General features: G+C 41.2%; 2 protein-coding genes and 1 pseudogene across 2 annotated transcripts in view; 1 reads left to right on the plus strand and 2 right to left on the minus strand.

The window, feature by feature from the left end:
* Positions 1-11846: 11846 nt before the first annotated feature.
* On the minus strand, positions 11847-13467 carry LOC132013241 (sentrin-specific protease 2-like). The gene is given in 3 exon segments (XM_059392942.1): positions 11847-12528; positions 12531-13346; positions 13381-13467. Coding segments are annotated over 2 exon segments (1410 nt in total). The 5' UTR covers positions 13327-13346; positions 13381-13467; the 3' UTR covers positions 11847-11914.
* Positions 13468-32121: 18654 nt separating this feature from the next.
* Positions 32122-43944, minus strand: LOC132014582 (protein BTG3-like; annotated as a pseudogene).
* Positions 43945-67032: 23088 nt separating this feature from the next.
* TRHR (thyrotropin releasing hormone receptor) overlaps positions 67033-72089 on the plus strand; it is a 36268-nt gene continuing 31211 nt past the window's right edge. Inside the window, exon 1 of the mRNA XM_059392943.1 lies at positions 67033-67821. Coding sequence (XP_059248926.1) covers positions 67033-67821 — 789 coding nt within the window. The remainder of the gene's footprint in view (positions 67822-72089) is intronic.

Genomic DNA, 72089 nt, shown 5'->3' on the forward strand with positions numbered 1-72089 from the left:
CCCAACGAAGAAGCTCTGCCACACATACCCTCCCCATCCCTATCCCCAACATGCTCCCTCGCAAACAGATTTACTATTCACCACTGTTTTTCTGTCCTTGCTTGCCTGTTTTTTTTTTAATAGATTTTTATTTACTTATTTATTTATTTGATAGACAGCGAGAGATCACAAGTAGGCAGAAGGCAGGCAGAGAGAGAGGGGGAAGCAGGCTCCCTGCCGAGAAGAGAGCCCGATTCGGGGCTCGATCCCAGGACCCTGAAATCATAACCTGAGCTGAAGGCAGAGACTTAAACCACTGAGCCACCCAGGCGCCGCCCCGCTTGCCTGTTTTTTTCAGGTTAGGGTCTATGATCCCAGGGTTTTAATCCTTCTCTTGGAAACCCCTTCAACTATCTGGCTTCTTGCTTCCTTTGGAGCTCATTGGCAAAAACTGTAAAGCAACTAGGCATGTTCACTACTTGCAAGTTAACAAGTTAACCTGCCATGAATCCATGGTGCTGGCCAAAGACGCGGCTCCTGGATCAGAGGCAAAGAAGTTTTGTTCCTCAGGAATAGTGGTAACCAGATTCTCAGCATTTTCCCTCCAGTTTCCTGAGCCCCAGTTGCCACAGGGTGACACCAAGAGGGTTGGAGGACACCTGCACATTCAGTGGGCTGCACTACAGGAGAGGAGCCCTAATCTTAGGGAACCTGAATCAGGTGTGATGGGCAGGAAACAGGCCCATGGTATTCAAGACATTATCTTTGTTATACTGGAGGTAAGCATGCCAACCTTTTACTCTGGAGGGAAAGAGTCGGTTATTTCTATTTCCTGAGCCCTTTTACTTCACAGACATCCTCGGTAAGATAGTCCAGAACAAATTATAGTCCGTGTTTCCACTCACAATCTGTGTAGAAATGCAATAGGGCTATGGAGAATGTCCGCCCTCCCCCAAAATCATCTGTGCCTGTATTCAACCAGTCCAAGAAACTGCTAGAGAAGTCAGCCAGTTAAATTGAGGCTATCTTTCTCTTGGATCACCACTTTCTCCTTTTTTTACTGGATTATGGCCATCAGCCTACAAAATATTCCATTTTTCACTTTCAAAACAAAACCCCAGCTTCCCCTCTGTCTATCACTTAATCTTTCTGCTTTTATTAAGAGCAAAACTTCTTCAAACAGATTGATTCTACTCATTCTTTCTGCTTCTCTACCTTTGCTTTATTCTGTTGGTCTCTCTGTCCAATATTCTTTTTTTTTTCCTTTGAAGATCGATCGATCGATCGACCTACCGACCTACCTACCTACCTATGTCTTTATTTAAGAGAGAGAGCTAGTGGGGATGGGTGCAGAGGAAGAGGAAGAGAGAGCATCCCAAGCAGACTTTGTGCTGGGCTCAGAGCCCAATTCAGGGTTCAATCCCACAACCCTGAGATATGACCTGAGCTGAAACCAAGAGTAGGATGCTTAACTAGTGGAGCCACCAAGGTGTCCCTCTCTGTCCAATATTCTTAAATGATTTTTCTCAAGTAAAGAATGTTGCCAAATCACAGAGTTTCTCCTACTTCATCTGAACCAACCTGAACATTTTCAAAATAACCAGCATCCTTGGAATGCCTGGGTGGTGTCTCAGTTGGTCAAGTGTCCACCTTTGGCATCATGATCTCAGGGTCCTGGGATCGAGCCCCAGGTCAGGCTCTCTGCTCAGTGGGGATCCTGCTTCTCCCTCTCCCTCTGCACTTCTCCCCCTGCTGCTCAGCTCTCTCTGTCACAAATAAGTAAATAAAATCCCCCCCTTTTTTTTAGAGTGACCAACATCCTTTCTTCTTTAAAAATCTCCTAACCTGGTTTCTGTGAGATGAGCACTCCCAGAGACTTCCCTCTCTGAATGTTCCTTTTTATTTTTATTTTATTTTATTTTATTTTATTTTATTTTATGTATTTCATTATTTCTTTCAATGTCCTTTACTGGAACTACCTTCTTTGTGTACAGGGCTGGGGAGTCACACAGGATGCCTGCCTCCATTAGAACGGTCTCAGACTTGATTTAAAGCTCTGTTGTCACCATCTTGAAATTTTTAATACGTTTTGAACAAAGGATCTGCATTTCTGCTTTGCACTGAACCCCACAAACCACAGGGAAGCATTTTGAAATATCCACTCTAAAATATGGTGGGGCTTCAAGGCTGTCTTCTCCTTCTACATGCACTTCCGAGGTAATTTTATCTAGTTTGATGGTTTTAAAAACCATCTTTATTCTGGCCACCCCCATAAGTTTTATTCCAACACAAAATTCTCTCCTGAGTTGCTCATGTATGTCACGTATCTCCTCTTGGATGAGTAATGCTCATTTTTTTATGTCCAAATAAAAGTTATTGATTTCCTCTTCTCTGCAAAATTTCCCTCTTCAGGTTCCCTACCTGTGAATGACACTGCTATTCACCAAATTACTGAAGCCCCAAACCCAGTCATCCTCCTTCAAGTGTCCCTTTTCTCAGGCCCCATAGGATCCAGAGTCAAGTCCCATTAGTTCTACCTCTCATCTGGGTTGAGTCTGTTTACAACCCACGTACCCGCTGCTCCCATTGTGTGGTCGGTGTCATGGCCGTTTGTCCTCAGACAACTATAATAGTTTCCTTTCTTGGATTCTTTTCTCCATCTTTCTTTTCAATTTATTCTCCCTAGAAAGGCAAGATTTTTTTTGTTGTTTGCTTGCTGATTTTCTTAAATTTTGTGTTTTAACATAATGCATCATTACAGACAAATAGCAAAAGTAGTATAGAAAATTCTATATAGCCGAGATTTCCCAAATGGTAACATTTGACCACATTTATTTTATCAATCTCTCTCACGAGAGAGAAGCATATATACAAAAATATGCACATATATAAAATTCTCTACTGTTAGTTTTTCCAAATATCATTTGAAAGGTCGCAGATCTGATACCCATTTACCCCTAAACACAGCATTATGGATTTCCTTAAAACAAGAATATGCTCTCAGGTAAAATCAAGAAATTCACCTTGATACCATACTATTATTATCTAATCTACAGGCCTAACCCAATTTGGCCACTTGTTCTAGTAGTAACTTATAGAAAAACTTTCTTTTCTTATCCAGGAACTAGGCCAAAATTCATTTTGCATTCAGTTTCATGTTTCTTTATTTTCTTTAATCCAGAAGACTTTGTTCTGCCAAAAAATAAGAAAGTTCTCGAAGAATAATGGAGACATGTCAAAGGACCCAGATGCCAGCTTAAAGAGGTCCTATCAGTCAAATCTGGGAAAACTAGAGCATTAAAATAATTTCCTCCGGTTTGATAACAGATTATAACCAGTGAAAAAAAGTAAGAATCCATGAGCCCATACTGCTAAAAACAAACAAACAAACACCAACACCAACAAAACAACAAGCCAATAAATAAATGGAAGAAAAGAGAAAGCCCTTCCCTATGTGGAATGTCAACAGATAGGGAAGAAGTAATAGCATTTACAAATCATCAATGAATAGAGCACAATGTGCTCAGTGCTGTGCTGGGTACTGGGGATAAACGTTGTCCAAAACAGACACTGTCGTGGAGTTATGAAGACCATGTCCAAACCTCTGAGGCTTTCAACATAAGGCCCTTCTGGCCTGGTCCCTACTGAATATCTCCAGTCCGATCTTGCGTAACACTCTCCTCACTCTCTTGACTACCGCCGTACTCAACTAAAATCAGTTTCCCTTCTGTCCTGCAGCTTTGCACACCCTCCCTTTGCACACACCAATCTCTTTAATTTCCTTCTCTGTGCTCCCTCCCATTTGTAGCTTACTACCAAATGTCATTTCTTCCAGAAACCCTTCCTCACTTTTCCATTACTCATGCTACAAATCTCCTTACAACATGCCTTAAATCCTCTTCTCTGTCCTATAGTACTATTTTCCCTTTATTTTAATTGTCACTTTATTATTATTATCATTATATTATTGTTATAATTGTCACTTTATTATTTTCCCAAGCACTAGAATGTAAGCTTTTTTTCTGAATTGATAGACTTTATTTTTAGATTTAAAGAAAAATCGAGCAGAAAGTATATTTTTTGTAAACCCCCTCTCTTCTCCCTCACCCTCAGTTTCATCTATACTTTTTTTAAAAAAAAAAATTTTATTTACTTATTTGACAGAGAGAGATCACAAGTAGGCAGAGAGGCAGGCAGAGAGAGAGAGAGAGAGGGGAACAGGACCCTGCTCAGCAGAGAGCCTGATGCGGGACTCCATCCCAGGACCCTGGGATCATGACCTGAGCCGAAGGCAGAGGCTTAACCCACTGAGCCATCCAGGCGTCCATCTATGCTTTTTTTTTTTTTTTTTTAAGATTTTTTTTTTTTTAATTTGACAGAGAGCAAGTGAGCACAAGCAGGGGGAGCAGCAGGAAGAGGCAGAGGGAGCAGCAGGGTCCCCACTCCAGGCTCCCCACTGAGTGAGGAGTCCGATGTGGGGCCTGATCCCAGGATCCTGGAACCATGACCCAAGCTAAGGACAGACGCTTAATGACCCAGGCGTCCAGTTTCACCTATTCTAAACATTTTGCATTCATGAGGTACATTTATTACAACTGATGAACCAATATTGATATGATATCTTTCCCAAAGTCCATAGTTCACATTAGGATTCATTTTTTGTGTTGTACAGTTCTATGGCTTTCCCAGCTAGAAGAGTCTTGAAGATGATGATTCCCAGAACCATCATAGTGCTTGGTATATTGTAGTTCATAAAAATACTTACTGAATGGGGGCGCCTGGGTGGCTCAGTGGGTTAAGCCGCTGCCTTCGGCTCAGGTCATGATCTCAGAGTCCTGGGATCGAGTCCCACATTGAGCTCTCTGCTCAGCAGGGTGCCTGCTTCCTCCTCTCTCTCTGCCTGCCTTTCTGCCTACTTGTGATCTCTCTCTGTCAAATAAATAAATAAAAATCTTTAAAAAAAAATACTTACTGAATGAATGAATACAAACAAACCAAAATCTAGAGTAAAGGAAAATCCAGATTCAATGGACATGTATCATTCTGGGCTTATCCAAATCTCTTTTGTTTACCTGCTCCACATTTTGGAAGCTCCCCCACACTGTGAATCTCCATATAATACAAACTTAATTTCCCCCCCTACTAGCCTCTAAGGTGCAAATGTGTGATAGATGTTCAGCTAATAAATATGCTTGTGTAAAACTTCAGCTCAGAACTAAGCTATGGAAGACATAGAAGAGGTTCTAAATATTTGCTCTGATGGTTTAAGTGGCAGGAGAGGCATTAAGGGTATGGGATGGGTTGTAGCAATAGTCCCCCATAGCAAGCAGGTACTTTGGTGTCCTGAGAAGTGACCTTTAGCCTACATACTGCCCCTCCTACTGTTCCAGTGACTCTGAGATTTTTCTGTAGTCCTTAGTAAATCTCTTTCTCTTTCAGCCAGTTGGAGTGGATTCTGTTGTCTGCAACAGGGAAAGAACATATATCATGAAGGAGGACTATGATGTATAAAATGTTTGTTTAGATAAAGAAGAGAGTACACCTGATTTTGTCCTAAATGGTGGGTAATATTTGAGTTTGACAAAATGCGGAAAAAGCAGTCCAGGTGAAGCAAGGACATGTAAGCAGGAATGTGCAAAGCGCATGTGGGGACCATGAGTAGTCTCATTTGGCCAGAGTAGCACAGAGGAGAAAAAGCTGGAGAAGAAAATCAAAAGACGGGTTTGGACCAGATTTGTAAGGTATTGAGTGGCAGAGTAAGAACTTCAGTCTGAAATAAATTAATCAGTTAGCTCACCGTGTATGACCTGGAAGCCAGCAATTTCTCAATTGTTTAGGATTACCCTTCCATATCACATCAAGGAGGATGAAAATCTTAGCCATGCCTGGTTTTTCTGTTATAAATATCTCTCTACCTGACCATATAACAGAGAACCATAAACTCAGAACCACCAAACTCAGCCTACCACCATCTTTTTTTAGGGAATTTGTTCAGTTTATTTCTAATGCACTTGAGTGTGACTGTCTTTCGGAGGGATTTGAGCTCTCCAGTGTGGCCTAGATCCAACCTTCCCTACTGTTGTGTACCTGGCCGTATCATATACTTAATTTGGAATTGCAATGATGGCTCCAATTCTGGAATTCCTTGCCCTAATTAATGTCATTTAAACATTTGTGAGAGAATAAATCCTGCATGTCAGTTTACCTTTGCTTAGGCAAAAATTATATGCCCAAAATCTAACACAGTGCAGCCACCCAACACATACTTTTTGAAAGAATGAATTGATTTGACTTTTGAATAGACTTTGGGTCTGGATTAACTTCTTTAGAAGTGGTCAGATTTGCATAGGAGCTATCAGAGCCTGGTCTACTGATGGTTGAGATGCTTCTAATATGGTTGGTGGATATCCCATCCAGACATCCCGATCTTTGAAACTTACACCATTACCTTTTGTATTGAAGAGACCTCCTGTGAAGTGAGGAAGATAACATGTAATGTGTCCAAACGTTCCCTCTTTGCCTGCAAAGTGGTATTTCATATGATCTTACTGAATTTTAGCAAGAACTCTATTTAGTATGTACTAATGCACCCATTTTATACCGGATGAAACTGAAGTTCAGAGATACGGAGGGATTTCTCAGCTCACACAATCACTAAGCAGACAAATCGGACTTTAAACACAAATCTTTTGTTTTATCCCCAAGGATAGTTTGGTTCCTCTTGTTTTCTGATTAATTAGGAATAGATCTACTCAGCTGCTTACAAGAGGATGCATCCGAAGTGTTACCTGACCTGTTGAGATGGACTCGAGTGTGTGCGGTAGAGTAGATCCATCCAGCCATTCACCTTCCATCTCCCCCTTCTGTGTGTCCATCACACAGACAAGGGAGCTGAGAATCCGTCTCTCAACTTCTACTTCTCTCAGCCTTCACATCTGCCGACTTCTTTCCTATTTTCAGATTCCAAAGATATTTCTAAGTACTTGCTTCTGTCCTACAGAAGTTTAGATACCAAATATTATGTGGAGGGTCAAGAGAGAGAGCCCAGAAGTAGTTTCTTCCAGGCTTTATCCCTTCTAGGGCTCTCTTTCAGCCTCTCACAGAAGAGAGCTGATGTAAAAAGAAAATACAGAAAAAACACAGAAATGTCTTCACTACTTGGTTTTGAATAACCTACGGGGATTAGTATCCAACCATATTCTAGAAAAAGCCAGTGTTGCAATAGTTACTTGAAAGCCTGAATCACATACACATGTAAATTGTGAATTCAGTCCCACAGTTGTCCCCATCATTCGGGTTTTCTTTTTAGAACACGGATATTGCCCATTAAGAAAAGCCCTTTCATCCACGGGAAAGCAGGAACTCAGAATATGTCTGTTTAAAAAATATTCTGGACCAATATTACTATGTTAATGCCTATGTCTTGATTACAATAATATACCTTAACTTAAACTCAGTCAGCATTTCTACTCTCAAAGAATTTCTTTGACTCCATCAGCCTGTTTTAATCTTTTACCCATACAATTTCTCCTAAATTGGGTCATGGGTGGCTGCCTAAATACATCTTCAGGTCAAATGAATGTTCTTTTAGGCTTTTCTTAAATGCAATATATTCTTAAATTATATTGCATTAAAATAAATATATTCTTAGATATATTGTTTCTGTATATTTAAACTACTACTTTAAGAAACAGAATAAAAACACTAAATGCTGGGAACTAGATCCTTTTTTTTTTTTTCCAAAGATTTCATTTATTTGACAGAGAGAGAGATCATAAGTAGGCAGAGAGACAGGCAGAGAGAGGGGGAAGCAGGCTTCCCACTGAGCAGAGAGCCCGATGTGGGGCTCCATCCCAGGATGCTGAGATCATAACCTGAGCCAAACGCAGAGGCTTAACCCACTGAGCCACCCAGGCGCCCCTGGGAACTGGATTCCTAAAAGGACTTGGAAGTCCATGCTGGGTTACTTTAGACAGACCCGCTGGGACTAGAGAAGAGGATGCAAAGACCTGCCTGTCACATAGCCTCATTTATGACTAGTCACGTTCAGGTGATGGGCTTTTCGATGGGGCCATTTCAGAAATATTGTCTTGTGAAATTGGGCAGAGTATTTACCAGAATCTCATAGAATATTCTTGAAGATGAGCTAAAGGCTGAATCTGAAGGAAAAAATACATGGTTGATAGAACAACTGTGCTCCAGAGGGGAACACTGGAGACTTTTTTTTTTTTCCTATCTTTTAACTCAGCTGCATCTCACACGGTAAGACCGTGTTTTACCAGCAAAATTTCCTACTAAATCCTAAAGGGCAGATATATACTTCATTACCATTGTTTCACTTCATCGTACATGAAGAGACAAGATTTGATCCTTCAGAAACTATCTATGAAGCAGGGTGATCTGTCAAAATATCTCTGGTTTATTTTGGTTTTTTTTTTTCACCAAAACAGTCTATCTGGGCCATGTGTGTATCAACGGGACCTTGCAGCTGCCCTGTTACAGACGGGTGCTCTTGAACCCACACCTCAAGTACACAGAATGACCCTGTTTTACATCTCCCCAGAGCTTCACAAAAAGAAACATCCTTCAAACAGGCTGATCCATCTCACAACGACAACTTTTTTACCTTTTGTTTAAAAATTAAGTAAACTCTGTGCCCTGCGTGGGGCTTGAACCCCTCACCCTGAGGTTAAGAGTCACATGCTCCTCTGAGGGACCCCAAACACAACTTTTTAAACCACCCTTGGTGCCTCCTGCCGAGCAGGCACTGGGGTCAGTACTGCACAAACAGGCTTTCGTTTTATCTTCCCGCTGTCCAGGGAGTTAAGTATTATGTCTTCTAAAATGTTGAAAGTGTGGCACAGGCAGATTTCAATTGTATGAACCGAGGGGCAGAGTTGAGTAGCTGGACACGGTGAATGACCCACCGTGTACGTTTAAGCATGAAGCTACCGCTGCCCAGGAAACCAAGGGACGCCTCGAAGATTCCCCTCGGGCAAGGCAAGAACAGCCGCTGACAGGGCAGCAGAACAGGCAGGTGCATTAGAGAGCCTTCCAGATGAGTCACGCTGTGTTAGATAGGACTCTTTTTGGGATTTGTGATGTTGGTCAAGCTCCAAAGGCCATTAGCAGCCGGCTCCAGATCATCTGTGCAGAACCAGCCCAGAAACTCTGCCTCCAGTTTTGTGATGCTTGGGCCATCGCTTGTCTCCAGGCTACGCGGGCAAGACGAGTGTGAGGCAGCTGGTGTGAAATCAACAGGGATGATTCTTCAGAAGACAGCTGCGAGGCTGTTGCCAGACTTCGCCGCCACTGCCCTGTTCAAGCCCTGCCAAGCTGACTTCAAAGGAACCAGTTCAAAAATCTTGTCATAATTGTCAGAAAAATCAAAGCCTGAAGGTAAGACGCTGGCCAGGGACACCCAGCCTACAGTGAAGTGGGCTTTCTGGAGCTGTCTACACTCTCCCAGCAGTGGGGCGGCTGTGGATTTGAACTCCTGGGAGCTCCTGAGGAGTGTGCTGATACCAGCTAAGGCACAGAGCTGTCAACCTCTGAAGCAATTGCCCACGTCAAGGGGACTGCTGGGGGTCCTCTAGAGGGGGGAGGAGGTCACCTCCAGGTACCCACAAAAATGCCAATCAGTAAAGCATGGTGAAGTGTCAAGGTGCCTGGGGAGCTCAGTCGATTAAGCATCCAACTCTTGGTTTCAGCTCAGGTATGATCTCAGGATTGTGAGATCCAGCCCCTTCTCTGGGGTCAGTGGGGATTCTGCTACCCCTCTCCCTCTTCCCCACCCCCCCCCCCCCCCCCCCCGCATGCTCCCACACTCTCTAAAAAAAAAAAAAAAAAATCAAAAAAAAAAAAAAAAAAGAATGGTTAGGAGTCTGACATCCCAGAGGGCAAAAAGATGGGTGAAAATGTACCCATCAAACACTCTGTCCCTTCTTCCCCCCAACCCCATGTCACAGCCCTTCCGCTTCCTGTCTAGCCTCTGATGCAGATTTATAAATGGGGAGAAAAAGCAGCCAGGCAGTTTTGGGGAAGGAAGGAGAAGCAGCTAACCGTGCCCTCTCCTCCACTGCAGGTTGCTGGCCTGGGTTGAGCCCAAGGAGTGGGTTGGAGTACACAAGTTTTAAATTGGAGGAGGGCTTAGGGTTCTAACATTAGGTTCGATCAAGAGTTTATTGTCTTAAAAATTAAGACTTTTTGGGTTACCATCTAAAATGTGCAGAGAATCTATGGAATCTAGGTAAAACTTCATTCAAGAACAGGGTAGAAACAAACCAACAGAGTGGATTGGCAGATGCCATAGTGTGGAAAAGGAAATAATGATAAAATGCACCCCTAGGAATTATAACTTATTTTAGAAACTGGCTAAAATTGGAACAAATCCCCGATCAGTTCTTCATATACCAAGACCCCAGCTCTGCTCTTAGTTACCTGGCCAGTCCCCGTATCCACTAGATTTGGCTCTTAACTCTGCCTTACTCCATGCCTTGTATTTTATAGTCTCTTACATTTTCTTGATTTCTACCTTTGGTCTTCTGGCTCTTTCTCTGTCCCTGCTACTTCAGTTACCTGATTCTCTTCATCTCAGGGTCATGAGATGACCCAAATCCATTATTCTCATTATGATCCATACCTAGGGGTGAGTCTAGTTCCTGGTCTTAACTCCTTTAATTTTTTTTTTTTCAGGTTCTGCCAGACAACCTTTATTACATCAGAAAAGCAACACTAGGCACTAGATCTTGCAAAATAGGTTCTGACCAACTCTAAACTTTCTGAAATTAAAAATGCGTAACCACTGTAAAGTTTTTAATGAACAAAAAAGTTAAATACAAACTTTCATATGCAAAATAGATTATTGTATAACTGGCAGCCTCAGAGCCCAAGTACTAAATTTTCTTCCAAATTTCAGTGGGGATGGAATGGGGGGGAGGGGAATGTAAATCCTAATGAGTATAAAACTTAATTTCAGCTTTATATATAGAAAAGAAAACTTTGAGGAAAAATAGCTTTTACAGTGAATAGTATCTTTTGAAATCAACGGCCCAGGCCAGCCCTTACAATTCTGAGGTTTATACTCAACCAGATCTAGGATGAAAATGAAGATTTCGGGTTTACAGTTACTTCAAATCCAGTTTCAAGAGTAGCCAAGTCACCTCATTTCCAGAAAGCGCGGTCTCTTTAGGATGACCACAACACTCTTCTGAAGACGTGTGGAGAGCCACAGTTCCACTTTTCCATGCCCCCACGCCAGTGCTGTCGTGTCAGGCGTGCTCTGGAAGGCGGCCGAAGCCCTCGGCCACATCGCTTCTCCCGGCATCGTCAAGCCTCCAACATAAGAAGATCTCTAGATTCGAGTTGGCAGTCTCTGCTCCAGCCTTAGAGAAGTTCATTAACACTTCCTTCCTCCCCACCTCCCTGATTGCCTTCCTGATCTTCAGCTGGGAGTGGAGCTTGATTACCACTCCTTCAAAAATAAATAGTTCAGGTAATTCAGAGTTAACTGAAAGAGCAGCAGCACATAGCCACAGCCCATTATGTCTGCTAATGAGTGAGCGAATGAACACACGTGAACAAACAACGAAAGACAAATCATAGAATAAATCCTGCATTTCCCACATTCACAGGGGAAAAAAAAATCATAAAAAAAAAGTTATTAATTAGCGTTTGTTCTTGTGTGGGTTGAACAGTCCAGGCTCTGAGCAGGCACAGGCTCACACATGGGGTTGCAGGCAGAACCTCCACACAGCACGTCAGGACCAGGGTGCGGGAGACGCCGGCGCGCACGCCCGACAGCTCAGTACCTGTGAGACAACAGAGGTGATGCAGGGACTTCTGAACCCACGATGCATGAGTGCATGAGGTATATGGAAACATCAGTCCTCCGTGACAGAACCATCAGCAGCTCCAGGGACTGGGCGGGGCATTCTCACAGCAACTGCTGATGAAGGATTTCCCATACCATCTTCTTCCGGAAGAGAGCCATCTGGTGCTGAGTAAATGTGATAGGTTTGTCCCTAGAGATATAATCTGCATATTTACAAGTAAACATTCCACAATCACTCCCATTCAACTGTTGAGGAATCTCATGTGGCTTCATGCTGTAGTGGGTCCACTCTAAAAGATTCAGATCAATATTTCTTTTGGTCTTACTTTCATCCTGTAAATACTGAAGGAGAATCTCACAGATCCTGTGGCCCTTTTGTCCCATAGAATCCAGATATTTAAGACACCTTTTTCTTAGGTCTATCACCACCAGGCTCCAGTGTACCTCCCGATGAATAGGCACCAGAATAAGTTCCTGTTCAAAGAGATTGACCCCTTTGGTCCATCTTTTCACTGCCTGGTAACCATCAGACTTTAATTTGGGATAGAAAAAAGTACTGAATAGATGAAGTGCTGGATACCCTTGCTTTTTGTTTCTTTCCACCAGAAGATTCATGTAAAAATTAATGACTTCATCATTGAGCCAGTGATAGTTCTTCAAGGTCTGGATGTCACCTCGAGTGATTCGCAGCTTGAAAGCGCTACTTAGGGCATTACTAGGGCATTACTGATTTCCCTTTCCATGTCCTCTGTAAGTTCAAGAAGATCATCCATCCTTTTATCCCTCTCTTTGCCTGAGCAATGTTTTTCTTTTGTCTCAAGTATTGACATTTTCCTCCTGAGTAAGCCATTGCTCCCACTGCCCAGGCGGAGTCGGGCTGACACCTCTTCGGATAGGTCAGGTTCCAGCTGGTGTCCCCTCCTACCTTCATTTTCAAGTCTGATTCCAACTGTCCTTTCTGTATCAGAAATTTTCCCCTTTGAACAACACCTCTTCTCAGTTCTTACTGAGCATAAAGGTCCCCTTGTTTCAACAACTCTGTATTGTTTTGGAACAAACTGAGTTGTTCTGACTCCGTGACTTTGCTCGTCCCCCCAGCCTTTGGTCTTTAATGCATCCATCTGACTTCTTTGAGAGCTGTGGTAAGTAGGAGCTACCGGAGGAACAGAGTTTCCATGACCACCTTCTTTAAGTCGCTCCAATAACCTTCGGTATTTCTCTCTTTCCTCTTTTTGAACACCCTCTTCCACAGTACAGTGGGGACACCTCAGACCCTTGCCACCCTCTTCAGAAATCATCTCTGTTACAACCTGTTCCTGAGGCTTCCAGGTTAAGGAACTCTCTGAAGGGCCTTTGCTATGACGACGGCCACCTGGTCTTCTGTTATACCCCTCTGAGTTCAAAGTAAAACCAAAGGAAGGCAGGACTCTGCGGGGCTGATCTCGGGTTACAGTCACTCTGATCTTTGGATAGTCACTTATTCCATTAGGAGATTTATTACCCAGTTTCAGCATGTTGTTCCAGGATCCAGAACCTGTCAGTTCACAAGATGAACAGTTCGAAAATACCTCTCCTGAAGGGGCCACATTCCGTGTTCCATTACAAGCAGAAGTTACCATGGGTTTTGTGGTCAGCTGGAATGGGAATCCAAATAAGCTGGCAGCATTGTAGAGACTGGTTTTGACTTGGTGAATGAAATAATCTAATCTTGGTCTTTTGGCTGGTATTTCATCAGGGTCCACTGTAGAAAACAAAGTGCTGTTCGAGCGCCGCCTCTTCAGGAGGGCCCGGGTTGGGGGCCACTCCTTTAATTTTCTTATGTCCTGAAAAATTCAATAACTGGATTATTCTCAGACATGATCAGAGAAACAACATTCAAGTGATAAAATATAAAATGGCCAAACCACCAGGGATTCCTGAAGAATCATTTTCTAATATATTTTCCCACTTTTTTTTTCACTAATGTGTTAGTCCATTTTTACCATGAAAAGAGTTCCCTCTGCATCTTCAAATAAACAAATGTTTGCCATTTACTAACTTCTTTAATGGGCTAACACTTTCATATAATCATTTCTAACCCTCACAATACCATCTTGCTCAAGCAGGCATTATTTTGCTTGTCATACAGATAAGGAAGTGGACTCAGAGAGTTTTTATCACTGGGCTAGTTCATGACAGAACTAGAATTCAATTCCATATTTTACTGATCCAGAAGGAACTAGAATTTGGCAAAATGTTGATTTAGAAGTAATATGTAACAGATGTTGGGAGAATTGTGGTGAGATTTCAAAAGCCATGTTTTGGGATTCATAAAGAATAATTCAAAATATTAACTGAGAAGTGAGTTGGATAAAGACAGGCAGAGGGAGAGAACTTGCCTTTGGCTTAGATCCCAGCGGTAGAAACTGCCAAACACTATAAATTAAAGCCAGTGCTTGAACTCGTTGCTGGGTACAGACAAATATCCGTTGTGGAGCACCAACAGAGGGATGGACCCCGCTGAACTTAAGCGTGTGTTGCTGTGGTTGGCACCAGTTGGAATTTCAAGATTCATTCTCTGACTGCACATGGCAGGGTACACAGTCAAAGACTTCCACTCCAATCTCAAACTGAGTGCTTGTGGCTGATAAGCAAAGGGAGCTTTGAAAGCAGATAAGCAGCAGGGTTTTGCTTGCTTCTCCCACAGGGCTTGCTGCTTCAGCCATGTGATCGCACTCCACCTCAGGGCCTGGCTGGGGAAAGCTAGAGTGGCCATTTTGTGCAGACAGAGAATTTCGTAGAATACATGAGCCTTCTCAATGTCACTTGTCATGTTTCTCTGTGATACCCATAGTGGGAGCTTACTGAAAAGTAGCATTTTCTGCTCTGGCTGTGATTATGGTATCGTGTGATGTAGGTGGGAAAGGATATTCAGGAGTCCAGCGATAAATTTGCAAGTTGTTTCCATGGCTACCAAACTTTTGTGATCCTGGATATAAATCCTGCTGCAACAAATCTGTTTACCCATGATTTTTATAATCAGCGACACTTTTAACTCGATACTATATTTCAGATATCGATTCAGAAGATATTTACAAGGCACATAACATGAGCCAAGAACCAGGCTCTGAGAGTCCAGAGGTGAGCAGAATAGACACAAGTCCTGAACCTCCCAGCCACCTTTCTGACTGGCAGATAGAATTTACCAGAATACTAGTCCACTATGGATTCTGCCTGGTAATACTATGAACAGTAAAATTAAATAATTAAATTTGAACAACAAAATAAAATAGTACTGGATCATAGCCCAAAGTACAAAGTAAATACCCATACCCTCAGTCCATTCGGACATGAATAAATGATTCAATAACTAAACAGATGGGGAGAATTGGCAAATATCCCATGAAGAAGAATTCCAGATAAATTATGTAGGATATTCCACCTTCAAGGAGATGGAACATAACACCCCCTCTACTAAGTATGGACTGCTCATAGTGACTTCCTTCCAAAGAATGTAGTATGGAAAGGGGATTTTTTTAAAAAAGTAACTTTACTGCATGAGCCAGTGATCAAGGTTAACGTCAGCAAGGATAGTTCACATTGATGGTGTGTACCTTTGATATGATGTGATAAAGGTGGTTCTTCACCTCTGTGGTCCTCCTCCCCCAAACACGTGACCCCAATCTAATCACAACACATTCCCAAATTCCAATAGAGAAACAGTTTACAAAATGCTCAGTACTTCCTAAAATTGTCAAGGTCATCAAAAACAAGCAAAGTCTGAGAAATTGTCACTGTCAGAAGGAACTTGAAGACTCATGATGGCTAAATGTTATGTGGAACTATGATGAGATCCTAGCAAGGAACAAGAAAAAGGGCATGACCTAAAAACTAAGAAAAGATGAAACAAGTATGGACTTTATAAAGTTAATTATAATGTATTGATATTGGTTCGTTAATTGTAACAAATGTACCATACTGACGTAAAATGTTAATAATAGGAGAAACTGGGAGCTGCATGTATTACCTTCACAATTTTTAGAAATAAAACTGTTATAAAATGAAATGCTTATTTTTTTAAGAAAATAGTTACTTCAGTTCCTCTTACAGCTTCTAAGTTAATTTCATATCCATAAGCATATTTTAACTTCATCAATTCAATAAAGAACAGACCCCTCTATTGTGCTAAGTACTCTTTGTGACACACGGAAATTGTCCTTAATCCTAAGAGGTGTATAATCTAGCACTGAACATAGATAGGGGTATTAGCCTGGCTTGTATTATTATGCCCATTTTATACGGAGGTGGGCAGTAGCCTAGAGAGATTGAGATTTGTCAAATCTATGTAATTTTTGAGAGTCAGAGCAAGAACTCAATAGTAGGTTCTAACAATAGATTTATTTCTTTTTCCATTAAGTTAAATTTATAACTGAAAGTAATGCTATTTTACCTAAGAGACTCCAACATAACATGGATTCCCAAGACCAGGCTAACATGGGTGCCAGTATATAAAGATAAGAAAATGTGTTTTATTTCGTGTCATTGTTCCCTGAGGAATTGAGTATGCTCTATCAGCTTCAGACCTCCTGGAGTTCCTATCCCCAAAACTCCTTAATTGATATAAAATAAAAAGACTTGATTTTAGTATAATACTCTATGGGCTGTATATCCCAGTCCTTTAGTCAAATGACTTTGTACCAAGTTGAATTCAGATAGCATATGTTCTGGAATTCCTTCTTTTCAGAAGTGCACATGCTTCAATTCCAAGTGCTTACTTACAATGATAGCAAAGCAGAGTAACACAGTGGAAATATCACTGGTTCAGACTTAGAAGACATAGATTCAAATCCTAGCTTGGACACTGTCTTGTTTCAGTATTTTGATCGAGTTATATACATACCCTTTCTGAGTAATAATTTCTTCATCTGTAAAATAAAGAGAGAATAATATCACTTAAATATCTCTTAAAATGAAGAGAATAATATCATTTACTTAGAGGCTTTTGAAGTATTGAATAAATGTATATGTGTGACCACTGAGTACAAAACCTGATGCAAAAAAGTGGTTCAATAAACATTATTGTTAGAAACTTGCTAGGGGTGAGCTACATGAGGGGAGAGCAGAGAAAGAAAGGCAATGAGATAAAGATGAGAAAGTTCGCATTATAGAATTGTCCCGAGAAATGGTCATCAGACATAGAGAATTTAAACAATTATGAAAAAAGAAAATAACAGGGTGATTTCAATCAACATGGATCTCTTGACCCATTGGGTCAAGAGGTATTGAGATTCTATGAATTTGAGGCCTGGAAGATAATCCTAAATGCTCGAGCATATTTCTGTCAAAACAAGAGCAAATAATTTCTTCTTTATGTCTGACAACTTGGCAAATCACATAATCCAATGTGCTAATCTAGAGGATGAGCCTTTTTATTAATAGCTTTTGGTCCCATGCCAGCTCAATATTCACAACTACGCCCAACAGTCGTGCCAGAAGGTTGTACAAGCTCTTTCATTACATTAAATGTAATTAAACCCAGGCTTTTTACATTATAAATGGTGCCTCCATATGTTCCTTAAAACTAAAATGTACAGAGAGGATTAAATCCCACGTATCTGGTTCATAGTGAAGGTTCTCCAGACACTGGCTTTGCAGCCACCAACTCCTCCCTCTGGATCCTGTGTGTGAGGAAGATGGTCAGCCGTGGCACAGGACTTGTAGGGCGCCCCTCTTCTTGCAGAGGATGGAAGAGAAAGCGTCCAAAGGCTGTTGCCTTGCCTCTGCGTCCCCAGTACTTTTCCCTCTGACCTTCAGCATTTGCAGCATAATGTTTGGACTGAATTTTTTCTGTTTGGAAGTAGCTGCTTTTCATTTAAATGTTGAATTTGTTTTCTGTAGGCAAGTTTTAAAGCCCTGGGCCATGAACATTTTCAAAATAAATCAGCTCAATAATAAACATGCATCATTCCCATTATAGGTAATGATCTGTGTGGCTTTGGGCTGCCAAGTTGGGTCCCAGATCAATCCCCAGAACTGTTGTGAAGGCCTAATATGTATAGAGGCATTACTGGTGCTGATTCCAGCCATATGAGGTCACTGTTTCAATCTCCCTGACAGCAACTTCATTGGCAGGACAAAGTGTACAAGGATTGCCAAAGCTAACATATCAGGTAGCTGGGCCTCCAAACAGATGTGTTCCCATTTCCTGTTATTCTCCCTTTGACTTACATTGGCAATTTCTATATGTGTACCAAGCCAAACTGTGATGCTGAGTTGGATGTGCTCAAAGCCCATTATAGTCCTTGGCCATACATGGCGGAACGTGAGAGTGGAATCTGACCCAAACGAGAGAGTTTGAAGTAGTTGGAAACATTTAAGGGTCTTTATCCCATGGCTGAAATATAAGTTTAATCTTGTCTAGTGTTGTCAGGGGAGCTGAGAGTTGGGGGAGGAAGTAGTGGAAATGAACATTGCCTGTCATTTGCCTCTCCTTAATTTTTGCCAAGTCCTAGACTGAGATTTTAGTCAATTCATGTACCAGCTTATTGGCTACATCAAAATTACCTGAAATACATACTAACAATACTGATTTCCTGACCCCACAGCAAACCTATAAAATCAGACTTTCCAGTAGTGGGACTCGGGAATCTACATGTTTTTAACCTTCAGATCAACAATCAGGTTTGGGGGTTCACTAACAAGGTTCTCTTTCACCCAACACCTTTTTAGGGTGTCTGAACTTGGGTCAGACTATCACTGATCTGGATCTTTTTTATCCACAGCAGAGTAAACAGTACCATAGTATTTTACATCTTTCCAGTTTGTCCCAGAACTGATATCGACTCCTGGAGAAGGCACAGGGCTAGATGGGAAATGGAGGAACCCAGCATCGAGCACCTGTTATGCAGTAGTTACATGGGATGTCAAGTGTTCTGTGTGTAGAGCATGGGAAAAAAATTGTTTGTAGTGTAAAATTCTTTTCTACCTTCTAAAGAAGATATACCACAGGAGGGCCTCCTGTGGACTGAAAAGAATGATGTTTGGAGGGAATGGATAAAAGTTAAATGGAACTGTACGAGAAAGGCAGCAAGAAGGAGTGAACAGAGGCATTGGGTGCAAGAAGGGGAGACTAGCCAGGAAGAGCAGGCCCTGGGGAATAAGGAGGAAAGAGATCTGAAACTGAGAACTGATCTGTGTGTGGTGAGAGCGCAGACCATGCTAACAAAAACCATCTCCATGTAGCGGCTTAAATGAGATCACTTATTTTGCTAGCATTTAATAGTTCAAGGATGGATAGTTGGGAACCCTAAACTTCTAATGTTGTTCATCAGGATTCTTTAGACCACAGGAAATGGAAAAGAGTACAAGATGAGCATCTTTAACTCTGCAAAGATGATGGGGCAGTTGCACACATCATTGTTCGTACCCCATGGACCTGACTTGGTTCCTTGGTCACACCTGGATGCAAAGAAGCTAGAATATGTCATCTCTAGCTGGGCAGCCATGTTCTTAACTAAAATTTGGAGATTTCTGTTGCTAAAAGGAAAAGAAGGGCTGTGTATATAAATGGATATAGTGACACACTTCGCAGTCTCTGCCCACTCGACAAGAGATAGCTAATTGCTTCGGGTGGGAAATGCTATATCCTGTGCTGTGTGAATGCTCGCCTCTAGCTTCCCCCCAATATATTTAGTAAAATACACATTGTTCACCATTTGGAGTCGTTTCTTTCTAGTAAATGTAAGCAGCCAAGTTCTGCTTCATAGTTGACACACTGGTGAACATGGAAGCTCTGCCCAGGGATAGCGACAAGTGCATTGCATTATACGTTGTCTATGTTGTCTTGTTTTATCTTCACAACAGCTTCATTAAGGAGCTATCACCACCTCCTTATTACAAGAGAAAATGGGGGCCCAAAATGCAAACAACAACTGGTAGCCACATGTCTAGGAAGTGAAAAAGTTGGGATTCTAGCCAGAGCGCCTGATTCCAAAGCCCTTGCCCTATAGCCTGGTGCCCACTTCATGTGCTCCCTACTCTATTTCCTGTCTTCAGGAAAGGCGCCTCACTGGGCCCAAGGATGTGGCTTATTTTCCTCTAATATGTTGTACATCTAGTCTCCCCTTTTCTTCCCAGGTGACCAAATCTTCTACAAAGCAAACCCCAATACACCTTAAGCGAATGGTTTTAGATAGGATAAAGACCCATTATTTGGTTCGGAAACTCAACCTTTTGAAAGCTCCTCCCACCCAGAGATTTGACAGTTAACCTTTAAAACATTGTAATTTAGCAAAGTTATAGGGAAAATTGGTAGAAAATTTTCCAGTATCTTTTCAGAGACATTCAAATGTGATGAATCATGACACAGTTATGTGTTGAATTTGTTTCCATAGATAATTAAGAGACACACAGATCATGTCACAGAGGTAAGAAAAATCTAAGGTTTCCATGACTCGCTGCTTCCATTAGTTAAAGAACTACTTTAAAAATAATGAGCATGCTTCCTAGCATGAATAACTTTGTTTCCAGGTTAACATCCTACCCAAAAGGGCATAACATTTCTCTTGACAAATCCAGGGTTCTCCTGCCCATTAAAAACTAGCCATTCCATAAGAAGGCAGACTTGTATTTCACTGATGTACAAAAGTCTTCCATGCACTATTTCCTCTGGTGGAAAAATGCAGGTATTTAATCAAAAGCTGGACATCAAAAGGCATAGACTAGGACTGTAAGGATTAGAAATATATTCAGTGCCGTGATTCTCAACACAGAATTCTGGAAGAAATCTACTCTCACAATGCTTTGCTAAAAAACAGGAAACAGTCTCACTAGGGTCAGGAATTAAGGTTGCAGAAGAAATTATGAGGTGCTCTGCTAGAAATCTTCCCTCTTGGCTCTGTTTGAAAATGTTTGTTTTTCAAAAGACAGATGATTTATTTAGGTGGTGTCAGCATCAGCAACACCCTGCGTGAGGTCTGTGAATACTGATCTCCAAAGAGGGTCCAGAAAAACAATGTTTTTGTGGTCAGAGTTGGAAGTTCCATATTCCATCACACTGAGATACACAAAGTACATGAACACTTTAAGGCTCTACCAAAAAACAAAGAAAGAAACAAACAAAAAAACCCTTAATACTCACCTTTGTTTAATATAGTGTTTCCAAAACTTATTTGACCATAGACTCCTAAGGAAAAAAATGCTATAATATCCTACCTCCCCTCCCAACTTGCAATACACTTTTCCACTTAGCAATCAAAATTATCTTCTATAAAGCACAAATCAAATATGCCACCCTCCCTTTGCTCAACAATGTCCAATGGCTTCACATCAACTCAGCATGGAAATCACAGCTCTGAGCAAGGTCTATAAAGTTCTACATGATCTGGCCTCTCACTTATATCAACATCTGTGTCACATATGCCTCCTGGACCACATTAACTGCTTTGTCATGTCTCAAATATGTCAAGCACTCTTTTGCCTTCTAGGGATCTCCCCACTGTTATTCTTTTTTCTGGACCATTCTTCCCTAGATATCCCTATGCTTTTCTCACCAACCCTATTCCAATCTCCTTTCATATATCATACTATCAGAAGGTTTTTCCCATTTTATGTAACACATCATCTCTAAAATAATAAACTCCTCTATCCTTTAGCCATTTACTACATGATATTATTACCTTATTTCTCACACATGTAAACTGTGTGAGCAGACATGTTTTCTGTTTTATTTGCCTCTTTATCCCCAACAACTATCTCTGACATATAGCAAATACTCAGTAAATAAACAATGAATGAATGAATGAATGAATATCTCACAGGACCAACATCATCCCATGAAATACATCCAGGAATTCTTAGTTCTCATAACAACAACAACAACAACAAAAAAGTAGATTTGATTAATTCAAACAAACAGGAAAAGAAAAAAATGTAAAACCAGTTATTTGGCAGATTAAACCAATCCAGAAAAAAAATGTTCAGGCTTTTTTTACTACATGAAGTTCCAGAGCCATTCCACAAAAATAACTTAATCTCTTTTTTTTGCTGAAATATATGAGGTTCTAATTCCTTAGAGGAGCTTTTCTACTTTTTTATAGACGGGAATTTTTCTGCTCACAAAACTGACCTAAAGTTGTGTGAATTATAACCTGGCTTGATTTCCACTGGAGAATATTCAAAAATTCCATGACCTTCAGTAAGAAAAACTGCAAAGCACTTTTCTGGCACCTGAATTCCACTAAGTAGGGAAAATATTGAATTTGGTTATTTTGCAGTTCCAGAGGTCTTACATCAAGAAATCAAGAAATCTTATATCAAGTGACCCAGTTTCACATTATTTGAATTATGATTCTAATAATCTTATTGTGAAGTTAGAATTCAACTATTATAACCCTTGAAAAAATCAGAAAAGCAATTAAATAGAGGTGTGTTTCCTCGAATATGTCACAAATTGAAAATGCGATATTATTTCCAACCATCATTAACATCATAAAAAATTATTGCCTTCACTTCTTTAAAAAAGTCACTCACTCTTACTGAAGAATTATCTGCTTGAAAGACAAAATAAAGAAACCAGCATTAAAGTTATTACTAAATTCCTCCCACAGAAAGCTCTAACTTCTAGCTGTTACTAAAAAGAAAAACGATTACTATACTCTCGTCCTTGCTTGGTAATAGCTTAGAAGTTGCTTTTTTAAAAACAAGCTTAGGAAAATTTGATGAAGCGCCTCATTTTTCATAATTATGTAAACTATTCATAGTAAACAGGAAAGAGCAACAAACTCTTATGTGGGAGAATGTCATCACCAGCAGAAGCCTTGGTATGAATGAGTGCCTTGGATAGCCTAGCATCCCTCCCAGTCTAAGGACAGAAAAGTAAAAGCGATGAAAAGGAAACAGAATAAAGCAGCAGGGTGCTGACTTAGAAGTTTCAACTGAGACACAGAGAAAGGCTACAAAATAACAATGGCTGACAGTGACCTAAGCCCTAATCTAAGAGCTTTTCACACTTTAACTCTCTTGATAAAGACATGAGGCAGGAACTTCTCTAAACCTCATTCTACAAATGCGGACACTGAGGCACAGAGAGGTTAAGTAACTTGTCCGATGTCTCATGGTATTGTCATGGGGATTCCAATATAAATTCAATATAAACCCAGGTATTCTGATGGAGAGCACAAGCTGAAAACGCCTCATTCAAGACACAGGGAGCTCGAAGGACTGACCTCACCCAGAAGTGTGATTTTATAACACTAAGAAAAAGATCTCATCGACCAAGGAGGGATGAAAGAGAATGCCAATGATGAGGAAAACAATAGCAAGAGAAATAGAGATAAAATTAAATTTCCTTACAACTTGCAGCCCACGGTAAATACCTGAGACATACCTGAGACATGCAGAATGTCCTCAAGGAACTCACAGCAGCCTTAATGCTTTGTTAGAGACTAAAAGCAACCGTAGCTTGACAACAGGCAGACCTCCAGGCTCCTGTAAGTCATCTTTAACTACAGAAATTGCTTTAGAGATTTGCATTATCTCTACCCTTCCACTCCCTCCCCCACCTACTGATTTATAAAAATATGTAATTGGTAGCACCTCACAATAACATGTGCAGCTCTTTCTGCCTTGGGGTCCTGTCCCCATACTGTAATCAACACCTCAAGAATTCTTTCTTGACCACTGTCCTCAGTGACCCTGCATCACCAAAAGACTGCTGGCGAGGAAGAGGATTCTGGCAGGAAGTTTCTTTGGCAAAATCTTTCCTTTGCATCCCAAGCCCTCTTCCTTTGAGAAAGGGTGACAGGTGACTCCAGCCCCCTCAAAACAAGTCTAATGATTAAGAGGGTTAGAGAGGGGGGTTCAGCAAGACTACTCAGAGAAACTTTGTTATTAGGGACACAGCAGACTGAGGTCTGACCTCTTTGTCCCTGAAAGTCTGGAAGGCAGACAGGACGCAGGAGCTGCTTTGATGCTGGGGCTAAGACAAGTTTCCACAGCTTGCCCGAGATGACTACACTTCCCCCTTGAGGCAAGTCAAAGAGTAGATGATTTTTTTTTTTCTTCTTCTGTGAAACAGGTTGGAGAGAGAATTGATTTGGAAAATACAGATATTTGTGTCTCTTTTACTCATGCTGTTCCCCTAGTACTTAAATCAGTGCTTCTTCTAGTGGCTAGAACAGATGGTCAAGGAATATTTAGCTATATTTTGTAAATTATTATTATGTTATTATAAACTATTTATTAGAAATATGGTTTTATAAGCCATTAATATTTAATATAAATACATTAAATAAATAAAGCATTTACTATTTCCTTGATATTTAATAAAGAAATATTTGTTTTTTATTAATACATTGATACTAATTAATACACTAATACATAGTTCACTAATGGAAAAACACCGAGGAAGGAGTGATCAGCCAAAGGAGAGCCACTGCTACATCACAGGAGGTCCAGCTGGAGATCCAGCAAGATTCTTCCTCCAAAATACCCACTCCATTTCTTGTGCAGAGAAAACCCCAGCATTTTAATATAATTTACTTTGAAGTTTCTTGGTAGATGAAGACATTTGTGGGTGTCATGTGATCCACTAATTCCACTCCCGGTCCTCCCATTTTATCCTGGACAAGTCATTCCACTCCCACCACTGCCCTTGCAGGAAAGAGGTCTGAGGAGGGAGGCAAGGATGCACTGGTCGTTTTCCCCAGCGCACGTGGCAGGCTGGGAGGCGAGAGTGAGCACAGGTTTGACGTCAGATCGTCATCTAGGGTTTGATTATCTTTGGAGCCCCTGACTCCCCATTTCTTAGACATCAAGACTGCCTTTGCACTTCGAGGGACTGCAGGGCAAAAGCAGAAATTATAGATCATGCTGGAGCCTTGGGAGAGTGTTGGAGGCCACGGCACGGTTGGAGTCGAGGATCAAACCAGGTCCTGACTTGTGTCTCCTTCCAAGTCTGGACACTTTGACAAGGTTGAGGACGGGAAAGTTGAGTAACATTGTGAAAAGGGTCTGTGCTATGTGTCGTGCACTCGCCTATGTGACTTCCCACACAGTCTCCCTACAGAAGGGAACAACGTGGTCAGGGTCATGAGTTCTTAGTTGGCCCTTGTTGTTCCTGTACCTCCCATAACCCACTCCCTGGTTGATTGTCTTGCTAATGGCTTTAGACGAGACTACCTGGCATCACGAGGTTTGCTTGTAGTTAATGTAAACTTGTTATAGAAACTTGCAGTCATCTGACTAGGTACTGATATATTACTCCTTTTATTGTGGCCTGCCTTATAAACACTGGTAAGATGTGGAATAAATTTGGCACTGTTGGACATCCTCCCCAGTGTCCCTCCTGCCCCCATCTCTTTGTCTCTTAATTCCTTTCACCACCTTCTTACCCTCACATTTCCTGGTCGATTTGTTGCGCCAGCTGCAACAGGAGAGCCATGTCCAGCCTTGTTCAGTGATGTCACATTGACATCATAGCTTGAAATCAGTCATGGTGGGAGAGTTTACACCAAGGAAATTGTCAAGCACTACAGATTAGCCGCTCTGCCTCTCCCCCCAGCCAACAACCGAAAGCTAAATATTAAACAGCGAGCAGCATTCTCCCTATACGCTAGGTGCATGTAGTTTCACAGGGAACTACAATTTTTTTAAGGTACTGATCAACCCAATCTGCTTCAGACACTTTAGAGAATAGAAAGAGGACGTATTCCTAAGTTCATTCTGTGAAGACAGCAACCCAGAGAGCAAAGCCAGACAAAGGCGGGAAAGCAAGCCCATTTCTCTCCCGATCATCAGTGCAAACTATCCTAAACCAAGTACTAACAGTTTTAATTCACTAATACATAAAAGTGGTAATAGTCAATGAATACTTTGGGTACATCCCAAGAATGTACAGCTGGTTCAGTGTTATAAAATCTGCCAATGTAATTTAGCATGTTAACACATTAAAAGAGAAAAGCCATCCGACCTGTTTCATAGACCCAGAAAAAAAGTTAATGAAACCCTCAGTAAATTACAATAATAAAGGGTAGCAGAAGAACAGCAACAGATGGTGCAGTGAACACCACACTAAACTTGGGAAAAATAGAAAATAGATGAAGATTCATAGAAACTAAGACTATAAGAATTGAGCATAAAAAATATTATTGGAAGGCAACATTATCATGAACATAGAAAGCCGAAAAGAATCTACAATTTATTTGAAATAATGAAGAAAGTTACCAAGGAGGATACTCATTCTTCTACACGAGGACCAGCTTAGAAAATTTAATGAGAAAAAAGCTTCTTTTTAAAATAGCAATAACAATAGCAATATTATTAATAATAATAAAATAGCAGTAACACCCTGCGTGGCTCAGTTGTTAGGTGTCTGCCTTCGGCTCAGGTCATGATCCCAGGGTCCTGGGATCGAGCCCTGCATCGGGCTCCCTACTCGGCTGGAAGCCTGCTTCTCCCTCTCCCTCTGCGGCTCCCCTGTTTGTATTCCTTCTCTCGCTGTGTCTCTGTCAAATAAGTAAATAAAATCTTTAAAAAAAATAGCAACAGCAAAAAAAGCAAAGATACAAATGTGAGAGACATCTTGGGAAATCTATAGACACCACTGAAAGACATTAAATAGATAGAGAAAGAGAAATACATGTTCATGAGAGGAAGAACAGATTCTAAAATTAATATGGAAGGCCAAAGGGTCCAAGATATCTCAGACACTACCAAATATCCAGGTTTGCTTTAAAGCTGTAGCAATTATATCTTGGTGGAGGGACAGAAAAATCGATCAATGAACTACAGATTGCAAGAAACACCCACACACATGTGGAGCTTTGATATATAGAAGAGGTAGCGCACCCGATCATGTGGGGGAAAGGCTCTTAAACAAATGGACTTAGACAAAGGCTGTACATAAGGAAACAGACGAAAAAGTGAATACTTATTATACCGTACTAAAAATCAACTGCAAATGCCTCCATATTTTGGAAATCAGTTTGGTTTTATCTTGTAAAGTGGAGCATACGGCATAGGCTACCATGCAGCAATTCTTCTAGGCACGTGCCTAAGAGAACGTCCTGTATACCACCACCCGGAAACCTGTACAAAGATGTTGATCCATGCCCTGTGGCATAGTGGCAAAAATTTGGAAATAATGGAATTGAAAAAAGAAACGGAAAATAAATTGTGTTATCATTTGGTATGTATGCTCTTATGATAAAGTACTCTGCACCAGTCAAAACAAACAAATGACACCTAGACACAAAGATATGGGTGAATCTCAGAAATATAATTTTAGGTGAAAAAAAAAGTTGCAGAAGTTTATGTACAGTCTGACATTTTCATTTTATAAATTTAAAAATGACTAAAAGTCTTTGGTGAAGAGATATAATGGAAATGTGCTGGGATGAAGCACCACATCTGGGCTAATGGTTGCCCTAGACAAGAGAGTAAGAAAGGGCTAGGAGATAGAATCAGCTATTATCAGTGTCCTAGTTTTGTACTTCTGGGGATGGTTTCATAAGAGTCACCCCAGAGAGATGGTTAAAAAAATCACCTTGAATGGAGCAATAATGAAAGTTGGTCATAAATGAACAACCATATTCATCCACTTCTATGATTCTGAGACCCAGTTAGAGTAAGAACCCTATTAAAATAATGAACCCATTAAATTTGTTACAGAAGGGGGCCATTAAGGCACAGAGAGGTCTCATAGCTTGATAACAAGAGGTGGAGTCAAGATTTTTAATCCAGGGGCACCTGGGTGGCTCAGTCATTAAGCATCTGCTTTTGGCTCAGGTCACGATCCCAGGGTCCTGGGATGAATCCCACATTGGGCTCCCTGCTCAGTGGGAAGCCTGCTTCTCCCTCTCCCACTCCCCCTGCTTGTGTTCCCTTTCTCACTGTGTCTCCCTCTCTATCAACTAAATCAATAAAATCTTAAAAAAAAAAAAAAGATTTTTTAATCCAGATGGTGTGACCCAAGAACCCCCAAGATCTCAGTCATATGCTTTAAAATGGGTGGAACTGCTTCCTAGTCACAATACCATCCGCACCATGTGGAGTGTGCAGCTAGAAAAGAGAAAGTTAAAGATAGAAAATAGAGTGGGAACTGTCGCAGCAATGGTGGGAGCATAGATGATCTTTCCATTGACTTAGCCCTTGTACCGTAATTACTGGACTCCAGGTAAACACAGACAGAGGGCAACAAAGAGCCTCTGCAACTTACAAGAAAGAGGGAGACTTGAGATTTAAGCCACACAAGGTTTGGGATGAAAAGAATGACACAGGAGGAGACACTGGGAACCAGGAACAGGACCGAGACACAGAGTCAGCCACTCCTGATACCCGAGACGTTAATGATCCTTCGAAAGAAAGAATTCGTGATTAATATAAAAGCTACTACTGCATAATATAAATTATTCACCTGACCCATATAAATGACTCAAATGTCAGCTGGAGCACTCTGTACTCTGATATTTAATTAAATTTTTACAAATGCTAGAGTCCCCCTCCCACCATATGCACGAAGTTTAGAGGGATTCCTAAGAGCTCAACACGGCCTGTGGTGCCCACGTTCTGCATCTCCGCATCTGTGGGTTCCCTCAGTCACACCCCACTTTCCATGACTGTTCTCTTCTCTCCTGTCAGCACTGACCCACAGGCAGAACATATCTCCTTTTCTATTATTTCTTCCCACATTACTCTCATAAGGCATTTCTAGGCCACTTTAGTACAACAACCAATTTAAATTTTAATATTAAACATTATCATTTGAAAGTCCTTTAGCGGCCATGCCACCGGGCATCTCCATGGACGTCCTTCTCCGCGGAGCCCAGCCAGCGGCTCTGTGTGTCCTCACGTTGCTGCTTCTTCATCCGCTCGCCTGTTTCTTCCTTGGCACGGATTCAACTTCTTGTTAACCTCTCACAGACTATTTTAGCTTTCTTGTCTCCATTATTTCATAGCAGTGCCCAAACTCTGTCAAAACACCCCATTAATTATTTCCTAAACAAAGGCAATCACTTTCTTAAGGTTTATCCTTGGGCCATCTAATACTTGTATACTGAGCAATAAACAGCTGCTAACGAGGGCTCCTAGTGCCTCCCCAGCACTTTGTCGGACCCTCCCCTGGCACCGCAGACCTCCTGCCCACAGTCCAGCCACTGAATAGTAACACACAGCACAGAAGAGAACAGACTTATAAACATTAAACATATATATATTTTTAGTATCACCCTATTAAGTGTGTATGTAAAAAAACAATAATGAACACACATTAACTGATGACTTAGAGATAGAGAGAATGGTCCATTCGACATCCAAACATTCCTTACCTTTTCCTATGGTTGAAGACCCCAATTTTCTTTTAGAAGTCTCTCTCTCTTCCATGACTTGGGGTGTTCCTAGATGGTTCATTCAGGGGACCAATGAGAGACATGTGACCCAAATTAAGGAACTCAGACTCTCACTCCTAGTCATTAGAATTGCTAAAATAAAAGTTTGCATGGGACATACTTATCCTAAAAAATTATTGGTTGTTTATCTGAAGTTCAAATTTCACTGTGTGTTCAGTCTTGTGATTTGCTACATCTGGCAACCACACTGGTAACGGAAGTCATAGCGGTTTGATCCAGATGGCAGTCTGCGGGAGCCTTGCTACTCCTCTGTCCATGGCTTCTGGTCTCCAAGATTCGCTGTCACTACCCAGGCTTTGTCCTGCTTCAAACCTGGTTGTTCAGCTATGCCTCCAACTCTCTGACTATCCCTAGTCCTATATCCTTCCACTATGTTTCTTTCTTTTTCTTTTCTTCTGTTTGCTGTGTTGTGGTTCTGTCTCAGATACCTAGAGTTGTTGTTTGTAGTTTGTAGAGAAAAAAAATCCCTTACCGAAATACCACAGCAGAGACACAACCAGAGAACCCCTGCTGGAGACAGCCAGGTTTTCTTGGCCTGAAGAGAATCTTTAAAACTGAATGTGTTGCCACTAAGGTCTAAGACAGAAATATTTACTTAAAATATTGACCCTTTTGACTTCTCCAAAACCGCAGATCTGGCAATATGGGGCTGCAGTCCCATTGGTAACAACCATCTCGGTTAGAGTAGCTGTTTTCCTTACATGGCACGCGCTGTTGTTTATTGATACTCTCTGTACACCTGGCGGGTGTTTGACAATGTGATCTATGGTACATAGAGTGCCTTATGCTCCCTGATTTTTTATCGCTTGCCTGATTCAGTTCAGTTTAACTCAATACATCTCTTCTCAGCACCTAAAGTAGCTGACACAGAGGAGAATGAAGTAAGGCACAGTCCACACTATCAAAGAACCTCTTAGTCTAATGAGTGTGGCGGACACTTCAAAGGAGAATTTCATATGTAATATGAGGAAAGAAATAATGGAGGTAGGTCCAGGGTAGTATGAGAACCAATAAAGATCATTTCATTCAAACTGGGTTACAGGGGAAGTTTCTAGAGAAGACAAAGACTCACTGAGTTTAGAAGGATAAGGGAGAGAAAACTGCTGACAGCAGGCTGAATAAAAGGAAGATGATATGAAACAGTACATGAAGGGGCGCCTGGGTGGCTCAGTGGGTTAAAGCCTCTGCCTTAGGCTCAGGTCATGGTCTCAGGGTCCTGGAATCAAGCCCCACATCGGGCTCTCTGCTCAGCAGGGAGCCTGCTTCCCCCTCTCTCTCTGCCTGCCTCTCTGCCTACTTGTGATCTCTGTCTATCAAATAAATAAAATCTTAAAAAAAGAAAGAAAGAAAGAGAAAGAAACAGTAGATGGAGTATGACTAAATACGAGGGGTTTTTTTTGTTGGCTTGGTTGTTTTTGTTTTTAACAACTAGGCAATTTCTGATGCCACAGTTCTATGGTAACCTATGGCAATCTCTAACTCCTGACTAGATTTTAGCTCCAAGTTCTGTTTTCACTCTGCTTTACAGGTGTTTCCTCAGCCTTGGCCCATTCCAGAACATACCTGTTTGACCAGGGATAATTTTCCATTCTCTGTCACCCTCCACAGGAATGGGAGCCCCCCAAGTAAAGAAAAACTTAATAATAGTGCCACCTCCAGGCCAATAGCATCTCAGGGATCCATGCCCACAGTGAGGCAAATTCATCTTCTTTTTGATCTACCTGCCCCTGGAGCTTCAAATTCAGATGAAGATTTTAGGATTTCTAGGCGGGTAACAAATCTCTTAAAAGATATCATACACTTTCAGCAGTAAGGGGCATCTGGGTGGCTCAGTAGGTTGAGGCCTCTGCCTTCAGCTCAGGTCATGATCCCAAGGTCCTTGGATCAAGCCCCACATCGGGCTCTCTGCTCAGTGGGGAGCCTGCTTCCCCCTCTCTCTCTGCCTACTTATGATCTCTCTCTCTGTGTCAAATAAATAAATAAAATTTTTAAAAAAAATAAGATAAGTTACTACAAATTTGTTCCATGTTTCTCAACTCCTAGATCCCTCTACTATGATCTAGCTGTTCTTAAAAAGCATCACAAGGGAAGAGTGTTGTCTTGTTCAGTGCTATATCCACAGTCCTGCAAACAGTATTTGACACATAGACATTGCTCAACAAATACCTACTTGGTTTAATTAATGATATACGATTGTCATGAATTAAAAATATTTCTTTATAGTTCCACTTACATAGCTTTTTAAAATGCAACCGATTCCAATAATCCTTATCAAGCAAATTAAATTAGTGTGCCTGGGTAGTTTGAATACAAACCATAAGCATTCCTTCTTTTTGATATTTAAAGGAAAATTTGACATTTAAATCACAGGCTTACCTTAGAAAAGACAGTGGGTTGGTTGCAGCCAAAATTATTTTAATCTTTTTGTACGGTGTAGGGAACCAGATGACTAATAGAACCAAATATTTCTGTATTTTTATTTCTATATTTCTATATTTCTTTATTTACTTTTTATTTATTTATTTTGCCTCACACTACTTTTTATTTGCAACATAATTCACTCAATTCTTCTAAACAATGACATAAAAGAGATTTCCTTGTGTATAAATAACTTACAGACCTTCCATAAAGGAAACGCTCAAATATACTAGAATAGATCGCCTGCTGCTACAACGTTCTCATAACCCACAGAGTTGATGCACAATCTATAAATACTCAAGGCAACGTTAAAAACTCAAGTACTTCAAGTTTCCCAAACTATATTAATATATTTAAAGTGCCTATATATATATTTAAGAATGATGATTGTCAATAAATTCTTTATAAAAATAAGTGCGATGGTTTGGTCCATCTAACTTTACCACTATGAAATATGAACATTTAGCTTTTAATATGTGGTCAGGCTTGTTCTACCTTCTCTCAACACTAATGCCAACGGAGAATCAAAAGGAACTCGCGGAGTGCTAAGATGTGAGGGTCAACCCAGTGATTCCCGTCACAGTGCATTCTGGGAGGAAGTAACTGGATTTGGGTGATAGGGTTTATTCTTCCTTCCCTGGTTTGGATAACCAGATAGACTAGGAGAAGGGTAGTGATGCTGATGGCCATTCCCTGGACACATTCCTGGCTTCTTTCTGGGCAAAGGGTGCCACCTTGGAGGAGGTAGGATTGTCACTTTGGAAACCTGGTACCCTGGGCTTGGGGCTGCCGTCCCCCAGTTGGGTTTCCCTTCTACTTCCTTACTTGTTTCTTCCTCTGAAGAAGAGGATCCTGAATAAAAATCAGAAGCAACGCTGTCAAGGGCCCTGGTAGCTTTTTTTTTTTTTTTTTTTTAAAGATTTTATTTATTTATTTGACAGAGAGAGATCACAAGTAGGTAGAGAGGCAGGCAGAGAGAGAGGAGGAAGCAGGCTCCCCGCTGAGCAGAGAGCCCGATGCAGGACTCGATCCCAGGACCCTGAGATCATGACCTGAGCCAAAGGCAGCAGCTTAACCCACTGAGCCACCCAGGCGCCCCCTGGTAGCTTTTATAGAGATGTCCTCCTTATTCTCATCCTCATTTTCATTTCTTTTTTCTTTCTTTTTTCTTTTTAGGATTTTATTTATTTATCGGACAGAGAGAGAGAGATACAGAGACAGAGAGTGGGAGCAGCAGAGGGAGAGGGAGAAGCAGGCTCCCCGCTTAACAAGGAGCCCGATGCGGGACTTGAGCCCTGGACTGTGGGATCATGACATGAGCCAAAGGCGTACGCTTAACCAACTGAGCCACCCAGGCGCCCCTCTCATCATCATTTTCAAAGCTGGCACCAGCGAACACATTGTTTTTCTCTCCGTCCCCACTGGCAGCACACCTCCCAAGGCGCCCGGCACCGAGTGAGCTCCTTTGGCAAACCCGGGTCCATGGACCAGGTGCCCCTGTTCACACAGGCTTCCAGAACCTCAGGATCTGCTCTGGAACATCGACACGAATGCCTCTGCAAGCCTGTCCTTTTGATGGTTTTTCTGGGTACCACTGATCTTTCTGTTTTTCTGGAAGTATAAGAGTCAATTTCTCAGCAAATCTCTCAACTGCCTTCCCTACCCCCCGCCAAAGTTACCATTTTCGAACTCGCCCGGTGAGAAAGAAAATGGCAGCAATTTCGTTCTTCACTTTCCCTCTGGCTCAGGGACTGTGGGGGTGCTCGGACTGCCGATGTGGCCACCACTGCACAATCCTGGGTGGGAACCCGGGCATCACCTCTGCACAATGAGCCTGGTCCCAGCCTATGACTCCCGCATCGTCTACATATTTCTCTTTAAATTATAAGATTTATCAAGTGGTAAGCTGGGAGTTATTTTGCTGTGTTATTTATAAGATATTTCAAGGAGAGAACCAAAAGACGTATTAGCATTTTACTGGAAATTACCTCTCCACTTCCCTATTGCCTATCTATTTATATCCAATCTTATTGCATAAAAGATTGAATGTGGCTTGCAAAATTACATAAAATACTTAGATAGCATAAATAAAAGCAGAGGAAAGGGAAGAAACGACCTAAAACATAACTAGGAATGATGGTAAAACGTACATCATAAAAATCCACACAGTTGCTACAGCTAAGTGACTGATTTGGCCCCCAGCATTCCATCAAGTTCACCGGCAAGGGGAAGCCTGATCAATTCCTCAACCACAGGGTGTATAACACAGAACATCAATTTATCAGGATGAATATGATTATTGTCCTAAGATCAGACAGGATGTGCTTACTAATGTACTTATATTTTACCTCAGTATAGGCTGGTGATCTTAGTAGAGAGAAATTTAATAAAATCAGTTCTGCAAGGAGGAAATAGCTGCTGGTGACTTGCCTCTCCTTATTTACCTACCTGCTGTAATCAGCGTGACTAGGTAAGAATTACAGTACACACAGCATGCTGCTGCCGAACAGTCCCTTATGAAGAATACCCCTGTGTCTTTCCAAATTATCATTTTAGTTTCCATGCAATGTATTTCTAAGAAAACACTGAAGCAAATAATAATAATAATAATAATAATAATGTATCTTTAACAATATCATTCAAGAAAAAACAACCAATGATCTAGACTTCTACTATAGGCTTTTTGTTTGCTGTTGTATAATGAGAATTAGATTTTTACCATTTAAAAACTCAGAAATATTCTCTCTCTTTTCTATTTGCATAAAGTCTGTGGAGTTCAGCACTGCGTCAACCACATTATTACAAATCTCTGGTTATTTTAATTTTTTATCATAAAGACGGGTAAAGATTATATCATTTGGCAGAGTCATGATGACAAGCAAATAGCAGTGTTTTTAAAAAGGAAAATGCAGAATATTACTTTGTGACACACAAGTGTTTCACCTTATAAATACAAGGTTAAAAAGAAAATGGTTTTAAATCAACCATTGGGTGTAGGTGAGAATTTTAGATTCCACCTGAACAAGAATTACTTGCACAATGGCTATATGCTAAGCAACTTACCAAAGGTGTTCACACAAATATCCCAAAGTAAGTGTCTTGGCAACAGCTCTGGGAAGTGGGGGCTATCATTCCTATTTCACAGATAAAGCAGCTGGGGCAGTAATGCTATAGTCAGTAAACTTTTTCTGTAAAGGGACAGAGAGTGATTATTTTAGACATTGTGGAGCAGTAAGTCTTTGTCACAACCACTCAGCTCTGCAGCTGTCATGGGGAAGGTATAGACTGTTCTAAAAGGAATGGGTGTGCCTCTGCTCCAGTGAAACCACAGCCACAAAAGAGATGGCAGATCCACTAAACAGATCCTTGAGCCATAACCGGCATACCTCTGGAGCTCAGTATTTTTCCCAGTCCCTCGTAGTTTCTTTAGTACCTAGACTCCCATTTTAAAATAAGGAGTTATTATTGATGGACAACTTTGGGCTAGTTGTTTTTAACCTAGCCAAAATAATATCCCAGAAAACTTGTTAGAAAAATGTTTTAAAACATTCAATCAATTATCTACTAATGGTTTTATGGGCGTGCTGACAAATACACTTCAACAATGTCTTTGTTGACTTCACAGGTACCATCTTCTTTTTGTTACTGAGAAGAAGAATTGTCTAAAGTCAATGATTTATTTCTACATTAAAAAAAATAGAAAAAGAAGAGCAAATCAAACCCAAATCACAAATAAGGAAGGAGACTATAAAGATAAGAGTAGGGGTGCCTGGGTGGCTCAGTCAGTTAAGTGTCTTGACTTCAACTCAGGTCATGATTGCAGGGTCCTGGGATTGAGTCCAATAGGGGTGTGCTTCTCCCTCTTCCCATCCCTGCTCATGCTCTCTCTCTTTCAAATAAATAAACAAAATCTTTAAAAGGAGGAAAAAAGATAGGACTAGAAATCAATGAAATAGAAAACAGAAAAACCAATGCAGAATATCAGTAAAACCAAAATCTGATTGTTGAGAACCATAAAGTGGGTAAACCTCTCTTTTTTTTAAGATTTTATTTATTTTTTTGAGAGAGAGAGCATGAAAGGGGGTATGATCAGAGGGAGAAGCAGACTCCCTGTTGAGCAGGGAGCCTGATGTGGGACTTGATCCTGGGGCTCCAGGATCATGACCTGAGCTGAAGGCAGTTGCTTAACCAACTGAGCCACCCAGGCACCCCAGTGGTGTAGACCTCTAGAGGACAAATCAGAGAGCTAGTATTTTTACCCTGGGATCACAAATGACACTGAGACTCAGAGCAGTGAATATATATTCTTGTGGTTTTCTACCCATGAAGTGACAGGATCTTAAACCCAAGTGTGCTGTGTCTAAGTTCCACTTGATTTTCTCTGTGCCAGCAGTGAACAGACTGCACTGTGGACTACAGGGCATTTCGAACAGACATGTTTTCCTGTCTCTTTTCTCTCAACCTTAAATGAATGACCAATCACTAGAAGTGGAATTGGAATACTTTTAGGACCTGAAGTTAGACACACACACCACATTACCGTTTGTCAGACAGTAACATGATAGTGTATTTCCAGAGTCACAGCATAGGACTGTACAGCAGAGAACTCAGGTCAACACTAGGCACACGATGACCTGGATGAGTAGTTCCCCATGGGCCGCTTTCACTACCATAGCTGCTGGTTGTTCTGGCTCATTCATTCATTAAACAGACATTTACTGAGTGTCTGCTATGCGCTAGACACATAGCAGAGTCTATGGGATAGACTCTGAGGATGCAAAGCTTATGAGGGATCTTAGAGGTTAGTGGGGAAAATGAGCAAAAAGGAAAAATGATTGTAATAGATAATAGTGAGAGCAGAATGCCCTGGTAACTCTTAGGAGAGACTTCTAACTTAGAGAACCAATGAATATCAGGATTTGCCTCTATTCTCTTACGGTTCGGGCTTTTCACTCCTTGGCCACTAGGATTCCTCGGATTCCTGCTCCACAGAGCTAGTGCTGCCCTGAAGGTCAAAGCAGGAATGGCCTTGTTCCTGGCTCCTTGATGGGAAGATTATGGTGGACTCTTGGAGGTGTTGGTCATTAGAGATCTCTTGGGTAAGTTAACCTATAAAGTAAATAAACCTTTGTCTGTGACGATTGACTGTCTTTCTTTTTAATGTCAAAGTTATTAGGCTAACAGTCCCCATCTGTGACAAAGCTGAGAAGAAACACAGGAAGGGAATGGGATGGAGAAACCTCCTTCTGCCAGAGCTCCAAATCCCTCCAGCAGAGAAGCCGTGAGTGTCATGCGTATGACGAAATCCTTCTCCCACCTGAACTAGCGCTGGATTGCACTTGACATCAAATGTATAAATGGATGAATGAACAATAGACGCATGAAAGTACTAGCCAGGGAATGTGGCTGTTTCAGTGGATAGGAAAGAATGTTCTAAGCAGAGTGAACAGCATATGAAAAAAAAAAAAAAAATCAGGGAGAATATCAGAAGTTCCAGCAACTGAAAATAGACCAGACTAGCAAGAGTTGAGTATAAAGGGATTTATAAGATGTGAAAGTTAGAAATGTAATTCTGAGTCCAGTCCCTGCTTGGTTCAATCATTGGCATCATAACTTTGTTCAGTAAATTCTTACCCTGTCTATAGACTGGGTAAACATTCCCTAGCATATCATAATATCTAGCTAATAAAACATCAAACTACTTTTTCTTTATCAATTTCCATTTATCAGGGTATCAATAAACAGTCTATCATTGTGAGTATAAGCACATGCAAGATTTAAAACACATACTGTATTTATAATTTTCCCCAATTTTGGTGACTTTATCTGAGTTTTCATGGTTAGGAAATTTGGAAAATCATTCTGTAATTTAAAAATACTGTTAATCAATTTGAAAATTAACATTTTCTTTCTTGTGCTTGCAGCAATAACTTCTGAGAACTTTATTTCAATTAGAAATGTCCAATTATAATAAATGCCTCTAATGAAGATGTAAAAGGACAAGAATGAAAGTGAAGAAATGGGAACATTGGAGAGATGGGATCTAAAGGGCAACCATTATTCAGTTTCTTGTAATTGCCTTCAGAATTCTCTACCTCTCTTAGAAGGAAGAGATCTGAATGATGTATAATGTTGGTACTTTGGGAGTTCTTCCAGGCGGTTCACATAATTGGGAATACAAGTGCATGTGAGGTCCAGCATATCCATCTGAATACTTCAGGATAACCATATTAATTTTGAAGTACACTAGGAGGTTGCCTGGGTGGCTCAGTGGGTTAAGCCTCTGCCTTTGGCTCAGTCATGATCTCGGGGTCCTGGGATCGAGCCCCGCATTGGGCTCTCTGCTCAGCAGGGAGCCTGCTTCCGCCTCTCTCTCTCTCTCTCTGCCTGCCTCTCTGCCTAATTGTGATCTCTCTCTCTTTCTGTCAAATAAATAATAAAATCTTTTAAAAAAAAATAAAGTGCACTAGGAAATAAAGGGATTTTCCTTCCCTATTGTTCTTAGATCCCTATTGTCTTGTTCAGATACACGTGTGAAAAATGTTGAAGAACATAAATTTCCAAGTGTCCCCATCTATTCAATTTAACCTATGAGCTCATAGTTAAACTGTAAGAAATGTTTAAATGTGTCAGCCTTAATTCTTAATTACTAGGATGTTAATTCTGCCAGCTCGTGTAGCACACATGTGGGAATGTTTCCTGACCAGCTCATAAGAAGTGATTAAAATTCAAGGATTCTGCTAGACTTGCAATCACATGAGTAGCATAAGCACCAAAGCCTATTTGAATGAAATCCATAGCACGATGTTTTCTTTCAGCAAAGCAGCATCTAGCAAAGGATGGAACTACACATGGAAATCGATGTTTGTGTAAGCTGACAGATTTGAAGTCCAGATGTAGGGGAAATTCTGACAAACTTGTCCCTACTAATAATAATCAGTTTTTGCTCAATTTTGCCCATAAGGAAGCCTAAGACTTTTAGGAAACTCCACAGGAGTCTATGTAATAAATATGTGTCTATTTGTCTATTTGTCTATTGTCTATTAAGGTTTTGGTTCCATGATGTAGTTTAATTCTCACATTTCTATGAGTTAGAGAGGTTGGTTTTAGCACCTCTGTTTTCCTGATATGGAAAGAGGATGACAAACTTGACCCATGACAGAGCTAAGAAGAGGAATATCCAGGATTTGAATTGAAGTCTAACTCCAAAGCCTCTGCTTTTTCTTCTCTACCCACAAAGAGCCAATCCTACATGAGCCTTTTGAAACACGCAGAAAGGGACTTGGGACATGTAGCAACTTTATTCCTCATGCTTATACATCAGTCCTTGTCTTTCCTTCAGAATAAAAGGGATGCTTCATTGTCATGGGGAAAAGTCTGGAATAACCTAGCCTGTAGAAAAGCTTGTGTAAAGTACTCTGGACAGAAGAGACCCAGAGTGAATATATTCTGTTTACTATGGTTTCACATTTAAATATTGTTCTATATACAAAAACCTGAAATCTGTGGCTGCCGATATAATTACAGAGGCAGAGAACATCCTCTCACAGCCACCTTGAATGTGAAACATTTCTACAAGAAACTTTCTCCAAAAATATTGCTATCGCAATAAAAAAATTAACTATAATACCCTCCCGGATTCCAATTATGGAAAATCTGCCTCAACAAAATTCTATTTAAAAAAGAAATAAGGGGGCACCTGGGTGGCTCAGTGGGTTAAGCCTCTGCCTTCGGCTCAGGTCATGATCTCAGGGTCCTGGGGTCAAGCCCTGCATCGGGCTCTCTGCTCAGCAAGGAGCCTGCTTCCCCCTCGCTCTCTCTCTCTGTGTGCTCTTCTGCCTACTTGTGATCTCTCTCTCTGTGTCAAATAAATAAATAAAATCTTTTTAGAAAAATAAATAAAAATAAAAATAAAAATAAAAAAGAAGTAAGACACAAAACAAACGGGGTTGCGGGGGGTGGAGGGAGAGGGTGGTGGGGTTATGGGCATTGGGGAAGGTATGTGCTATGAAGTGTGTAAATTCACAGATTTACAGATTCACAGATCTGTACCCCTGGAGCTGATAATACATTATAAGTTAATTAAAAAAAAGAAGAAAGAAAGAAAGAAAGAAAGAAAGAAAGAAAGAAAGAAAGAAAGAGAAATAAGGTACAGAATGAACCACAGATTTCCTCAGGGAAACTGGGGTAAGGACAGGACTTGTGATGAAATTCCTCCATAGATTTCCTTTTCTGCTGGTCTTCCTTAGGTATTCAAACAACATAAGAGCCAAGAATGCTCAGAGATGGCCACTGAAGGGACGTCTGCTGGATGAGAACAGGAGGAGAAGGGGAGAACGAGGCCTCCAAGACTCCTGTTCATAATGCGTCTGTCGGGAATTCTACCCAGCTACACCCCTAATTCTCCAACAGCTCTTCCTCCTTATGACTCTTCCCAGATACTTTATCTCCCATGCATTTGGAAATGATTTCAAAGTGAGAGCTATAAGTAAACAGAAGTACCACTGCCTGTCATGCCTTAACTAGATGCAGCATAGACGTTAGAAACATGGACTCCGGAGCCATTTTGGTTGGATTTGTATCATAGCTTTGCCATAGACTTGGGCATATTGAATATGCTTCGCTTCTCCATATCTGTAATGGGTAATAGCAGTGTCCCCTTCTCAGAGTCGTGGTGAGGATTAACTGTGGAACGCCAGTGCCTGGAACAGAGTAGGTTTTCAGAAAATGTTAGCTATTTTAAATATTTTGAAGAAGTAGTTAGTTGAATTCTCCTCTTCCATACCCTTATACAGTTGATCCTTAAAACAATATGGATTTGAACTGCACAGGTACACTTACAGATTTTTTTTTATTGTAGTTCTATATATGGATTTTCCTTATGGCTTTCTTATTAACATTTTCTTTTCTCCAGCTTACTTTATGGTAAGAATACAGTGTATAATACATATGACATACAAAATATGTATTAACTGCCTGTTTATGTTATTAGCAAGGCTTCTGGTCAACAGTACACTGTTACTAGTTAAGTTTGAGGGGAGTCAAAAGTTATGGATATTTCCAGGGCAAGTGCACAGAGGTTGGTGCCCTTAGCTCCCAAGTTGTTCAAGAGTCAACTCTACTCTACTTCAAGAGTCAACTCAACTCTACCATTGGCAAGTTCAGTTTAATTGTGAAAAACAGGATCTTTGCTCCAACCTTCATCAGATTCTCATAAATTACTCAGAGAAAAATATCCCATCTGTCCATAAACAATATTTCAAACATCACTGATCACTAACTTCCCTCCACTCGAAGCTTTTCTGTGCTCCTGCACTTTATATTACATGTTTGTACTGAGTTGAAAGAGGAGCGTTCACACTTTGCCATGTTTATTTTCTTCAGCTTTTAATGTGAGTAATAAATATTTTCATTTATTTTTTAATTCAGTCTTGGTGACAACCCACCCAATGGCATGCAATCTTTTCACGTGTTTTTCCCCCCAATGTAAACACATGGCCATTAAAACCAACAACTGTTGTTTTGCTTTCTTTTAAATCCTACAAACAATTAGATTTACAGATGGAAACCCACTAGTGCCAGTTGTCTGGGGACTTTCTAGATGTAAGCACTGAAAGTCCTATGTCCAGAGAACTCCTTTGATCCTGGACAAACCAGGACACTTTATTCATATTGGACAAATATATTGCAGTTGTCTTTAAAATATCCCAAACCACGAGACATCCAGGTGGCTGAGTCAGTTAAGTGTCTGACTCTTGATTTCAGCACAGGTAATGATCTCAGGGTCCTGGGATCGAGCCCATGTCAAGCTTCATGCTCGGTAGGGAGTCTGCTTGAGGATTTTCTCCCTCTCCTTCAGCCCCTCCTCCATACACTTATGCGCTCTCTCTCTCTCTCTAAAATAAAAATAGAAACTTATTAAAAAATTATCCAAAATCATTAAATAAGCATAGTGAAAATAGCACTGTACTTGGGACTCAGAATTGCTGGTTTCAAGAAAATACAGGGTGGTTTTTTTTTTTAAGATTTTATTTATTTATTTGACAAACAGAGATCACAAGTAGGCAGAGAGGCAGACAGAGAGACAGGAGGAAGCAGGCTCCCCGCTGAGCAGAGAGCCCGATGTGGGGCTCCATTCCAGGACCCTGGGACCATGACCTGAGCCGAAGGCAGAGGCTTAACACACTGAGCCACCCAGGTGCCCCGAAAGTAAGGATTTTGCCTTCCACTCTCTCTGTGACTTTGGCAAATCAGTCCCAACATTCAAGGTTCTCATTAATAAAACGAAATTGTAATATTGTTCTTTGTTACCTAAGGACTGCTGTCAAGGCTATCCTCATAATGGTCATGCACACAGAGTCTTAATGAAGAGTTGCACATGTTTTCTCATCTGATCTTAAAATTTAGTACAGAAGTTGCTAAATGATATGAGGTAGCCTGTCTGTCCGTGGTGGTTACTAAAATTTAGAAGTTAAAGTGAGGTATTATATATGAAGTTTTAGTTCTTTTGTGTAGACATTTCATGTCTAAACATATCCACAAACAACTCCATTTTATGTCTAATCAACAATAAAAATTCACATCTCTTCTAGTATTCCAATATTTTCTGCTGTGGGAGTTTCCAAACCCTCCCTTTAACTTTTGTAGTTCAAATGCCTTCTTAGGTCAAAAAGAATTCATAAGAAAAGAGCATCTTAAGTTCTTCTTTCATCAGTGAGCATTTTCACATATAGTTCTACAGATACTATTTTTCTGGGATAACGCATTTCTTCATAACTACACAATATGCTTATGTACACTCAGATTCAGAAAATAGACTTCGGCTCATCCCTTTACAAGCTTTGTGACCTTGAGCCAGATGAGTGGTCTCGTGGTGCCCAAATCTGTGCATTTATAGAACTCAAATAATAATAGTACCTACCACCTTGGATTCTTGTTGTTGTTGTTTTAAAAACTTATTTATTTATTTATTTATTTATTTATTTATTTATTTACGAGAGATAGATAAAGTGTGGGAGAGTGGGGGTGGGGGGAGGGTCAGAGGGAGAAGGAGAATCTTAAGCAGACTCTGCACTGAGGGCAACCATGTTTATCTTCTCAAGGAGCATTACAAATGCTTTGAGGGAAGAGATCCTGGGTCATGGGTCAAGCAAGGCTATCCTAGAGAACATTGTGTTTATTCTCTGCCTTTAATTTAGGAAAGGGGCCTGACCTTTCTATGCATTCATTTCCTTATAAGCTTCATCTATGATCTGCTGTTGAAAACCTTAATCCCAAATCATTTCCAGATTTCGGATATGCTTAGTCTTTAATAACTTCTCTTCACAAATAGGACATCAGGACTTTTTAACATTTCAGGCACATACCAGGGTCAACAAAAATAGCTTCTGTCTCTATCTCAGTGCCCACTATTTTGAATATTTGTGTTAATAATGTGCTTCTCCGGTGCTCCAAACCAAAAGATTGTCGTCTTCAAAGAAATGTTGCCAAATCGTCACTATTTACTCCATTAGAAAACTGAAGCATTGTTTTCCATGTAATTCAGTAAATATGTGGGTATATATATATTTTTAAGATTTTATTTGTTTATATGAGAGAGAGAAAATGAGAAAGCAAGCATGAGAGCAGGGAAGGTCAGAGGGAGAAGGAGACTCCCCACTGAGTGGGGAGTCTGATGTGGGACTTGATCCTGGCACTCCAGGATTATGATCTGAGCTGAAGGCAGTCGCTTAAGCAACTGAGCCACCCAGATGCCCAAATGTGGGTATATTTGAGGATATCTCCACCAGCTACACTGTGGTCAGGTGAGACCATGGTGACCATTTAACACAACACCCTCCAAACACACACCTTCAAGTCCTGTCCCCCTGTCCCTGCTCTCCCATCCTCTCCTTAGTCTCTCCCAAATTCTGCAGTGTGAGTCACCTTTCACCCACAGGGGAGATGATTAGTAATGTACTGCTGGGTACAATCATTAAAAGTGCTACTATTTATACGACGCATGCTGAAACGAAGCCCATCATATCTTACGTGGCTTTTTTAGTTGCCAAGCTTCTCCTTTAACACTCTCAACAACATGGTACCTGCTACTCAGTGTTCTTCATTGGAGAAACAAAAATGCCTTAAAGAAAGTAATGAGATCTTTTCATTTTCTTCTACCTTGTGTATTTAATCATTAAGGGCAGATGAGGATGGCATTTAAGGAGTGAGCAGTGGCTGCGGGGAAGCGTACATGGCCATTAGCCACAGTGACCCATGATTCAGCTGAGTCCCACCACGACCCAGGTTATCCTGATCTTCATAGTCCAGTTCCTGTACCTGCAGAAGCATCATCCCAGAATCAGAAGATCATGGAGCTATACAGGCCTAGAGTTGAGTCCTCCAAACAAACGTGACTCAGGCTGTCCATTTTCACCTGTTTAAATTTCCTATTGGTGTGCTTCAGAGATTCAAGTTCAGCAGTGTACCCTGGGCTTTGTCTTATGGACGGTTCATGTTCTTCCTCACGTTCATTTCCACATTTCTCTGCTACATTCCAGACTGCTTTATCTTGTTTGATTCTCCTAATTAATGTAGCTTTTCTTTTACTCTCTTACTAATATGGAGAACCATTTCTTTATTTTCTTTAAGTTCTTTGCATTCTGGAGATTAGAATTCATATCCCATTAATGCACCCTCTCTTAAGTAACAAGCATAATCAGTTACTGAGTTCTGATTCCTTTTCATGGGTTTTCGTCACATCTTCTCTCTCCCTTTTTTAATCCCTCTGTCACAGTCCTAAAGAAAACAATAAAAACCCCAGTTTACAGAGGCGCCTGGGTGGCTCATTAGGTTAAAGCCCCTGCCTTTGGCTCAGGTCATGGTCCCAGAGTCCTGGGATCGGGCTCCCTGCTCAGCAGAGAGCCTGCTTCCTCCTCTCTCTCTGCCTGCTTCTCTGCCTACTTGTGATCTCCATATGTCAAATAAATAAATAAAATATAAAAAACAAAATAAAAACAAAACAAAAAACAAAAAACAAAAACCCCAGTTTACAGAAGGACTATTCTGGGTCAGGCACTTGGCCTACATTTTCTCTAAATCCTTGCCATTAATGAAGGGAGTTACTGTCTCTATGTGTCTCTTCTCTATTTTACTCATTATGATCTGATATAAACATATTTGCTTTATTTATATGTCTATTGGTCGCCTCAACTAACCAGAATGTAAGCTCTATGATGACAGGGATATTTGCTTTGTTCATTGCTATATCACCAGTACCTAGAACTGGTACCAGGTTGACAAGAAGCCATCATTTTAACTTAGAACATTGCACAGTGTCTGACATTTATGTATCACCCAATAAATATTTGTTGAATTAATTAACAAATCAAGAATGACATACAAGACTCCTTTTCTACTTCTGTCTGTTTATATTCTATTTTGGATTTTTCAGTACAAATTGGCCCATTCTGCATTTATTTATTTATTTATTTATTTATTCGCTTACTTACTTATTGAAAGAGAGAGAGAATAGGGCGGTTCAGAGGAAAGGGAGAGAGAGAATCTTAAGTAGGCTCCACGCCCAGTGTAGAGCCTGATTCGGGGCTTGATCTCACAACCCTGAGATCATGACCTGAGCCAAAATCAAGGTTTGGATGCTTACCCAACTAAGCCACCCATGCACCTCAAGGTCTATGTATTAGAGCTTCTGCAATAGTGGCAGCTGGTTAAGTGGTCTCTGCAGGGTTTTTATCTTTGCATCTTATGTTAGAGCTTCAAGTCCAGTCATTAGGCAGTCATTCCCAGGGAGGGAAGATAAGGATAAAGTAGGGGAACGCAAGAAAAGTTGGAATCCATGAATATGATCTAGAATCCACAAGGAAAGACCGAAACCTGTGTCATTTCCTATTGCATCTGACCTTGATGGTGTAGGTATCTGCAGAAAACAGGGCCTTTCTTCATGGAGTTAAATACACACAAGTGGCCCAGGATTCAGAGATACTGAATTAGGATCCAGAGGAAGGCGGAGCGCGTGCAGGCCTGACAGCTACCTCACGTGAATGATTCAGACGTGTAAGTTACAAAGTGGCCCTCTGTGTTGCCGACAAGGCTGTCCCTTATGGCCCACCCCATCTAGAAAATACAGAAAAGGGAATTCTAAGAAATGTAGTGCAGTCTAGCAACATTGATACAGTACAAAGCGGCTTCTCATCTCTTCCAATTAATTACTCATGGTAGTTTTGAGTGGCATTTCCTGTTTTGCCAGTGGTTAACAACCCATCCTAAGAAAGACGAGAAGCTTTCCTTGTTTTTATAAAGATCATAAGGCATTCCTGAATTCGTATGTCTCGCCTCTATTATGCCACTTAAAATTTAATTGGATACTCTCATTAAATTAACTTATCTACTGGTTAGAATTGCATTTGTCTACAAATAACATTAAACCAAAACAAACAAATAAAAAATAATGTCTGAAACAAAATAAAAAAGTATTTCTTTTTCACATAAAAGACATAGGAATTCTGGAGCTGGTTTGTGTATGAACATTGGAAACTCAGGCTTTCTCTATCAATAAAATAAGGTGTAGCATCTTTTTTTTTAATCTTTTTTTATTTTTTTAAGATTTTATTTATTTATTTGACAGAGAAAGAGGGATCACAAGTAGACAGAGAGGCAGGCAGAGAGAGGAGGAAGCAGGTTGCCTGCTGAGCAGAGAGCCCAATGCACACCTCGATCCCAGGACCCTGAGATCATGACCTGAGCTGAAGGCAGAGGCTTAAACCACTGAGCCATCCAGGTGCCCTCCCTTCCCAATTTCTTAAAGGTTTCCTGGAAATCCTGAAGAGCAAATTCCACTTGCATCTCAGAGCTTTAAGAGGAACTGAAAATTATAGCCCAGAGCTGTGTACATTGCTCAGGGAGAAATTAATATTTGGAAGGAAATAGCAACATCTGCCACAATTTCTAAGAAACATTTCCCCCACAAGTCATACTTACCTAGATGAGATATTGCTTCCTTCCCTAGGAATGAGAAGAGTATTGAATATGAGGTGGGCTTTAAAACAGTTAATTTTGTGGCAGGAGACTTTATTCAGCATTGTCCACAAACGCTTTTGAAGCTCTGCACTTACAATACGGGTCTTATAGAGAAAGTTCTGCAAACTCTTAAGCTGAAGCAGTGGAGATAATATAGAAACCCCAATTTTGCCATCAAAGACATGAAATGTGAATTACTGTAAAAGGTGTGCAGAGTATTAGGAGACCTTGTGGGACACTGGGTGCATGTCAGAGGGCCATGATTGTCAGAGGAGCGGGAGGCTGATGCAGACAAGAGTGTGGGTGGGGCCCAGGCTGCACTTTGACATCTCCATGAAACCAACGTGGTTTAAACCAGCGGTAGAGACTGCAAGGGTCCATCAGAGGGGTTCATTAGTTTACTGGAGGGCCTTTTCTCAGTTGCGGGGAGGAGGGGACCCTGAGAAGAAAAACGTGATAAGGATCCAGAGGTCCTGCAGAAGTGGAGGAAGCAATGCAGAATTTACTCTGGACGCAGAATTAATGTCTGTTTTATATCATAGCACGTGAGTCGGAGCTACCCACAATCCCTTGCAGGTATCACTTTAAAGTAGTTATTCATTCACCTGATTGTACTATTGTCCAAACACTTTCCTGTCTTCATCATTAAGAGTACTATTCCAGGCAAACAAACTGTCTTTGTTTGTACTGCCTTCCCCCTTAGCACCAAAAAAAAGAAGTTGGTTTCTCAAAATTTGCTTGTCATTAGCCATGTTGATTTTATATAAGAAATATGACCACGCTCTAGTGAGACTAACACCTTACAAATACAGTGGCATTTATGTGTCCTAGTGAATGCCCATTACTTCAAAGAGTCATGGAGGGAGAAAGCACAGTTACAGATGCTGCTATAGTTGACCACACTTTGGGAGCCCCCATTCTAGAATTCAACAGACAGTGTGGCATTTCGGGGGTGAGGGGGCACTCTCATGTATGCTTCTTGTTTTCCATCCTGCTTGGATCAGGGAGACCCAAGGAATGGGTCTGTTCAAATGGGAGGCGGTACAGAGGCCCAGAGCATATGGTTAAGGGCACGGGCTCCAAGGACAGGGTGCCCAAGTTCAAATCCTAGCCTTGTTCCACATGAGCTGGGCCACCCCCGGTGAGTTTCTTACCTGCAAAGTGGGGATACTAAAAATAGTTCTACACCAAAGGGTCTGGGGCAGACCTGAGGCTGCAGGTCAGGTTCAAGTTATTTTACCTGTGAGGATCAAGTCCCTGGGAACAACCAGAAGAGGAGTATGGTTCTGCTGAACAAAGAAGTATGAACATTAAACTTCTATTTTTTCCTCAACCAAATATTCTTAAGCAATTAAGTTAAATATGAACAACCATGTACCTGCTTTAAAAAAAAAATGGAAAATTTCTTGTAATTAATGTCTTAAATCATTTAAAAATAACAGATTCTCAATAATATAAAGAAAGAGCACAACAAGGTGTTTCTAAATTAGCATTCCTGATTGGAAGACAAATTGAAAGTTGTTGAGAAACAAGAGGGCAGTCTTTAGTTCCTCATTTAGCTTGCCTCCAGGAGTGTGGAGTCTGAGCTCTAGGCTCTGGAATGGTTTTACGGCCGCCCCTCAGTTATCTAGGTACCTGGAGTTGAGTCAGCCTGACAAGTCAAATTTAGTTTGAGGGAACAAATTGAAAAGTAGAACCAGTTACTGGTTAGTTTTAAAGACTTTCAATTGCTTAATTACAGTCTTTACTGAATTTATTGAATCTATTTTTATTCCTCATTAACAACTGAGTGCTTATCACCACACACAGAAACAGAACCGCCATCTGTGTAGTTAGAAGGCCCTAGTGCAGATGGATCCACTGGGCTCCATGACTCAGAGAACAGGACAGCAGAGCAATCCAGCATCCTAGCCAGCACTGAGTGGGTCTTGCCGTGAAACTGTTCATATGCTCTAGAAATCTTCATGTGCATTTGGGGTTCGCGTGAATATTTAAGTTCAGGCATGTGGATGACTATGGAAACAATAGTTTTAGCCAAAAGTGTGTTTCTTTTTTCCCCGATGGACCCAGATTTGAAGAAGTCACAGGGGTCCTTGATTGTGTGTTCGAGTGCTTTGCAACTCATGGCCACCAGTAGAATATTCTATTTCTCGGGCATGGCTGTTTCCTTCATTCATCTTCAAAAGGATACATTTGTTTTCAGGCAGTGTGTCCCTATTTATGCAACATGCATTCTCTGGTTGTCAGCATTGTACAAGCAGTACCTGAAAGTAATTGGTACAATGAGCTTGAATCAGATGGAGAGGAAACCTTTACTAATGCACAAAACAGAATTCTTTCAAATCGAGATGAAAGACTATTTTCAGAGTACACATTTGTAATGGATTTCAACGATCACTCTTCCTCTTTTCCTATTATTTGCTTCCCCCCCACCCCATTTCAAAATGTTAATCTGATGCTTCGATAAATTTCTTTTAAAAACATTTTAAAATGCTCTTATGAACTCACTGCAAGCAGTTCAAAGGAAAATCTCTAGGACTCCTGTAAGTTTCAGGAGATGTGAAGAACACCGTTATGCCTGGAATATTATATTTTGACCATCAGAACACCAGCAGGAATGTCAGTAGGAGGTAGCAGACATATATGAGTGTTATATGGGTGTCTAAAAAGATAAAGCGTAGTTTTCCAAAATTAGTTTTGCTGGACTTGGGCATGAAATAAACACACACACACACACACACACACGGGGCAGGGATCAGGGAGAAGAGGGAATTCCATGGTCAAATACATTGGGGAAATGCTATATACTCTAGCCCTTCATAGAGACATCCAATACACTTACTGTCTTAAACGGTATGAAATGCTCTGTAGAGAAGAACTCTGTTGAACCTAGAATTTGTCTACATGTTTGAATCACAGAATCCTTCTCATTTGGGATTAGCAGGACTTGAGTTTTCAGAAAACACTTTGGGAACCATTCTCTTAATAATCACCAGTTAAGGCCTGTATTAATGATTAGCCAAGGCATTCATTTTTAAATTCATTTTCATTTAAACTATCCATTAAGTAATTAAATGCATTTCATTTTAAACAATTCTCCTGGAAATATTTTTCCTGTGAGCTAAATATTTTATCTCTACAATGGTCATTTGTGTTGTTTGAATCTCTATATATTTAGAACATCGGGATATTGAAGTTTTTTTCTGTAGAAGCCCGGAAGTAAGGCCTTATTTAAATCAAGAGATAATTTCTTTTCGAACCTGCGTACAGTTTGGCAATGGTCGTGGCCTTCTCCACTCAGCTAATAATTACGGTAGTTTCTACATGCCTCCCATGTGCCCATTGGGGAGTGAAATAATATTTCCCAGGAAGGAGATAGGTAGGTAAGATCAGCCCCAGTCCAGGAAGAAAAAAATGGAGGGTGTCAGATGCTGAGGAACTTCACTAGAAAGAGCAAGGAGAAAGCCCAAAGCCAGGTCCGTTCGGCCTCCAGAGCACTCAGCCTCCCTCCACTGTGAGCTTACCTGCCTGCCTGTGAGCTGCTCCCTTAAACTAAACACCGTCGCCTGAGCACACCTCTGTCGTCACCATGGTCACACCACTGGTTGATTCATTCCCTTCTTTACCAGTCTGTGGAGTCTGCCATGCTGCCTCTTAGTGACAGCGTCTCTCATCTCAAAATATCCAGAATTTACGACAGGACCTTGGCAAATTACAAATATAATAATATAATAACAAATATAATAATAGTTAACACTGAGTACGTAGTTACTTTGTGTCAGGACTTGATTTAGAGGCTTTAAATGTATTAACTCATTTTCTCAAGCACTGTTATGATCTTTGTGTTATAGATGAGAAGACTGAGGCTCAGAGAGGGGAAGCAATGTATCCAAGGCAACACAGCTGATAACCGGAAGGGGCCCAGGTCTGAGCACAGAAGGGACAGATGAACACCCTGATGAATAGTAAATAAATAAGAAACAAGCTATAGCATCTTTTGAATTCTTTTTCTGGGCTAGGCACCATTCTAAAGACTTTATATGAATGATGGCTTTTATTCCTTACAATTCTGTGTTTCTTTGAGAAGGTGGGTAATTCTTAGACCCCTATTTTTTTTAATTTATTTTTATTTTTATTTTTATTTTACAGAGAAGGAAATTGAGCAAAGAGAGCTTAAATAACTTATTCCAAGCCACAAAGCCTAGTAAGTGATGAGATGGGAATTAGAACTGACTCCAGAGCCAAGGTTTTATGAATGAATAATTAAGTTTTTAAACGCCACACTAATTACAACGTAAGTCAATAGAGAATCACACGCCTAAAAATTTTTCATTTTTAAGAAGCAATAAAAAGTGTTGTCAGTGGCCTCCATTATGAAATTCTCCAAAATGACGCCTGGTTTTCCCCAAGCGAGAGAGTATTTTAGCCCAGCATCTTTCTTGTAGCTTGTGTGTTTACAACAAAATTAATTAAGATTCTGATAGGGACTCTCTTAGGAGAAGGATTTGAAATCTTTGAAACCAATTATTGAAAAAGAAAACAAATCGTCAGGAGGATAGCCTCTAGATATTTCCAAAATGCATCTGCATAAACATTCCTGTACTATTCTATATACTTTACGCTCCCCCTCTAAAACAAATATTCCTCAGCTCTAAGCTTCCCTAAAGGAGCAGGAACCAGTAAAATGAGGAGAGAAAACAACAAACATCATAAGAAAAACTTTGTATTTTCATATACAACTGTGGGAGTTGTCGGCTGCCTGACAGCTGTGTAATGTTCAGCAAAAATTTGCCTCTCTGGGTTTATGAAGTATAAGAAAACAGGCATCATAAGATGCGAAAACGATGAAACCAGTCCTGAAATCACCGTGTCAACATTTAGAAAGTGCAGCAGGAGGGAAGTAAAAATGATAAAATTAAGGGAGACAGAAGGTGCCGGCTCGCTGCACACAAACAGCCTTTTCCAGCGGGAAACAGTCCTCGTAAGTGGGCTGGAGGGGTACGGGAGGTGGTGGCCAGGGGCAGGCGCCCAGGGCAGGTGGACTAAAGGAGTCCTCTACTACTTTGGCAACTGCTGAAGAAAGGCAGGATGGTCCTATTCTCTTTCTACATCACCTGGTTCTTAGGTGACATCAGATCTGGCTACTTCTGTCCAGTTCCAATGATGACAGAGTTGCTCCCACAGTGTCCTGAGCCCACCTGCGAGGTGATAATGATTCCTATTGGTGAGCATTTCTTCTGCTAAAAGCACACTTTATCGGTCCTCTTACCGACTTTTGTTGTTATTTATTTATTTGGCTTAACCAATCTTTATTGTCTCATGGTTCTGGTGGCCACAAGGATGAAATCAAGGTGTTGGCGGGTTGATTTCTTCTGGTTTGTTTCTTTCCTTTATGGAAACCTTAAAGAGCTCCGTGAGTAGGTACCTACCACTAGCTTTGCTGTACACATAGGTAAACAAGATCATGGAGAAATTAATTGTCCAAGGTAAAACAGGTAAAAAGTAAGAGACTAAAATTCAAAGTGAGACCATCTTTCCCAAGATTCTGTCTTCTTAACATGCGAGGCTGGAATTCAGCCAACAGCAGCCTGCTGGCCAGACAGGCCACTCTGCCCATTACTTCAGTGACCCATGAGCTAAGTAGAGTTCTTGCATTTTTAAATGGCTGGGCAAAAAACAAAACAAAACAAAAATCTAAAGAAGAAAATCACAAGAGACACAAATGTTATTGTTCGTCTCCGAAGTTGGTTGGAACACAGGCTCAGTGTTCATTTCTCCAACATCTGTACCTGCTTCTGTTAAAATGGCAGAGCTGAGCAGTTACAGCAGGCATGGTGTGGACTGCAAAGCCAAATACATTTCTTCTCTGGCCCAGTACAGAAAAGAAAAAAGTCTCCCACTCAAAAACAGAACGAACAACAACAACGAACGTTTGAAGAAGGTTCCTGGTGCCCGGTCTATGCAATGCTGAGCACAGGCTAAGAAGGATTCTCCAACTTTGTTGTTCCCAAGGGATGATCAGCTCCACAGCTGTCCTGGCTGGCCTTCCGGTCCACCTACCCCCCAACTCTTCATGCTCAAGATTGTTGCCACGTGTGTGAATGTGACGACACAGCGCCAAGTTTCTGACCTACCGCCAGCAGGCTAGCTTATTGTGTCTCAGAATGGAAGTACAAGCCTAGCCCACCAGCAACATGGGTTGAGGGCTTTCTACTAAATGGAACTAGACACAAAACCAAATGTCCAGAGTACAGTTATTGTGACTTTAAAAAATACTGGGGCCAGTGTTCAGATGAGTAGGGAAAGAAACATTTATGATCTCTTTTTAAGCAGAATCAGACCTAGAAATATAAAGAACAGACTGGTGGTTGCCAAAGAGCAGGGTTGTGGGGAGATGGGTGAAATGGGTGAAGCCGAGTGGGAGCTACAGGCTTCTGGTTCTGGGCTGAGCAAGTCCCAGGGATGGAAAGTCCCGCACGGGGAATAGAGTCGATGGTACTGTCGTAGCTGCACAGTGACAGGGGACAGCTTTGCTTGTGGTGAGCCCAGCATAACCTTTAGAATTGCTGAATTACTGTGTTGTATGCCTGACACGCTAGTGACGTTGTGTGTAGACTGTACACAAATAAAATCATAAAATAAAATAAAGCCTTTTTTGAACTAGAATGTTGCCCATCACTCAGCTGCCTTCACTGGGGGTCAGCAGTTCTCACCTGAGCCCAGGAGAACGCCGGCTGGTGCTGGCTCTGGCCGAAGATAGCTCCGTGCAGAAAGCAGCAGTCGGAGAGGAAGTAGCAAAGGTCATCGGGAAAGTAGTGCTTCGGCCTCCCTGATCGCTGGATTTCAAATATTTTAATAAGTAAAACCCACATTGAATTTAAACATGAGTTGGATAAAAATTTCACCTGAATACTTCATGCTTGGCTCTTCTTTCTCAGGAATCGCTATGGCAACAGCCAGGAGAGGGGTCTGGCATTTCCTCCACCACAGTTACGGGAGTCACCGATAAAGGAGATGAACCTACAACATAACAACCATAAAATATGCATCATTAGACCAGCAGAGCTCTGGTCGACTTTCTCTGGCATTAATATGCATTCCTTAAGAACAAAAAACAGGAAGGTAGATAACATTATTATCTCCAAAGAGGCCATCTCATCCTCTCTCTACTCCAGGGGACTTATCTGCATATGTACAGTGGGTTTAAAGGTCCCCCTGAGAGCCTGATTCTGTGACATCATGTGGGTTTTTCTGCTCTGTTCCCTTATGCAACTCTCGGCCTCCGCAGACGCTCTAAGCCAATGGCATTAAGTCTATGATGCAGAAGAGCTTTGGGCCTTTTCCACCCTGGAGGGAAACCAACACAGGAGAGCCAAACAGAGCAGCATGTCTGCTGCCAGAAGCAGGCAATGCAGTGTTAGAGATGGGCTGAAATTCCAGAGGCACCACCAGAGGGTTCCACTTCCCCGGCTCGGTTCAGAAGGCAGCTTTGTTCAACTTCAGGGAGGAAGCTGAACTTCTTCCATTTGGGCTCCTTTGAGATGATGAGGGTAAGGGAGACATGATAGCGGGACTCTGAGCCACCTGAACTTGAAGCATCTCTTGGTGCTCACGTAGCCTAGGATACTTAGCCTAGTATACTCTCAAAATCAGACTTTTAAAACTAGAACATGTCAGTTATTTCCACACCTTTAATTTTTCTTAATTTCATTATTTATTTATTTATTTATTTGAGAGAGAGAGAGAGAGAGAAAGTGAGCAGGAGGGAGAGGGAGAGAGAATCCGAAGCAGACTCCCCACTGAGCGTGGAGCCAGACTTGGGGCTTGATCCCACCACCTCGAGATCATGATCTGAGCCGAAACCGGGAGTCAGAGGCTTAACTGACTGAACCACCCAGGTGTCCCCCCAAAACCCTTATTTTATTGACCAGGAAATTGAGGCTCAGAGAGCTGAAGCAAATTGCTGAAGGTCATCCAGCTGATTTATGGGATACTCAAATCCTTTAAGGGACACTCCAGGCTTTCATTTCCACAGCACAAACCACCCTGCTTCCTTGCTTCTAAGCGCAGACTGATTCTTTTTAAAAATGGTGCTGGATGACTACACGGTACACTGAGCTCTGGGTTGCCAAAAACTCATGTCCCTTGTTGAAACATGTTGTAAAAAGCATGTGTCTAGAATGAGGAGAAAACACTCTCATGGCTTGTTGTGCCCCAGAGAGGTGGTGAACACTTGCCATCATCTAACCGACATAAGCAAGAAGACTTTAAAGTTGCTGCAGGCAGCATCTCCCTTGAAAGGAAGACAATCAATCTGCAGAAAGTGTTTTGCTCTCTGAAGTACCCTCAGCCCTTAGGTAAGCCAATTCAGCCAGGATTTATCAGGGACAGACATAATATTGTAGAAGCTGCACGAGTACTCAGTTACACATACTCAGCAGAGCCGGGAGAATGCTGCTATCTTGGCAAGGTGTGGCATTCTGTCAATGATTAGGATGTTGTAGAAAAATATGTCTAAAGACATGCTCCAGACTTCATACCTCTGCTTTATCACACACCTTCTCCCCGCAGCCTGAAACCCCCTCCTCCTTCTACTCTCAAGAATCAGGACAGAGATTAGTTTTTCCTGGAGCCTAGGTCGGGTTGGTGACCACTCTTATGTACAACTGAAGAGCTCACTGCATTTCTTCACATTCTCTCGTTGAACTTTCAAGGTAATATTGTAGCTCATACCTTATGTTGGTTTGTCTCTCCCGTTGGACTGTAAGCTGCTTGAGAACAAAGGACCTGCTCTACTTATCTGCTTGGAATAGGTTGGTGCACAGTAAACATTCATTTTCTGAAATACTGTTTTGCAAATGATACTAACTGAATTTTTTTAGGACCTTCACATTCTACTAGTTCACCATTTTCTCTCTCTGAAAGCACGCCCTTGAAGACTTGGATATCTTATTTGTTTGCATACGCTTTCGTTCCTCTTTCATTCTTAAGTTGATTAAACCATCCAGCTAAAACTCAAAAGACACAGGAGCATTAGAGTGACTTTCAAGCCAGTAGAAGCTCTGCAAAGGCAGAATACTTCCCTAGGGATCCTGGGAGGGGGCAGCTACACATGTCTTTGCCATAATGGCTTCAAAACCACAGTAAGATGTACATTTTCTATTATACTCATGTACCTCATAGCTTCTAGAGCCAGACTTCCAGGTCCGCACTCCAGGCTCTGAAATATATCAACTCTGTCCTTCTAAAGTTGGTTAGCCCCTTGGTTACCTCCTCTGCAAAATGGAGTTGATAATAAGATCTGATAGGACATATGAAAATTAACTGAGTAGACATCAGAGTCTCACTATCATATATATAGTGTTCTCTGTTAGTGTCAGCCATGATGTTATTACCTATATGAATAAGAAGTTTATGAAATAATACCCATATTATCTGCAACCTAAAATTTTTTTTTCATGAAACTTTAAATTGATTTCATAACCAAATATTGGTCTCAACTGCAGTTTGAAAATAAAAATGCTTAGCAATTTCATTTTCCTTTTAGAAATTCATTTGCTGGAGTTTGGTAAACTCCAATTGCTTTTAAAAAAAAATCCCTTGAGGGCGCCTGGGTGGCTCAGTGGGTTAAAACCTCTCCCTTCAGCTCAGGTCATGATCTCAAGGTCCTGAGATCGAGCCCCATATCTGGCTCCCTGCTCGGTGGGGAGTCTGCTTCTCCCTTTCCCTCTGCCTGCCAATCCCCCTGCTTGTATAGGTATGCTCTCTTTCTATCAAACAAATAAATAAAATATTTAAATTATAAATAAAAAAATAAATAAAAATAATAAAAATCCCTTGAGAACAGGTAGAAGAACCATAAGGCTTCTGTCAGAAGGAGTCATAAGAATGGACCCTCTAGCCTCCTTGACTTGTTTCAAAAATTTGTTCAGCACAAAAACCCTACACTATCCATTCCTTTCATCATTAAATAGAATTGAGTCCTGTGTTTTCTCTGGCATTACTATGCAATATAGATTAGCATTCAGCTTCATAGCTGGCTCTGCCTCTTCTTGAAACCAGTAAGTGTTAGCAGGGTACAACTTCAAAAACCCATGCCTCAAAAACCAGCGGAATTAGAAGACAATATTTTTCTTATACTTTAAGGATGGATCTGTTAATGTTTACTCAGTACACTCTTTGTGTGGACATAGTTCTAATAATTTTAATTCATATTATTTCATGTAATCCTTACAAAGAACACAGGACCCTATGAGAACGCTACTATTGTTATCCCTACTTGGCAAAGGAAAATATCGAGATGCAGAAAAGTTCAAGGATTTGCCAAAGTCACACAGACAACAAGTGAGCTCAGACCAAAGACGAGTCCGACTGAGGAGAGAATCCTGGGCTTAGCAGATGCCTTTGCTATAGGGCTCCACGTTCAAGGGCGAGGCTGTCAGGCCCTGTGTGTTACAGAGTAGCATTCACTGTGAGACATCCTCAGAGAAGACCCAGTACCTGCTGGTCTCCAACTGAGAATATTCTAGACTCCCGACCTTCTGTATTCCCCAGGCTTTGGGCCAGGGGCTTTTTTTTTTTTTTTTTTCCTCCCCTTCTCCTGGCCCTAAGTCCTCTGTTGATCTTCTTGGTCTTCCAAATTGCTCCATACCTTTTCACATGGAATTAGTCTCTCCTAACACTGTACGTCTTTAAAAATGTGTACACACGTCAATTATAGCAGCTAACAGATTGCAATATAATTAGCAGTTTATGGAAGTCACCCTGCCAGGCTGGGCGCTGCTCTGTGCCTTTCCTATTTACATTCCTATCTATAGTGTCTGGCACAGAGCCTGCCCAACAGGCGGCACATACTAAGTACGCACTTAACAAGCGTGAATGGAGAACAGGCAGGAAAGTTCGAGAAAAAAATATAATAAAATATTTCAGAAACATCTTGCCTTAGGAGAGACTACGATGATGATTTCACAAACTAAAAATTCATTCCACCTTAGTGCCTCTTTTTTTGTTTGTTTGTTTTGTTTTTTAATCATTTCCAATAGTAGCATGGCCTTTCATTCTCAAAGATGCTATACTTCTGATTTTGGCAGATCTCTCTTGGCAGTTCACCATGGAACTGTCACAAAACTTTTTCTCATGGAGATGTGATCCCTCCTGCACCTCAGTGCTGGGATGGTCTTGTCAGTGACACCAAATATCCCATTGCAACTAACAACCTGATCAAGTGACCCAATCATTAAATAATAATTATTATATACAACTTCAATAATCTGTACTCTTCTTTCTGTCTTAGAATACTCTTTAAGCCAACAATTCCTAATAATGAAAACAAATTACTTTTCCAAAGTTTTCTATATCACGATCCTAATTCCAAAGGCATCAGTAAGAATTTCAATTCCCCAAATTCCCTAACTTGCTTTGAACATAATTATGATGAATGAGCAAATGTTTGCATTTTTGTTGATAAGTTAATACAATTACTGAGGCACAAAAACATTCAATGTTATATTTTACATTAACTCGGTTTTAAAGAATAAAAATGATATGGCACTAGGGTCTCCACAGAGACATAACTTAGTCAAACCCCTAAACATCTCCATTGGATGCGGCAAGATACCCTTTATCACTTAGATATTTCAGAGGCGCTATGTGGTGTTTTTATCAAGTTTAATAATACTAGTTTTATATTCCACAAAAACGTTGTGTTTACTGAATAATAAATACACTAATCTTTTACACTGTGCCAAGGACTGGACTGAATGTTTGATGTAGTATGTCATTTCCTCAATCACCTCTATTCTATGAATTACATTTTAAGTAAACAATTTGAGGAAATCGGGGCGCCTGGTGACTCAGTGGGTTAAAACCTCTGCCTTCGGCTCAGATCATGATCTCAGGGTCCTGGGATCAAGCCCCACATCGGGCTCTCTGCTCAGCGGAGAACCTGTTTCTTCCTCTCTGTCTGCCTGCTTCTCTGCCTACTTGTGATCACTGTCTGTCAAATAAATAAATAAAATCTTTAAAGAAAAATAATTTGAGGAAATTAACTCACTCATGTATACACCCATTTGTGTTCCACACAAACTGCCTTCTCCCAGAGCTCTATATGTTCTGTCTGCTGCACACGAGACCCTAAAACAGAGTTCACCCTTAACGTGTATGGTTACCCTCTGCTTTGAAGTTTTTACATCCAGCCATTACGTCTATTTGTATGAAAACAAAATATTATTAGCTTTGTATGAAAATGGTGCAATCATTTTTGGAAAACATTTTAGCAGTTTCTTAAAAAATAGAAACATATACTAAATTTATGTCTCAACAATTTCACTCTTGGGGAATTTGTTTATGCTTATCCAAGAGAAATGACAAAATATGTCCACAAATGTTGTATTTGCATAGATATTAGTAAAAGTTTTATTCATAATAACCAAAGCCCAAAGACAATCAAATTATCCACAAATAGGTGAATGTATAAACAAAATATATCTCCATTTATCCTTACAATGAAATAGGATGCATCAATAAAAGGGAACAAACTACCGATTCATGCAACAAATGGATATTTATTTTAAAAATTATGCTGATTGGGACGCCCGGGTGGCTCAGTTGGTTAAGCAGCTGCCTTCGGCTCAGGTCATGATCCCAGCCTCCTGGGATCGAGTCCCACATAGGGCTCCTTGCTGGGCAGGGAGCCTGCTTCTCCCTCTGCCTCTGCCTGCCATTCTGTCTGCCTGTGCTTGCTCTCTCCCCCCATCTCTCTCTGATAAATAAATAAAATCTTTAAAAAAAAATAAAAAAATAAAAAAATAAAAAAAATTATGCTGATTAAAGAAGCTAGACACAAAAGAGTATATGTTGTATAATCCCACTTGCATGAAATTCTTCAAATGATAATATAATCTTGACATAGAAAGCTAAAGGACATTGACCTGAATGCAGAATTGTTCAGGGGATACAGACTTGATTGTAAGAAAACAGGGAACATTTTAAGATGATGGAAGTTTTCTGTATCTTAATTGTAGTGGTATTTGTTTAAATTCATAAAACTGTATACTTAAAGTGATCTCCAGTTTATATGAATTGTACCTCAATAAAATTGATTTTTTAAAAATGATATATACACATCTGGAAAGCATTGTTTTGTGTCTGCATTTGTGTGTATGACATCGTAAGGGGATAAGAACAGTTTTACTGAAGGTAAAACAGTAAGTTGATAGATTTAGTAGGCAAAAGAAAATTTTATTGGGATGTTCCTATACAACTATTCAAGTAAGGATATTTATTTGGAATTGAGATTCCTAGCATCCAGAAAGAAAGAATAAAACATGACCAGCTACAGTTGGAATTTTATAATAACTTAATTGAAGTACATTTTTGAATTATGCAAATGTTTAAAAGTAAGCTTAGTGTTTCATAAAACTTGCAATAAATCAAGATTAAACACAGGCTCAGATGTTATATGTTTTGATTAAAAATCTTATTCTTAAGCCTTTCGTTTAGGTCATGCTTCCAATTGACACTTTGGGGAACCTCATAAAGGGTGTTCATTCTTCTTAGACATACTTCACCTGACCAGATTACAAATGGTACAGACTATGTGTTTGTGTTTATACTTTTCATCTTTAGATACTTTCAGGTTGAGTTCTACTGCTTTGTTTTTAAATCTAAGGTCCTATTTTCTACCCAAATTTGGACATTAGGTGATATAAAAGTTTATATGATAGAGAAACAAAAAGGAAAGGCAGTTTATGCCCAAAAGACACATTACCATTCCAACCTGCTTTGCCATAAAGGGCACAAAGATTTCATGTCTTTTCCAATTAGCACAAACACAACTTCATAAAACCATTACATAAAGTATTTCCTTTTGTTGATCAACAGCCAACAATTTTCTCTAGCTACTATTTAAACTACAGCAAAAATGAATTTGACATTTTCTGGAGTTTGCCAAATGCCTTCTCCTATGCGAGGCTCCAGGCTGAGCCTCCTACCTGTGCACAGGAACCCAGAGAATCCTCACTGCGGTACTTAGGATAACTCAGCACCAAATCCTGTTTTGACTTTGTTTCCTGTTCCCAGAACTCAGACCTTATATCTCAGTTCCAGTGACCAAGCCTTTGCCTTGGTTTTGTGTCTGAATCTTAACTTGATAGACTTTACTAGGTTCAGCAACTCTAAACCTAGAAACCCACAGAATTGTACAGTTTCACTCAGGAACCCAAGTCCTGAGCCAGTGTCCTGTTGCCAAAATGTTCTGATGCCATCACCTTTCTGAATCATTGCACATTCTTTTCCTCCAGTTTATCTCATCCTCCCACTGCCTGGACCACCAAGGACCGCCAATCCTTCATCCCTAGAGACCAACGTCCATTGGTCTAGCTCAGTGATTCTTGACCATTGTTGCACCCACCAAGCTTAGGCTTTGCTCCCTGACCGATTAGATAAGAATATCTGGGAAAGAGACCTAAGTCTCTCATTTTTAAAAACCCAGGAGGATTCTGAAATTCAGACAGGGAAGAGAAGGCTGAGAATGGGCTGAGGCAAGGGAGAATGCCAAACTTAAGGGGATCCAAGAAAACAGGAATCGATTAATTTAAGATTAATCTACTAAATCAAATTAATTATTTAATTTTTATCTATAAATAACTTATTTACAAATAATTATATTTACTTATTTAATGTATTAAATTAACTTAATCTGAAAAATCAAAAGGAGGAGTGAGTGGGCGGTGGCTCAGTTGCTTAAGCATCCGACTCTTGATTTAGGCTCAGGTCATGATCACGGGGTCATGAGACGGAGCCCCTGTCTACTCCAACCTCCACAGAGTCTTCTTGTCCTTCTCCCTCTGCTCTTCCCCCTGCTTGCACTCTCTCTCTTACTCTCAAATAATGAACAAATAAATAAAATCTTTTAAAAAAGGAAATGCAAAGTAATCCATAATAAGCAAAATATCAAAATTTTAAAATTTAAAAAAAGGCTCTGTACTCAGAGCCTGAGATGGAGGGGAAACGTTTGTAATTCTGACAGGGTCTTTATTTAAAATTTTGATATGTTATTCACCATTGACTTGTTGGCATTTATACTAATTTAAAAAATAGTCCATGAAAACATTGATTCTATTAATTACTGAGGTTTTGGGTGCTCCTTGAAGTGTTGCCTTCTGCTCACGCTGGTATGGGTCCTACAAACCACTGACCTAATCACATGCTCTGCATCATCTCTGACCCCAGGGCCAGCTGAATGTAGTGAGCACAGATATTCCCTTTCCCAACAATTTCACACCTGCCAAGCCAAGCTCCAGTTATAACAATATAAGACAGAGAAACATACATATAGCATATATGTTGTACGTCATATGCATTATACAACTGAAGAACAAGTCAATTGTTTTTGTCCAAAGTCCCAGTCTCTTTCCCAAACCTGAGCCCGATTTTAGGAATATACCTATATGCAAAATATGTAGGAGGACAAAGCTAGTATGTACATTTTTAAAATTCTGTCTAGGTGACTCTGATCTGTCTTTGCTCCCTACCTCCCACAGTAGCTCCATGGAGCTAGGTCAGTGCTGCTCCAGGTGTGGGCCACGGACCAACAGCCTCAGCATCACCTGGAAGTTTATAAGAAATGTTTATAAGAAATGCTCAGGTCCTATCCTTGAACTACTTAAGCAGAAGTTCGGGGATGGAACCAGGAATCTAGATTTTAATAAGCTCTCCAGGAGACAAGATGCATGCTAACGTTTGAGAAAGACTGACTGTATAAAGAATCATCCATCTACTCATGGATTCGTGACAACCCGTGGACAGTCACCTCCTCCCCAGATAGCTGAGCTCACCTCCAGAGATAACGGTGGGACTTGCCCTAATTCCTCCCGCATAGAGGCTGGCAGGCCCGGCAGACGTGATATCACATCGGCCAGGGTGTCCCAGGAACAGAGAGTCACCAAGCGAATGGTTTCCCGGAGTACCCAGGAAAGGGAAAGCCAGATTCGGAGAGTAAGCTGTGACTGGAAATGCCGGGGATCAGAAGCAGAAGTGCCAAATATTTCCTCAAGTTCAAGGAGCAGGTCTGAGTCCAGACCAAAGAGACCGTGCAGGCTAGAAGTCCAAGGACATTCCTACAAAGGAGTCTGGGAAGTCTCGTGCTTGTTCCTATTGACCCTAGCCAAGTGGCCCATGAGAGAGAAGGCCTGACTAATGACATCAGGTCAGAGAAAACAGGCTGGGACTGAAGTGGCCGTGAGCAATGCATGTGGGTTTGCCATCTACACGGCTGTACTCAGGACTCCGTAGTCTTTTCTAAACAGACGCCACTGGACTGTTTTCAAACTGCTCTCTAGTCAGAAGTACTCAAAAGATATAAAAACTGTGGCTGGTTATAACGTAAGATGCTATTATGAGAAAAAAAATCAAAATGTAAGGTTTAATTGAACCCCATTTTTGTGCAGTTCTTTACCACAGAGAACATTTATTTGATATGATCAGATTGAGGTGTACAACTAAAAAGCCTAGTTTATGAAATCACAGCTACTTTGAAAATGTAATTTTGCAGAGAGCATGGAGTGGACTGAAAACAGACAGAACCACAATGAATAGTCAAGTCCGGGATGGTGAAGTCAGAAGTTTGGACTCTCCCGAGTTGGAAACAACAAGGTCAGGGGCGGGGGGTGGGGGTGGGTTGGGGAAGAATGGTCTGAGAACAGTGGAGAGGGCTCCTTTCTAGAAAGCTTGCCTGTGGGCATCAGTGGCTGTCTCGTGACCAGCTCTAACTCCTCATGGCCAGAGCCAGATCATAACATTGCCCGCTCCCTCCTCCGTCTGCCATTTCACCCAGCTGGGCCTTATATGCCCTGTCAACTCCAGGCAGGATATCTTGCCTTCTTGCACCTATCAAAAAGTATCTGTTCTTTTCTTCAGGAATGTTCTCCTGGGTCCCTCAGTCCAGGGCCCCACCACCGACAGATGCCTTTCCCTTCACACCTGAACCCTTTCAACATAAGCTGTTAGTGCGTTTCTCCCTGTAACTGTTTATGTCTGTTTCTTTCAACAGACCATGACCTACTCGAGATAAAAACACAATTTCACATACTAGGTGCCTGGAACATAGTTGAAATGTAACAATTACATGCTTTAAAAACAAAGGGAGCCTGGCTGGCTCAGCCGGGTAAGGTTAGCGTCTGCCTTTGGCTCAGGTCATGATCCCAGGGTTCTAGGATCGAGTCCCACATCAGGCTCCCTGCCCAGCAGAGAGCCTGCTTCTTCCTCTCCCTCTGCCCCTCTGCCCAACTTGTGTTCTCTCTCTCGCTCGGTCACTCTCTCTCTCTCTCAGATGAATAAATAAAATCTTTAAAAAATGAATAGAGATACAAAATGGAGACTCAGAATGACGACTTCACAGAAACAGTGAGGAATGTGAGAAGATCTGGCGTGGAGTTGGAATTGCCGGAGTGGAGAGCACTATGACTGTTCTCTCCCTCACCTTCACCACCTCAGAGTAAGACTTGCAGTAAAGCCTTCTCAAGAGTCCTAAAAGCTAAAATCCTGGGGGGGGGGGGGGGTAGGAAGATGTACTTTCAAAGTATGACTTTTCAAGAGATATTCTGGGTTGGAGGTGACGGGGTTGGGGTGGGGAAGGGAGGCAGTGTCTCTCCTGGGAAGCATTATTGTTTTAATTCCAGAATGTAAAGGGCTAACTTATCAAGAAAAGGGGTGTTCAGAGTAATTTCTGTCCTCCAGCCCAGAGAGAGAGGCAGGAAGGGCATCGGCCATCCAGTGTGCTAAGCCAGTTGGGCAGGAAGCTAGAAGAACTCCAGCAGAAATCCCACTCGGGGTGACCGACACTGTCTACTGTCTCTGAGGAACTTGCACGTGGTAAGGAACCAAGACTCAGATGGTTACAGAGGCCGGTGCCGTGTGATGGCCAAGTGAAGCTGGCAGGTGTGACAGACAAAAGAGAGGAAGTGGGGGGTGAGAGAAATGGAAGAGGGCACATCCCCTGCGAAGGACCCCCGCATACTGCTACCCACAACCACAACTCAACGTCAGGTGCTTATTTCTATTCAGGAATAAAGACCCAGGATTGCCCCCATCTCTCTAATTTTTAAGAGGGACAGGAATTCAGAGTTAGTAGAAAATCTCCCAATTTTTGAAAAGCAGACAACCTTCAAATTATTTTAGATCCCACTTGAGCCACCATTGTACACACCAGAGAACAATTGTCTCAGAGCTGAATCTGGGTCGTGGGCCATTCATTTGTAATAGGATGCTTTGAAAAGAGTAGATAGTCAAGGAGCCCTCCGGGGATTCAGAGGGCGGGATCACTCAGTGTGATCCAGAATTCACCTTCATCTTGTTGGTACCTAGCCTTGCACGGGGTATTGATATCCCCATGATTTTAGGTACTCAAACTCTACACTTCCATCCGCGTCTAGAAGGAAGAACATCTGAACTTCTTAAAACAGAGAATCAAACTATTCATCATACAGAGAATTTGGTTCAAGGCTGTTTTTTGGCATCAGTTCATAAAATAAAAGTAGAAAAACATTAACATTCATTTGTTTGGTGCCTATGGAAGGGAGACAGGCTTTCTGAGCCTCTATAAAACGGTAAGGATTTGCCCATGAGCTACTTTAGAGTAATAAAAATCAAGCTGATTTTTTAAATCCTTTTTTTTAAGATTTAAGATTTTTAAATAATAAATTTTTAAATATTTTCTAAAAAAGAAGCATCTATGACGTTTCCCTTCAGATATGTGGTACCAGAGCGGCCCTGGCCTAGATTTCCCTGGGAAGTTTTCACCTAAAGATAAATACACACAAAACATTGCTGGGTTGGACCCGTGGCTCGTATACCAGACGTGGGGGAAGAGGGGAGAGGCATCCAGAACAGGTAGAGAGATTCTAGTAAGTGATGCAGAACCAGAATTAAAAAACAAACTGAACAGATAACATGTAGATTTAAGTCAGTATTCCTAGCTCAAAGCGTTTTTAGAAATACAATTTTATAAGCCTCAGAAGAATGCAGCTGAAATGGTTTAAAAATCAATTTTAACTCATTTTCCATTCATATAGCACAAGAGGAAGGAGCCGGTGTCTGTGGCTCCCGGAGAAATGGGTTTAAGTGTTTCCATAGTAGAGGAAGAAGTTGATTTCTTTCCATAGTAGAGGAAGAAGTTGATTTCTGTATTTGTTTTTCAGACAGATATTTCAAGCTTCAAGGGCCGTGTCTGGACTGAGAAGGATTTGCTTTCCCCAAAGTCCTATCACACAGGGTGTGTAAAAACTTATTTCAGGGCTGCTCAGGTCCTGGAGTTCCTGTAGGACTTCGACTAGAAGCAAGTGCCGTCCCCCACTGCTCTGGGGGATCCCTGCTTAGAATTGCAACCTTCCAGACTGAGGACGGTGTCTTCAGCACACTTAAAAGGAAATCCTTCAAGGCGAGAAGATCATGAATGAATCCGTGAGAAGGGACGGGCGGTTGTCAGTGGGGAGGAGGGGGGGGGGCGGGCGGGGGGCGGTGATGGAGGGAGAGACGGAGGGAGAGAAGGAGAGAGCGAGTGTGCTCATTAGGGGACGCTTTGTGATTTGACAGCCTCGCCGCGCGGCTCCCGCGCGGCTCCCCTCCAGGCTGCGGCTGTGCGGTCCCCCAGCACTTGCAAAGGGTTCCGAGGAGCTGCGGAGCTAAGTGGTCTCCCCGTCCACAAAGTAGACGAGACCCTCCTGCGGGATTGGAAACTTGCACTTATTACTGCTTCATCCACCCGGGAAAAAGCAGGCAGCGCCATAGAAGAAAAGGTAAGAGAAGAAATTGGTTTCTACGGGGAAGGGAGGGCAAGGGGGCTCAGAGACTTGTGGTTTCGTGGCCCGGTGATCCCACCCTCTGAGAGCAAAGGAAGCAAACGTTAAATTCCTACCAAGCTTCATCATTGAGCGTCTCTGCTCCCTCTACCCCCCTCCCCATCCCTTTTTCTTCTTTCCCCTTTCCCCAAGCATCTGAGAGGTTTCTGTATTTATTTTTCAGCTAGCAGATATCACTTAGGTTTTCCTACTGGGCACCCTCTCAAAGTAGGGAGCTTCCTCTGTTTCACTTCCCCGTTTTTCACCATTAAGAGGAAACAGGTGCCTCTGATGAAGCTGGTCAAAAACGGTACCTCCAGCCTACAGTAGAGGTTCAATAAGGAGTTTTCAGAAGTACACGTGAGCCCAGGTACTAGAGAAATACGGGAGGTGAAAGCAGAGGAAGAGAGAGCTGCCCGTCCGGGGACTGGCTCCCTTTGAAACTGGGAGGCTGTGAATGAATCTGGGCTGTAACTTTTCACAGGGGGAGAAAGCACGGAGATAAAGGCAGGCCACCGGGAAGAAGATGTTTTGAGAAGTGCTTCTGAGAAACATCCAGCCGGTGAAGATGGAAAACGAGACAGTGAGTGAACTGAACCAAACACAGCTTCAGCCAAGAGCGGTGGTGGCCCTCGAGTACCAAGTGGTCACCATCTTACTTGTGCTCGTGATCTGTGGTCTGGGCATCGTGGGCAACATCATGGTGGTGCTGGTGGTCATGAGGACCAAGCACATGAGGACCCCCACAAACTGCTACCTGGTGAGTCTGGCAGTGGCCGATCTCATGGTTTTGGTGGCTGCCGGCCTCCCCAACATCACGGACAGTCTCTATGGCTCCTGGGTCTACGGCTATGTTGGCTGCCTCTGCATCACTTATCTCCAGTATTTGGGCATTAATGCATCCTCTTGTTCCATCACAGCCTTTACCATCGAGAGGTATATAGCCATCTGTCACCCCATCAAAGCCCAGTTTCTCTGCACATTTTCCAGAGCCAAAAAGATCATCATCTTCGTCTGGGCTTTCACATCCATTTACTGTATGCTCTGGTTCTTCTTGCTGGATCTCAATATTAGCACCTACAAAAATGCTATCGTGGTGTCCTGTGGCTACAAGATCTCCAGGAATTACTACTCACCTATTTACCTAATGGACTTCGGTGTCTTTTATGTTGTGCCGATGATACTGGCCACCGTCCTCTATGGATTCATAGCTAGGATCCTCTTCTTAAATCCTCTTCCTTCAGATCCTAAAGAAAACTCTATGACATGGAAAAATGACTCAACCCATCAGAACAAGAATTTAAATGCAAAGACCTCCAATAGATGTTTCAACAGCACAGTATCTTCAAGGAAGCAGGTAAGCAAATCTGAGGCACCAAGTCCAGGGGAAAAATGTGGCATAGAGTTCTTTGTAGGATGGAATCAACTTTGCCCTACTGAGCTGTTGGCAAAACCAAAATACAATCATGCTCATGTTTCACAGTGTAAACTTCTGCTTTACCTATTAAATCCATCTCTAAAGTAACCAAAGATCTAAAAATAGGTGGGGGGAAATGTGATAGCACACCAGCAGTTCTCAGTGTAGGGACTGGGATGATACAATGAAATATAAACAGAAACCCTAGAAATCCACTTTTAAAATGTGTGTGACTCTCTGGGAAATGTTCTCGAAGTACGTGCACTATTTGTGTCTTCTCTGGGGAGCAGCTGGATAGCTTTAAGTATTCTATGGCATGACAAAGCTTTGATAAGATAGTTGGAGAAAAGATGAGTCAGAGCCGTAATGAAACTTTTCTACCATTCTACAGCTGCTCACTGAGACAGATAATTGAAAGGGGTTCCCGGTCCTGGACTTAGTGGTTTTTAGTGGGGAGTGAGTCTATCACCCTCTTCCCCAGCTCCCTACAAAGTGTCCCAGCATGCAGAAACTGAAAATGTGCTCTGCTCTGGAAGTATTCTGGTAAAAAACCTAATACCAAGCTCAATTCTTTTGTCACAAAGAATGGTTACTTTTTTTTTTTTTTTTAATGTGTTTCTCCTGGCAACCATAATCAAAAATCCCTTTACGCTTTTAGATGGCCAAATGTGGATGTGGTTACAGCTAGACAGTGGTTTTACTAGTGGATGAAATGTAAGTTTGTTACAGTAGATACAGTTTATAAGACAATATAGGAATAAAACACTTCTATATCATATACATTTTCAGCTGTATTGACACAATTGTCCCAAGTTCTTTAATGGACTTAGCTTCCAGTTCCTTTTTCTTCTTTGCGAAGCAGAATAAACACATAGCAAACAATTAGTCTCATAGCTGAGAAAGAAAACTTGAAATCAGCAAAACTGGCTTTTTCTCTTTTTATCCACTGCAGGGAATACAGCTCTTCTGGCATGCACAGATAGAAACTGAGCATACTTTAAATGTTAAAGTACACATGTGGATTATATACATGTTATTACTTCCTGAACTCTAGATTAGCTGTTATATGAAGAATCTTAACTGTACTGGGTGTGGTGCATAAATAATGAATTTTGGAATACTGAAAATAATTAAATAAAAATTTATTTTATTTATTTTTTTAAGATTTTATTTATTTGATAGACAGAGATCACAAGTAGGCAGAGAGAGAGGGGGAAGCAGGATCCCTGCTGAGCAGAGAGCCCAATGGGGGGCTCGATCCCACGACCCTGAGATCATGACCTGAGCCAAAGGCAAAGGCTTAACCCACTGACCAGGCGTCCCAATGATATTTCTTCTTCTTTTTTTTCCCTAAGTACCAAAGAAGTCTAAATTTTATTTATAATGTTGAAAATATATCATTAAATAAACATTTTTTAAAAAGAATCTTAATTGGACATATGGGCACACACTGAAATGAGCTACTAATGAATGTGGGTGTTTGGGTGTTGTAGATATGCATGAAATGAATAAGAAACTATAACTTAAAGGGAGTATATAACCATTTTAAATGATACTGTGAAGTCTGATTTAATAGAACATTTTTAATGAAAGATATTTTAATACTAGAGAGGGAAGACCTGAGAACCATTGCCACCTCTTAGATTCCTATCACTTTGGGTCTAGCAGTGTTACCTAATACAAGGCACGTTTGGGCATCCATTACTCAAAACTTGATTAAGGGAAATTTAGAGAGAGCTGTTGACCATCTGCCAAGACAAACATTAACAAATACAGTAAGAAAGTAAAGAATATATACATCTCAGTTAGAGATCAAACATGGGTTAATGTCTGCAGCAAAGAAGGTCAGTGAGTAAATTTGTTCATTAGACTCCAATTTATATTCTTGTTATAAATTCTAAAAAAAATTGTTGGTCCGGTCTAATGTCCTTCCTCTCAATTATCGTCATTAGTACCTATCAGCATTAATAATGTGCTTTAAATTGGTAATTAAGTTACATGTTCACGCTCCTGTTTCAAAGCTGTTACAGAGAGGCTGCCTTTCGAGAGGTTGGTGATAGAAGAAAAAGTCAAAGATTTGGCTCCAGACAATCCTGGGCTTGCATGCAGGGGTTCCAGTCGAATAGTACGAGCTTGAACAGGTAGAACTCTCTGAGCCTCAGTTTCCTAATCTGGGAGAGGAAGATCAATAGCAGCATCCAGGGTCACCAGGAGGGCTCAGTGAGACATCTTATGAAATGGAGTGGTAATTGACACCTGACAGTTAGCTCCCTTCCCAGATTTACAGCGTGTTGGCAACTGTTAGAGAAATACAGATTCATTCTTTGAAATACTATACACAGTCACCATTTAAACAGAGTAGTTGTTGAACAGATGTGTATATGTTATAGTAACTTCTCTAAGGGACTTTTTAATAATTGAGGCATTTGGAAATGTATTCGGAGCATTTGGGTTTGTCACCACAGCATCGCTGTCAGCATTCAAGAGGGAGGGGCGCCAAATGTCCTGAAACGAGCCAGTCAGCCCCACCCTTTGAAGAAGTGCCCTGTGACACATGCCAATAACGCACCGCCTGAGAGACATGGGCTGGTGTATGAATCAATGGAAATGCACTGGAGTAATATGTCATGAAATTCAGTCTTGATTATAGATGGGATAGGTGTTCAGAGAAGAGAAAGGACATTGTGGGGCTAAAGGGATCCGGGAGGGCTTCGTGGAAGAGGTGGCATTTGAGAAGGCTCTGAAAGGAGGGAGCTAATTTGGAAAGTAAGAGTCAAGAGGTCTTAATCTCACAAAACAAACTGAGGGTTGCTGGGGGGAGGGGGTTTGGGAGAAGGGGGTGGGATTATGGACATTGGGAAGGGTATGTGCTTTGGTGAGTGCTGTGAAGTGTGTAAACCTGGTGATTCACAGACCTGTACCCCTGGGGATAAAAATATATGTTTATAAAAAATAAAAAATTATTTAAAAAAATAAAAAGAGTCAAGAGGGACAGCGTTCCACACAGACAGAACCTGGCTGGGATGAGAATGTTACAGGTTTGGACAGGAGACAAGGAAGGGCCCTTGGGTGGGATTTTTATGGTGTCAAGTGATTTGGTTGACTACAATGAATGATGTATTTGGGGGAGTAGTAAAAAGAAAGATTGGATTAAATAGGAGTGTGTGTGTGTGTGTGTGTGTGTGTGTGTGTGTAACAGTAGTGAGCAAACTGGTTCGGGAGGTGATGAACATGGGGATGAGGCAGATTTGGAGGGCAGGAGACAGGGAGCAGAAAGGCCGCCTTGGACATTGTTGGTGGTGATTCAGGCATGAGGTAGGAAGATTCTCTATCAGGAGGACTTAAAGGAGGGTGTGAACCAGAGACATGTTTGAAAGAAAGAAAGGGTGAGTTGTGAACGTAACAGACACACCAGCTGAGACAGCAGCTCCAGGGCTCTGAGCCCAGGAGACACAAGCGCCCCTCCTCCTGAGTACCAGTGAGAGCCACGCAAGGCAAGCAGTTTTGTCCAAAATCAACGTGCCTTCCCTTGGCCTTTTTCTCTTCTAAAATTGTTCTTTTCTCAAGTCTTCAAAAGGTTCCAACCTCCACCTCCTAGAACCGAGGGTCTTTTATTTTACTATTTTTCTCTGCATATTTTTTTCTTCCAGGCAAGTTTAATTTACATTTTAACAAATATTCTCTGGGACAAGTCTTCCTAACCAAGTTATTAAAGTCAAATGTGTATAGCCTAAGAGAACTCCATTTAAAAAAGGAAATAAAAGAGCATTTATATGTAAGGGACAAAAGAGCACTTTTGTTTGTTTTTAACTTTTATCCCCCATGCAGAAAATCCAGATCAGAGCTTTTCCTTTCCCTATTATTTAGAGATTCAATTATATTTTAGGAAACTGACTAAATATTTGGTAATTGACTAAATGTTACAGTGTAACATCAAAACCGTGGCTTGGAACTGTGGAGATAAAGGATTTATCTGATTGACTAAATCTTTGGCTTTATAATTGGTTGTTTTGATATCGAGGAGACCCAGAGTAAATGAGCCCACTTGTCCCATTTCAGCTCTCTTCACACAGTTGCAGAAGAGCTGTCGGTTTTGTCCATTCCAATGCAGAGAGTTGGGTGGATAAAATATTCAAATTATTGACTGTTTATTTCGAAGCAATTGATTGGGTCCTTTGGTATTTTGGAGGCACAAAAAATCTTGGTAA

Source organism: Mustela nigripes, chromosome 3, assembly GCF_022355385.1.
Source record: "Mustela nigripes isolate SB6536 chromosome 3, MUSNIG.SB6536, whole genome shotgun sequence".
Classification (NCBI taxonomy): domain Eukaryota; kingdom Metazoa; phylum Chordata; class Mammalia; order Carnivora; family Mustelidae; genus Mustela; species Mustela nigripes.